General features: G+C 40.0%; 1 long non-coding RNA gene across 1 annotated transcript; it reads right to left on the bottom strand.

Annotated features, from left to right (window-relative positions):
* Window positions 1-57,856: 57,856 nt before the first annotated feature.
* On the bottom strand, window positions 57,857-65,570 carry LOC140737653 (uncharacterized). The gene is made up of 2 exons (XR_012101217.1): window positions 65,467-65,570; window positions 57,857-58,021 (listed from the first exon to the last, which is right to left on the bottom strand). It is a non-coding gene; the product is annotated as an uncharacterized lncRNA (long non-coding RNA).
* Between the last annotated feature and the right edge of the window lie 6,519 nt (window positions 65,571-72,089).

Raw genomic sequence — 72,089 nt, 5'->3', positions numbered from 1 at the left:
ATCTTCCAGGTGGTTTCAATAAGACTTGAGACTTTCTGATATCCTTCCTTACTCTCAAGCTCAAGCAGCAGTGGAAACCTTTCAAGATCTCCTTTTGGAGAATGATTTTTTTCAAAGATTCAGTTTCCTTTTAAATCCAAGAATCTTGTCACTTGAAGTTCAACTGGTTCATCTGATGAAAATCGTCTGTTAAGAATGCTAGTTTCTGCAGCCATTCTTCATCTTCAAAGCACTTAACAAAATCTGGCATACTATTTTATTGAATGTACTCCTGCAATTCACCTGTCAGCTCAAACACCCAGTTAAGAACTTTTCCTCTACTAACCAATTGGGATTGCTGTGCTCTTTGTCCAGGTTTTCACACAGCTTTTTTAGATATTCTCGAACAAACTGGTCTGAAAGTTACTAAACAGTGTGCTTCCTGGACCTTTTTATGACTGTGACTTTATTTTCAAAAGCTTTAATCTGGTTGTTTTAAGATTCCAATGGATGTTTAAAATAATCAGCACTTTCATGTGTCATATTGCTGCAGTTTCTAGTTAAATGTCTTTTTAATTTTGCTGGAGCCATTGCTACATTTGCAAATTGTCTGCCACAGACAATGCATGGTGGAACAAGAAAACTTGTAAAATGCATTGATAAGTAGCTTTCATTGTAAAAATATTTTACCGGCTGATTACTTTAGTCCTGCCCACTGTTTTTCTCTCCATGACCTAGAAGAGGCTGGTGGGCTTCTTCTGGGCAACAGGAGGTATTGCCTCTCTGCTACACTCCTGAGTCTCCTGAATGCGGAGGGCAGTCAGTCATTGGTGTGCATGCACACCCAGCAGGCGGTTCTTTGTTTCAGGACCCTGCAGAGATGCCTGTATAGCGGCCACCCCTCCTTCCAAGATGGGATGCACTGGTGACACACTTTCTCCACTGGGGACACTACTCACAGGAGGACGGGCGGCTTCCAGCAGACAGCATCAGTCGTGCTGCTTGAGGGAACTGCCTCACTTTCACCGAGAGCTGTTGAGGGTATGGGGTCTGGTCACATCCTGACAGGACGCTCCTCCGCAGGTGTGGTCGGTGCTCTAACTGCAAAGGGGACAGGTCCCAGTCCTATCACAATGGGTGTCGAGGGGACTGGAGGAAGTGCAGGGGTTCTGGCTGCACCACCACCTGATGGGCCGGAATTGCTCATCGGACCCAGGCCTCGGGATACTGTGTGGGAGAGGGTCCTGCATAGCGTGATCTGTCTCATGGGGATGCTCATCGTGCTGTTCCATGATGCTCCAAAGTGCTTCTTGTATTGACAGCTCTTGCACACCTTTCACTTCCTTGCCTTTGTCTGCTGACCAGACTCACCTTGGCGAATGGTTTGACCATCCGGCATCAGAGGAGATACCCAGTGGAAATCTCTTTATGCAGGGATCTTTCCCCTGTAAATTGGGAAGCTGGGGTAGAAGGTACTGCATCATAGGGCAGTACCGTTGCAACAGGTACTGAAACGCTGCCCACCTGGCCAATCTGTAGCCGGGAGGAGTCAGTGTACCACACTTAACATGGAGTGTGAGAGGTTGCAGCCTCTGTTTGAGTATCTGAAGGGGCAGCTGCCCAGGTTCTGGTTGCAGTTCAGTCCTGTGCTCCTTGTACATAGACACCCAGTATGGAAGGGGGAAGGTCATGAGGAGGATCTACTGGTAGGTTTGCTCCCAGGCCTGGCCAGGGTGGCCATCCATGGGTTTAGGCAGTGGAAAGTCAAGGGCTTTGCCAGGGCCGACTGCCTGCCTCTCTTCGGAGGATATGTTCATGCCCAGCTGTCCTGAGAATGAAAACTTGCCACCAATTTTCCACTACACTGGTGGAGTTTGTTCAGTCCCATAGTTCAGTCAGTGGCCCGTAAGGGGAAATAGAGGGAGGTAATTCAGGAGGGAGAGGCTGATGTCACAGTCAAGTTGGGCTAGTTCTCTCAATGCTCGGGAAACACATTTCACAATCCTCATCAGCCTACCATCCTCCCACCAATGTAATACAGCGCTTACCAATTATCAGTATACCGTCCTCCCCTCCAGGCAATACAGTGTTCACTAATTACCAGCCTACTGTCCTCCCCTCTGTACAATACAGCACTCACAAATCACCAGCCTACCATCCTCCCCTCCATGCAATACAGTGTTCACTAATTACCAGCCTACTGTCCTCCCCTCTGTACAATACAGCACTCACAAATCACCAGCCTACCATCCTCCCCTCCATGCAATACAGTGTTCACTAATTACCAGCCTACTGTCCTCCCCTCTGTACAATACAGCACTCACAAATCACCAGCCTACCATCCTCCCCTCCAGGCAATACAGTGTTCACTAATTACCAGCCTACTGTCCTCCCCTCTGTACAATACAGCACTCACAAATCACCAGCCTACCATCCTCCCCTCCATGCAATACACCACTCACAAATCACCAGCCTACCATCCTCCCCTCCATGCAATACAGCACTTACAAATCATCAGCCTACCGTCCTCCCCTCTGTACAATACAGCACTCACAAATCACCAGCCTACCATCCTCCCCTCCATGCAATACACCACTCACAAATCACCAGCCTACCATCCTCCCCTCCATGCAATACAGCACTTACAAATCATCAGCCTACCGTCCTCCCCTCTGTGCAATACACCACTCACAAATCACCAGCCTACCATCCTCCCCTCCATGCAATACAGCACTTACAAATCATCAGCCTACCGTCCTCCCCTCTGTGCAATACACCACTCACAAATCATCAGCCTACCGTCCTCCCCTCTGTGCAATACACCACTCACAAATCATCAGCCTACCATCCTCTCCTCTGTGCAATACACCACTCACAAATCATCAGCCTACTGTCCTCCCCTCTGTACAATACAGCACTCACAAATCACCAGCCTACCATCCTCCCCTCCATGCAATACAGCACTTACAAATCATCAGCCTACCGTCCTCCCCTCTGTGCAATACACCACTCACAAATCATCAGCCTACCGTCCTCCCCTCTGTGCAATACACCACTCACAAATCATCAGCCTACCATCCTCTCCTCTGTGCAATACACCACTCACAAATCATCAGCCTACTGTCCTCCCCTCTGTGCAATACAGCACTCACAAATCATCAGCCTACCGTCCTCCCCTCTGTGCAATACACCACTTACAAATCATCAGCCTTCTGTCCTTCCCTCCATGCAATACAGCACTCACAAATCATTAGCCTACCGTCCTCCCCTCTGTGCAATACACCACTTACAAATCATCAGCCTTCTGTCCTTCCCTCCATGCAATACAGCACTCACAAATCATCAGCCTACCGTCCTCCCCTCTGTGCAATACACCACTTACAAATCATCAGCCTTCTGTCCTTCCCTCCATGCAATACACCACTCACAAATCATCAGCCTACTGTCCTCCCCTCTGTGCAATACAGCACTCACAAATCATCAGCCTACCGTCCTCCCCTCTGTGCAATACACCACTTACAAATCATCAGCCTTCTGTCCTTCCCTCCATGCAATACAGCGCTCACCAATTATCAACGGCTCTCATGCAACCCTGAGCAGGTCTCACAAAACCTTAGGGTTCCATGAAACCTCAGTTGAGAAACCTTGGTCTAGAGGCAGAATTGGCTATGAATTGCACTTTATCTCAACTCCAAGGGAAATGTAGTGGGCATCATCAGTCATTTTCCATTGACCTCATAAAATGACTCTGACTATCTGGTATATAACTTGCCTCCATCTTACACCTGCTGCACAATGGCAGACAAGCTGTAATCCTCATCAATTTACTCTAAGCAGAGCCAATCCCTATCCACCAATTTGCTTCCTGGCTATCATTCTTACAGGCACTCCATTCCAGTGGCCCAATCAGCAGCACGAGCAGAGCAGAGAGGTTTCATGCAGGTCAGCGGCGCTCCTCTAAAAAGGGAGCTTCACGGGTGTTCAGTGTCATTCCGGAGGCCCAACCAGCGGTGGGAACAGCGTAGAGAGGAGTAAATAAAAGTACAGATGGGACAAATGGGACACCTATTGTTGGGAGTGGGCCAGTGGTGAGAGCAGGGGTGTCAGGCTTTGGCTCAGGAGAGGCGCTGGCTCTTGCTAAGTCATTCAGGTAGGTTTCTGATAAATTTTTCTCTTTCCTGATTGTATCATGGATATTTAGTGTAGTTTAAATGGCCAATGTGTCTTCTTCATGCCAGATGCTGGAGTCCTGGAAAACCCAGAGTCTCCTGGGGAATTAAATCTATGTAAAGTGCATCCAGCTGCAGCACCTTGAAGACCATGCTAGGGATCTGGAGCAGCAGCTGGATGCCTTTCAGCTTGTATGGGAAAGTGAGGAGATAATCGATCAGAGTTACCAGAAAGACGTTGCTGGAGGTGGGAAGCTGGGTGACTGTCAGTGGAAGGGATGGGAAGATGAATAGGTAATTAGAGCAGAGCACCCCTGTAGCTACTCCCCTCAATCGTGAGTATAGTGCGTTGGATACTGTTGTGAGGGATGTCCACCCAGGGGAATGCCACGGACACCAGGTTACTGGCACTGAACATGCATCCATGGTGCAGAAGGGAAAGAGGGAGAAGAGGGGAAGAGGTAGTGATAAGAGACTCAATAGTCAGAGGAACAGGCAAGAGATATTGTGGATGTGAACAGGACACCCAGATGGTACGCTGCCTCCCAGGTGCCAGGGTCAGGGATGTCTCAGATCATACCCACAGCATTTTGAAGGGGAGGGGGAGCAGCCAAATGTCTTGGTACATATTGGTACCAGTGATATAGGAAGGAAAAGCAAAGAGGTCCTGAAGAGAAAATTTTCAGAGCTCAGCAGAAAGCTGAGAAGCAGGACATTCAGGGTAGTAATTTCTAGATTGCTACCGGTGCCACACAACAGTGAGGGTAGATACAGGATGATATGGCAGATAAATGTGTGGCTTAGGAACTGTTGCAGGGGCAGGGCTTCAGGTTCTCGGGTCATTGGAATCTCTTCTGGGGGAGGTATGACCTGTACAAAAGGGACTGGCTGCACCTGAACCCAAGGGGAAACAATATTCTTGTGGGCAGGTTTGTTGGAGCTGTTGGGGAGCGTTTAAAATAATTTGGAAGGTAAATGGGAACAGGAGTGGAGGGAGTCAGGATAGGATGGATGGAAAAAAAAGCAAATATAGCATGCAGACTGTCAGGAAGAGCAAGCAGATGATGGGACAAAATTGCAGTCAGCAGGGTGAGTATCAGTGCATAAGGGATGCTGAATCAAAAAGGGTAGCAAATACAGTACTCAAAGTGTTTTATCTCAATGCATAAGAAATAAGGTAGATGATATGTTTGCACTATTATAGATGTTCAGATATGATGTTGTGGTCAGTCACTGAGTTGTGGTTGAAGGATGTTAGAATGTCCAAATTAAACATTGTATTGGAGGGATAGGAAGGTAGACAGAAGGGGTAGCAGTGGTTCCACTGGTAAAGAATTGCTTCAAATCATTAGAAAGATGTGAAATAGGATCGGAAGATGTTGAAACTTTGTAGGTTGAGTTAAGAAACTGCAAGGGTAAATGAACCCTGATTGCAGTTATATACAGGCCTCCAAAGAGTAGCTAGGATATGGACTACAGATTACAATGGGAAATAGAAAAGGTGTATCAAAAGGGCAATGTTATGATAGTCATGGGAAATTTTATCCTGTAGGTAGATCAGGAAAATCAGGTTGATAATAATTCTCAAGAGAGTGAATTTGGTGAACGCCGACGAGATGGCTTTTCAGAGCAGTTTGTCATTAAGCCAATGAGAGGATCAGCTATACTGAATTGGGTGTTATGTAATGAACCAGAGGCAATTAGGGAGCTTAAGAGCTAGTGATTACAATATGACTGAGTTCAACTTGAAATTGATAGGGAGAAAGTAAAGTCTGATGTAGCAGTATTTCAGTGGGGTAAAGGAAATTACAGTGGTATGAGAGAGGAGTTGGCCAAAGTAAATTGGATGGAGATGCTGCCAGAGATGACAGAAGAGTTTCTGGAAAAAAATAAGGAAGGTGCAGGATAGATGTATTCCAAAAACAAAGGAACACTCAAATGGCAAAATAGTACAACCGTAGCTGACAAGAAAAGTCAAATCTATTGTAAAAGCAAAAGAAAGGGCATACAAAAACATTAAAATTAGTGGTAAGACAGATGATAGGGAAGCTTTTAAAAAAACTACAGAAAGCAAGGAAAAGAGTCATTAGGAGCAAAAAGATGAAATAAGAAAGCAAGCTAGCAAATAATATCAAGGTGGAGAGAAACAGCTTTTCCAAGTGTATAAAATATAAAAGAAAGATGAGTGTGGCTATTGGACTGCTAGAAAATGAGGCCGGAGAAATAATAATGGGAGACAATAGATGGCAGATGAATTAAATGAGTATCTTGCATCAGTCTTCACTGTGGAAGACACTAGCAGTGTGCCAGGTGTTGAAGGGGGTGAGAGAAAAGAAGTGAGTGCAGTTACTATTACAAGGGTGAAGGTGCTCAAAAAGCTGAAAGACCTAAAGGTACATAAATCAACTGAACCAGATGAGCTGCACCTTGGGTTCTGAAAGAGGTAGAGGTAGAGATTGTGGAGGCTTTAGTAATGATCTTTCAAAAAGCATTAGACTCAGGCATGGTTCTGGAGGACTGGAAAACTGCAAATGTCACACCATTCTTTAAGAAAGGAGGGAGGCAACAGAAAGGAAAATATAGACCAGTTAGCCTGACCTCAATTGTTGGGAAGATGTTGGAGTTAATTATAATGTTGAGGTTATGGAGTACTTGGTGACACAGGACAAGATAGCATAAAGTTAGCATGGTTTCCTTACAGGAAAATCTTGCCCGACAAATCAATTGGAATTCTTTGAAGAGATTTCCAGGATGTTAGATAAAGGGGATGCAGTGGATGTTGTATATCTGAATTTTCAGAAGGCCTTTGACAAGGAGCACACATGAGGTTGATTACCAAGTTCAGAGCCATGGTATTATAGGATAGTTACAGCATGGTTAGAGCATTGTCTTATGTGTAGAGATCAGCAAGTGGGAATAAATGATCCTTTTCTCACTGGCTGCCAGTGACTAGTGGTGCTCTGCAGGGGTCAGTGTTGGGGCTATTTCTTTTTATGTTGTACATTAATAATTTAGATGATGGAATGGATGGTTTTGTTATCAAGTCTGCTGATGATACAAAGGTTGGTGGAGGGGCAGGTAGTGTTGAGGGAACAGGAAAGCTGCGGAAGTCTTAGACAGATTAGGATAATGGGCAAGAAAGTGGCAAATGATAAATAATGTTGGAAAATGCATGGTCATGCACTTTGGTAGTAGAAATAAATGTGTAGACTATTTTCTAAATGGGGAGAAAATACAAAAATCTGAGATGCAAAGGGCTTTGTGCAGAACACCCTATAGGTTAACTTGCAGGATGAGTTGGTGGTAAGGAAGACTAATGCAATGTTTACATTCATTTCAAGAGGTCTAGAATGCAAGAGATGGGATATGATGATGAGGATTTATAAGGCCCTGTTGAGGCCTCACTTTGAGTATTGTGAACAGTTTTGGGCTCCTTATCTAAGAAAAAGATGTGCTGGCATTGGAGAGGGTTCAGAGGAGGTTCACAAGGATGATTCCGGGAATGAAAGGGTTATCATATGAGGAACATTTGATGGCTCTACGCCTGTACTCGTTGGAATTTTAAAGGATAAGGTGGACTCTCATTGAAACCTTTTGAATATTTAAAAGCTTGGACAGAATAAATGTAGAAAGGATGTTTTCCATAGTGGGGGAATCTAGGACAAGAGAACACAACCTCAGGATCAAGGGGCATCCATTTAAAACAGTGATGCAGAGAAATTTCTTTAGGCAGAGGGTGGTTGATTTGTGGAAGTTTTTACCACTGGCAGCTGTTGAGGTTGGTCGTTGGGTGTATTTAAGGCAGACCTTGATAGGTTCTTGATTGGCCGTGGCATCAAAAGTTATGGGGAGAAGGCTGGGAAGTGCGGCTGAGGAGGCAAAAAAAATCAGCCACGATTGAATGGCGGGGCAGACTCATTGGGCCAAATGGCCTAAATCTGCTCTTATGTCTTAGGGTCTTCAACTCTTAGGAGCTTTCTGTTAGATTGGAGATAATTACGAGGAGTGATTGATAAGTTTGTGGCCTAAGGTAGAAGGAGTCAATTTTAGAAAACCTAGGACATTTATTTTTCAACATAGTCATTTGTTATCTGAACATAGTTATTTGTTATTCAACATAGTTATTTGAAGTTAATAACTCACCTCCTACCTTTGGCCACAAACTTATCAATTACCCCTCGTAATTTACATTGCCTCTGTTCCAGAATCAAGACCAGTTTCCCTTCAGTCTTTATTCTGTAGCACACAGGCAGCATTTGTGTCTGATCACATTTGGATTTTCAGTTCCAATCATTTTCCGGGGTATTCACTGCAGTATATGAGTAAACGAGTTCTACATTTAAAGTCCACGATATAGAGTTTATTTACTAAATGGCCTAACACTGCAATACAGCCCTTAATAATAAAGATCCCCCACTATACCCTGGAAAACATGGATAACTTATCATATCTCAGGTCAACATTGAGATAGACATCGGTGTTGGGATTCACCTTCATCTTTAGAGCCAATATCTTTTTCCACCTGTGCTTGAAGATCAGGATGTCAAATCTGGCACAGATCTTACAATCTTTGTGGTAACAGGGATCTCTGCTCTCTTGTTTGCTTCTGAGACAACAAGCCCTTACAGGAGGATGAGGAAAACCACCAATGAGGCCTCTGTAAGCCCATAAAATAAGTAACCTCCTTCAGCATCTTATCATAGGACAACAATCACCATAATAGGCGACTGAACTCCTGAAAGACGCTCTGTGCTGAGTCCTATTACAGCAAAAGATTACCAAGTGGAACAATGAAATGATTCAAAGATGTCTTCAAAACCAACTTGGAAAAAAATACACAATTCACTGACCCGTTACAGTTCCAAACAGAGAAACATAGCTTAGGAGAAAGAGAAGGGGGCCAGCACCGCTAAATCTATAAATTCATCGTCAACTACCTGTGCTACAACCTACAGCACCCACACTGTTTTCATCTGCCACATCAAAACTCACAGAATTAAGGCAAAATGAAGCCATCCTTACAAGGAACACAGAAGCATTTGCATGGAGCCATTACCTGAGAGTCATTCCCTAACCCCTGACATATCCGGCAGACTATGAAATTACTCCCTGCATAACTTTAATAAAACGAAGGAACAGAAAATCCTCATCTACTTGAAAGGCTTTGCATGAGCTTGAAATCAATATTAATTTTTTTAATATGTACTTCCTATTCTATGCTGTTTTGGAGATGTTAGTCACCAGTTATAATGTTTTTTGCTTATTAAACCAGTTTATTTTGTTTTCTCCACAAAATATGAGTGAATCTGAGATGTGACAGCATGAAAATATAAGAGACAGCATGCATCTTCTGTGTCATTAATTAGGACATCTGCATCGGTTCTGTGAATACGTTAATCACTTATATAATTGAATTATTACAGTGTTATATTTATGTGTTAAATGCTTCTTCTCCCTTCAAACTCAAAATGCATTATGCAAGAAGCAATTTTGTCTTGTTATGGATTGATACAAAGTTGTTGTCTTTGAAGTCTTTTCACTGGCAGGATTTTGCAAAAAAAATTTAAGGTCTGAAAAATAAGCCATAAGAAGAAATGCAAGGCTTTAAGTCATAACACAGAAAGTAGTATAAAACAAGAAAGGAAGAATTTGGTGTTCTAGGTTTATGTAAGTAATTAAAAACTTCTAAAAAAAGTTATCATCTGAATTTATTTCCAACAGTGAAACATATTCAGAAACTGATCATGTCATGTGTGATATTTCCCTATTGTCAGTCTCACTTATAACAGCAGTGAGTTGCCATAGTTCTAGTATACATAAAAACAATTTAACTCAGTTCCCTTCATTTCTTACAGCACTAAAAAATGTTGATTAGCACCTCAAAGATGATAAGCAATTAAAATTTTGAATGGTTCATGATTATATGGGTGATAAAACTAAAAATACAAAAACTGCTGAGATTATTGTTTGAATTTTCATAGCAAAAATTATTGGGGATCAGAATCAGAATCAGGTTTTAATATTATCAGCATATGTCGTGAAATTTGTTGACTTTGTGGCAGCAGTACAACGCAATACATAATAATAGAAAAAGAAACCATGAATTGCAGTAAATAAATAAATATATATTTATTAATTACATAGTCATAGCCACAAAACAAACAAAACCATGGAACCTGTTCAAAGACAAACATCAAACCTTCCCCCACTGCATGCAAAAAAAAGCAAAACAAATACTGCAAACAGCAAGAAAATTAGCAAAAAGTATAAAATATAAAACTCAAAATCTAAAGAGTCCAGGCATATTCAGTTTGGTTCTGTTCTAGTTCAGTTTGGTGCTGTGCTGTTCATTATCCACAGGGCGCTCCAATCAAAATTGCCCTAAATAGCAACAAAAACATATCATGACGTGAACTATAGAGTTCAAACAAATAACTGTTTTGATTTAACACCATAATGTGAGGCCAGAAACACATCATAACATGAACTATAGAGTCCAATCAACAAAGTGTTTCGATTTAACATGCCCGTTCCAGAACTCCTGTTCCCTGTATTTACAACTGATACATACTCCCCTCATTTAAATAGAATTTCAATGTACTGATTTGTATTTCCTTCAGATCTGTTACTCTTTCATTAAAATAACAATTATTTATTTGCCAGCCCTTTCTGACTTACCCCATTTTTGAATTTGTTACCTTCTACGTTGTCATAAATAAGCACAAATATTTTGAAACATATTTCCTTGTTTATTAGTTTCTCCTTATGGATGTTAGAAAGACATGTAAAGCTCTATTCACATTTTTTCATCTTTAACCTGTATTAAAATAATAGTGAGTTAGGCCATAAGACCATAAATATAGGTGCAGGATTAGGCCATTTGGCCCATCATGTTTGCTCCGCCATTTCACCCCAGTTGATTCATTTTCCCTCTCACCACTAATCTTCTGCCTTCTTCTTGTATCTCTTCATGCCCTGACCAATCAAGGATCTATCAACCTCTGCCTTAAAAATATATAAAGATTTGGCCTGCAAAGCTGCCAGTGGCAAAGAATTCCACAGATTCACCACACTCTGGCTAAGGAAATTCCTCCTCATCTGCATTCTAAAAGGGCAGCCCTCTATTCTGAGGCTGTGTCCTCTGGTCTTAGACTCTTCCACCATAGGGAACATCCCCTCCACATCAAGGCTTTTCACCATTCGATAGGTTTCAATGATGTCACCTCCCATTCTTCTGAATTCCAGTGAATACGGGCCCAGAACCATCATACGCTCTTCATATGACAAGCCATTCAATCCTGGAATCATTTTTGTGAGCCTCCTTTGAACCCTCTCCAGTTTCAGCATATCTTTTCTAAAATACGAGGCCCAAACCCAATCATAATACTCCAAATGAGGCCACACCAGTGCTTTATAAAACCTCAACATTACATCCTTGCTTTTATATTCTAGTCCCCTTGAAATGAATGCTAACATTGCATTTGCCTTCCTCACCACAAGCTCAACCTGCAAATTAACCTTTAGGGAATCCTGCACGAGGACTTCCATATCCCTTTGCAACTCAGTTACTTTATGAATTTTCTTTCCATTTAGAAAATAATTCACTCTTTCATTTCTTCTGCCAAAGTGCATGACCATACACTTCCTGACACTGTATTCCATCTGCCATTTCTTTGCCCATTCTCTTAATCTCTCTAAGTCCTTCTATAGCCCCTCTACTTCTTCAAAACTACCTGCCTTTCCACCTGTCTTCATATTGTCTGCAAACTTTGCAAAAACTCATCAATTCCAACTCCAAATCATTGACATATAATGCAAAAAGTATCAGTCCTAACACAGACCCATGGGAAACATGTCAGTCACCGACAGCCAGTCAGAAAAAGTTTCATTCATTCCCACACTTTGCCTCCTGCCAATCAGCCACTGCTTCATCCATGTTAGAATCTTTCTTGTAATACCATGGGCTCATAGCTTGTTAAGCAACCTCGTGTGTGGCATCTTGTCAAAGGCCTTCTGAAAATCGAAGTGCTCAACATCAACCAATTCTCCTTTGTCTATCTTGCTTGTTATTTCTTCAAATAATTCCAACAGATTTGTCAGGCAAGATCTTCCCTTGAGGACACCATGCTGACTATGGCCTATTTTATCATATGCCTCCATGTACACTGAGACATCATCCTTAATAATTGACTTCAATATCTTCCCAACCACTGAGGTCAGACTAACTGGCCTATAGTTTCCTTTCTTCTGCCTCTCTCCCTTCTTGAAGAGTGGAGTGACTTTTTCAATTTTCCAGCCTTCCAGAACCATTCCAGTATCTAGTGATTCTTGAAAGATCATTACTATTGCCTCCACAATCTCATCAGCCACCTCCTTCAGAACTCTGGGGTGTACACCAACTTGTTCAGGTGGCTTATCTAATTTCAAACCTTTCAGTTTCCCAAGAACTTCCTCTCTAGTTATGGTAACTTGACACACTTCATGCCCCCTGACACCTAGAACTTCCACAATACTGCTAGTGTCTTTCACAGTGAAGACTGATGCAAAATACTTCTTCTCCAGCATTGTTTTCCAGTAGTCCAATATCCACTCTCATACATACACTGTATGTATCCAAAAAAACTTTTGGCATCCTCTTTTCAAGCTGGAAGATGATAGGTGAAGCAACACACACACACACACACACACACACACACACACACACACACACACACACACACACACACACACACACACACACACACACACACACACACACACACACACACACACACACACACACACACACACACACACACACACACACACAGGAATTCAGCAGGCCAAGCAATATCTATGGAAAAGAATAAACAGTCGCCATCTCGGGCCGAGACCCTTCATTACGACTGGAAACAAAGAGGTGAAGTCAGAATGAGGTGGGGGAAGGGAGGAAGAAGTAGAAAGTGGCAAGTGAGGTGGCAAGAACTCAACATCTACATTTGACCTGACTGACGGAAGCTTCATTCATTTACTCAATAACAGAGTTAGTCATTTAGTAATATAGATAATGAGAAAGAAAATATATTGTGGGAACAACAACACACACAAAATGCTGGTGGAACACAGCAGGCCAGGCAGCATCTATAGGGAGAAGCGCTGTCAACGTTTCGGGCCGAGACCCTTCGTCAGGACTAACTGAAAGGAAAGATAGTAAGAGATTTGAAAGTAGTGGGGGGAGGGGGAAATGCGAAATGATAGGAGAAGACCGGAGGGGTTGGGATGAAGCTAAGAGCTGGAAAGTTGATTGGCGAAAGTGATACAGAGCTGGAGAAGGGAAAGGATCATGGGACGGGAGGCCTCAGGAGAAAGAAAGGAGTGGGGGGGGGGAGCACCAGCAGGATATGGAGAACAGGCAAACAACTAAATATGTCAGGGATGGGGTAAGAAGGGGAGGAGGGGCATTAACGGAAGTTAGAGAAGTCAATGTTCATGCCATCAGGTTGGAGGCTACCCAGCCGGTATATAAGGTGTTGTTCCTCCAACCTGAGTTTGGATTCATTTTGACAATAGAGGAGGCCATGGATAGACATATCAGAATGGGAATGGGATGTGGAATTAAAATGTGTGGGCACTGGGAGATCCTGCTTTTTCTGGTGGACCGATATTATGGGAATTTGTTTTGCTAACTCAGTAGTTAGGACGTGGTTGGTTTATTGTGTTCAGTTTTAGCCATCATATTATACAAGTAGAATGTCAAGGCTTTGGAGATGAGGGCAGGGGTGTGCGGTTTGATTAAATTGCAGCTACAGGGAGAAACCTTTTCCACTGACACAAGTTTAATGATTAGAGTGCACAAATTAAAGACACTTGGATTTAAAAAAAACACTGGTGAAATGCAGAGGTATTTTTCGAAGTATCCTGCTATCATCATCTACAGCAAAATTGTTTTAGATTAATTTTTCCAGAAATGGAAGATTCCATCTAAAATGTTAAGCTGGAGTGGACAAGATTGTTCTTAGAGCAAAGAATTTGAAGAAGGGATTTGACAAATGGAAACAAGATGATAGTCAGTTAGATGGAGCAGAGCAGAATCCTCCCGTTTAGCAGCTGAGTCGGGAATTACTGGGCAGAAAGGGGCAAAATTCAAAGAGAACATGGGGAATTGCCTTTTAACATGGTGTTCTTATAACCTGATCTCAAACTCTGTTGGAGCTGTATGATCTATCAGGACTTTTTGAAGGGAAATTCTACAGAAAGGTAAAATAATATGTTGCTATTGGAAAAGGAACAAAGGAACAAAGCAATTGCTCTAGTAGAAACGGGCAAAGTATCAGAGGCTGAATGATCTTCTGTGCATAATGATTTTACGCTACTATGATTCTATGAAATCCTTTGCCTTTCATTGAGCTGGAAGCAATTGGTAAAAAAAAAACATAAAGGCAAAACTATGACTTGGTTCTGTTGAGCAAGAAAGGGAGCGTGACTAATTGGTCAGCTCTTTTAAAACAGCTGGCACAGTTCTGATGGGATAAATAATACCTTGTGTTGTTATTTCGGTTAAATCTCAGCTGGAAGTTTTGCATGGTCTTCAACTAACTACAGCAAGTTGGCAGGGATGATTTTCTGCTGGGACACGGCTGCTATGCACAAGTCAGAAAATAGTGACCCTGTGATATTCAGTCTCTGCTTTCTATGTTGCAATGGAACAAATAAAATTTTTATTAAGACTCTAAAGAGGACAGAGTCAGAAAGGGATCTGGAGCTGCAGCCTGACAAAATATTAAAGGTAACATTGTGAGTTAACAAGACAACTAAGTCGCAAACTAAACCATAGGTTTCACTTCCAGGGTAACTTAATTCAAAAGGACTGAAACTATGTCAAATATATAGAAATTTATTCAAACATATTTGAAGCTCAGTATGCACGTGCAATCTTCTTGTATATAAAAGAAATAGAAGTGTCAGAAAATAGGCAGAATGACTGGTTCCCAGATATGAATTAGGAGGATCCAATTAACAGCAAATATATAAGAATCAGGAGTTGAATTTCATGGAAAAATAAAAAGAAGTTCTCATGAATTTCTTAAGAATTTGTAAAATGTATCCAAGGAAGCTTTCTTAATATATAGAGCAGGGGTTCTGAACGTGACTCCACAGACTCCTTGGTTAATAGTAAAACTCCAAGGCATTGTGAGGGTCATGTTTTTTGACTTCTCCAGTGCATTCAACACCATCCGCCCTGCTCTGCTGGGTGAGAAGCTGACAATGATGCAGGTGGATGCTTCCCTGGTGACATGGGTTATTGATTACCTGACTGGCAGACTACAGTACGTGCGCTTGCAACACTGTGAGTCAGACAGAGAGGTCAGCAGAACTGGGGCTCCACAGGGGACTGCCCTGCCTCCCTTTCTCTTCACCATCTACACCCCAGACTCTGCACAGAGTCTTGCCATCTTCAGAAGTTTTCTAATGACTCTGCCATAGTTGGATGCATCAGCAAGGGAGACGAGGCGGAGTACAGGGCTACGGTGGGAAACTTTGTCACATGGTGTGAGCAGAATTATCTGCAGCTTAATGTGAAAAAGACTATGGAGCTGGTGGTGGACCTGAGGAGGGCTAAGGCACTGGTGACCCCTGTTTCCATCCAAGGGGTCAGTGTGGACATGGTGGAGGATTACAAATACCTGGGGATATGAATGGACAATAAACTGGACTGGTCAAAGAACACTGAGGCTGTCTACAAGAAGGGTCAGAGCCATCTTTACTTCCTGAGGAGACTGAGGTCCTTTAATATCTGCCGGACGATGCTGAGGATGTTCTACGAGTCTGTGGTGGCCAGTGATATCATGTTTGCTGTTGTGTGCTGAGGCAGCAGGTTGAGGGTAGCAGACACCAACAGAATCAACAAACTCATTCGTAAGGCCAGAGATGTTGTGGGGATGGAACTGGACTCTCTGACAGTGGTGTCTGAAAAGAGGATGCTGTCCAAGTTGCATGCCATCTTGGACAAGGTCTCCCATCCACTCCATAATGTACTGGTTAGGCACAGGAGTACGTTCAGCCAGAGACTCATTCCACCGAGATGCAACACTGAGCATCATAGGAAGTCATTCCTGCCTGTGGCCATCAAACTTTACAACTCCTCCCTCAGAGTGTCAGACACCCTGAGTCAATAGGTTGGTTGGAATAATTTACTTTTTATTTAATTATTTATGGTTTTATATTGCTATATTTCTACACTATTCTTGGTTGGTGCGACTGTAATGAAACCCAATTTCCCTCAGGATCAATAAAGTATGTCTGTCTGTCTGTCTGTCATAAAAAAGGTTGGAAATTCCTGATGTAGAGGGACCTGTAGGAGAGGATGCAATGCTGGAACTGGTGGTAATATCCACCAGAGAAATGTAGTGGTAATGTCTGAGCACGTTGGGTCCAGTGACAATAACTCTATTAGATTTTAAATAGTTATAGGGAAGGATATGACTTGTTTGTGGTTTAAATTCTCGAACTGGAGCAGAGCAAATTTTGGAGCCCTTAGGTTGGATCTTGCGTGGTTGATTGGGTAAGATTGAGAAGGTGACAGGGAAGGTGGAAGACACAAAAATATGATGTCAAGTGTTCAGTGCCTGCATGCTCTTGATAGCATGAAGAACAAGACGAGCACAATTACGAAATCCTGTCTGATGAGAAATATTGAAGCTCTAGTAAAAAATAAAAGAGGGAGGCTTACATGGTACAGACAGTGGCATGCAAAAGTTTGGGCACCCCAGTCAAAATTTCTGTTACTGTGTATAGCTAAGCGAGTAAAAGATTACCTGATTTCCAAAAAGCATAAAGCTAAAGATGACACATTTCTTTAATATTTAAAGCAAGGTTACTTTTTTATTTCCAGCTTTTACAGTTTCAAAATAACAAAAAAGGAAAAGGGCCTGAAGCACAAGTGCATGGTCAGTACTTAGTAACACCTCCCTCTGGCAAGTTTCACAGCTTGTAAACTCTTCCTGTAGCCAGCTAAGAGACTTTCAGTTTTTGTTTGGGGGATTTTCGCCCATTCTTCCCTGCAAAAGGCTTCTAGTTCTGTGAGATTCTTGGGCCGTCTTGCATGCACTGCTCTTTTGAGGTCTATACACATATTTTCAATGATGTTTAGGTCGGGGGACTACTAGGACCATGACAAAACCTTCAGCTTGCACTTCTTGAGGTAGTCCATTGTGGATCTTGAGGTGTGTTTAGGATCATTATCCTGTTGTAGAAGCCATCCTCTTTTCATCTTCAGTTTTTTTACAGACGGTGTGATATTTGCTTCCAGAATTTGCTGATATTTAATTGAAGTCATTCTTCCCTCTACCAGTGAAATGTTCCCCGTGCCACTGGCTGCAACACAATCCCAAAGCGTGATTGATCCGTCTCCGTGTTTAACAGTTGGAGAGGTATTCTTTTCATGAAATCCTGCCCCCTTTTTTCTCCAAACATACCTTTGCTCATTCCAGCCTAAAAGTTCTATTTTCACTTCATCAGTCCACAGGACTTGTTTCCAAAATGCATCAGGCTTGTTTAGATGTTCCTTTGCAAACTTATGATGCTGAATTTTGTGGTGAGAATGCAGGAAAGGTTTTCTTCCTATTATTCTTCCATGAAGATCATATTTCTGCAGGTGTTGCTGCACAGTAGAACAGTGCACCACCACTCCAGAGACTGCCAAATCTTCCTGAGCTCTTTTGCAGTCAAAAATGGGGTTTTGATTTGCCTTTCTAGCAATCCTACAAGCAGTTCTCTGAGAAAGTTTTCTTGGTCTTCCAGACCTCAATTTGACCTTCACCATTCCTGTTAACTGCCATTTCTTAATTACATTATGAACTGAGGAAACAGCTACCTCAAAGCGCTTTGCTATCTTCTTATAGCCTTCTCCTGCTTTGTGGGCATCATTTATTTTTATTTTAATTTTCAGAGTGCTGGGCAGACCTTAATTAGCTTGTTAGGGCTATGGCTTGTTCACAGTCATCGTTAGGAAAGGCCAGGTGATGCAAATTTCAAAGCTTTATAAATAAAGCATCACCTGGCCTTTCCTAATGATGACTGTGAACAAGTCATAGCCCTAACAAGCTAATTAAGGTCTGAGACCTTGGTAAAGATTATCTGAGAGCTCAAATCTCTTGGGGTGCCCAGACTTTTGCATGGTGCTCCTTTCCTTTTCTTCACTCTAAAATTGTACAAAACAAAAATGATACACTAATCTTGCTTAAAATGTTGGAAAGAATGTTTCATCTTTAGCTTTATGACTTTTGGAGATCAGTACATCTTCTACTCACTTAACTTTCTCAGTAACAGAAATTTTGACCGGGGTGCCCAAACTTTTGCATGCCACTGTAAGCATCATGGCTTTTCCACCATTTATAAGGCGCAAATCAGAAGCATAATTGAGTATTGTTCTGATGAAGGGTCTAGGCCTGAAATGTCAACTGTTTATTTCTATCCACAGGTGCTGCCTGACCTGCTGAGCTCCTCCAGCACAGTTTGTGTATTGCCCCAGATTTCCAGCATCTGCAGTACTTCTTGTGGCATGGAATATTCTACACTGGCTGGATGAGTACATAGACAACAACTCACAAGAAGCTCATACCATCCAAAACATACAGTTGTCTTGTTTGGCAACCATCAACTGACTTAACCTTTAATTCACTCAGTCACCACTGCCCAGTGGCTGCAGTGTGTGCCATCTCAAAAGAGAACTGTAGTCACTTTCCCAAGCTGCTCCAAAACCACCTCTTCAACCATGAAGGACAAGTGCAGCAGGTGCATGGGAGCATCACCCCCAGCACATTCGCTTCCTGACTTGGAAATATATTTCATGTCCTTTCTTCCAGTTGGCTCTAAATCCTGGAACAAACTGTTCAACATCACTGTGGGAGTTGCTTCACTCGAATGACTGCAGCAGTTTAAGAAGACAGCATACCAGCACGTTTTCAAGGAGAATTAAGGATGACTAAAAAATAAACAGCAGATGAGTGTTGCCTCTGCAGTTTTGATAACCAATTAATAAAAATCTATGTTCCTTTAGGTTACTAAATTGACTGCAAATGAAAGGGTTCAACCCACAAAGCATTCAGAATATGCTTAAATAGAGGGACCTAGAAATTCAATCACTTAACTTATCATTTTTTTCTCTGCAGTGGAATTAAAATTCTTTTAAAAGAACTAATTGGCTAACTGAAATTGACTGTTGATGTGATGATCACGACGTTCATAAGTTGGATTTTGGGGTTCATGATGCAATGAAGAATGGGCAAATAAGGACACGTACAGTGATACTTGCTCCTTGCTGCATTGAGGCTGAGGCTATGGGCCTGCTCCAGGCTCAGTGACATTTACTCTGCTATGGGCTGAACTGAGGCCGGGCATGTGGCCTGCTGCTGCTCTAGGTTTTCTGTCACTTTCGCTCTAAATGCTGTTTGTTTACTTTCATTGTTGGAACAATATGTTTTTATTTTCTCTCTCTCTGCACATTGGGTGTTTGTCGGTCTTTTATAGTTGGGTTCTTTTAGGTTTCTTGTTTTGTGGCTGCTTGTAAGGAGACAAATCTCAAGGTTCTATAATGTATACACACTTTGATAGTAAAGTATTTTGAACTTTGCTGAAGGTAAAACTAGAAGTCAAAAAATTGCATATACTGAAAATCTGAAACAAAACTAGAATTGCTGATAACACTCAGTGGGTCTAGTAGCAGTAGCAGAGAGAAAAACAATATTTCAGACCTGGGGCCCTTCATCAATTCCACACAGTTCCTGCAAATCTGGTTACATGTTGACTTCTGGCATTACCTGTGTGGAATTTGCCATTTCTCCTTGTGACCATGTGAATTCCTTCCAATTACCCTAGTTTCCTCTTGCATTGTGATGGCATTTGATTTGCTGACAGTGAATTCCTAAAATGAAATGATTACTTTATGGTCTTTTGGATATAAATAGCCATGGGTACCCTCATTAAAGGAAGGTTATATCTATCCAATCTTCAAGCCTAGTTCACTTCCTTGTTTATCCTCCATGGCAAGTTTACCAATACCCACTATTTGAATGGTGGATTCCCTCTCCCCACCAAGAAGATACTTCCAGCTAATAAGGTAGTTTAAAAATAGTTCATTTATTTTTAGTGATACACATTTAAAAGGAAACAACATATTTAAAACTCACTAAGTATTTCTACCTTATAAAACATTTCCAAATTACAAACATTTTCTGAAACAAACAGTGTTTACAATACACAGAAAACATAGGTACAATTCCCGTAAGTTAAAAAGACATACCCATGAGCCACAGTGAACCAAAGGTCCATTGGACAAATCGAAGGCAAAGGAATGGACTCTAGTTCACCCCATGTTTCTGTCATTCTTTGTGATATTTCTTTTGGCCATTCCTAAAAGCATGAACCGCTCTCTTCATTTATACTGTTCTTCAGTCACATGGGTGACTTTACACTCATGTGATAATCTTTCAGATACCTTTTAACACAAACCTTTTGGAGTCAGAAATCCCATGTACCCACAATTAACGCTGTGAAGCAGACTTCTGAATTTATAAACCTTCCAACAGATCAGCTATTTAATATACTGAGTGATAATATCAATCTGGTCTGGAAGCTTCCTTGAACTAAGTAACTTAGCCAGCATTGGCTAGTTTTGAAAGAAGCTCAATTACTATCCCCATTGTCATACACTACACCTCTTGATCAATAAACCTAGGTGCTTGTGGGCCTGCAAGTCCACTTTATAGACACTGCTTCTTTACGAAGCAATTCTTTTTAATTTCAAACTGACTGCTGCTCAACAATTACACTAATAACTGAAGAGCTGGTTCCCATTTAACACAAGGTAAACAAAGAATATTGGTTGGAATATTAATTTATTCAAAATCAACCTTTTGGTCTTTAGAAGTGTCAGCTGCTGGTGTTTAGAAAGCTGAGCTTGGCAAAACAGGAAAAGATTCCCTGGCCCAGGGCAGTGAATATCCATCGCAACATCCCAAAGGTATGCAAGTCGAAAGGTTAATTTACCAATGTAAATTGCCCCTAGTATGCTGGTTTGTGATAGAATCAAGCAAAATAATGTGGGTGTGAGAAGAATGAAATTGGATTAGTGTAAATGAGTGCTAGATGGTCAATGTAGGCCTGATGGGTGAAGGACCAGTTTCTGTGGTCTATGACTCTCTGTCTGATGCTTGGAACACTGAAAACAGACACGCAAAAAAGTTGCAGGATGACAAACAATGAAACAAAAATGCGGCCTGTTGTTATAATCAAGGTACTAAGGACCTGGCACCAGTGAGCACTGCAGACACAATGAGGGAGTGGGCTATGATCAGAACCAGATTTGGCACGTGTTGTTGCGTTCCGATCATACAGCTTTATGAATCATAGGGGTATTCCATATCAGAAGAACAAACATGGGATCAACAATGGAAGAACAGTCCATAGGTCAAGTATTGAAATATTTGTTGCTAAAATTAAGATTAACATGATTGGACAATTATTTTGGATGCATTTTTTTTCACTATTCAAGGAAAGATGCAACATAATTGGTTCAAGTAAAATTGGTGGCACTTCAAGAATTGTAAATGTGACCAGTGTATATGTCTGAGTAATGTTCTGGGTAGAACATTACAGTGATTGTCTCAGAATCAGAATCAGGTTTATCATCAGTGACCTAGGTCATGATCTTTTGTGGCAGCAGTAGAGTGTAAGACATATAAAACGTATGTATAAAAAGCATTGTGTAATTGTGTAACATAATAAGTACGTAAGTTGCAATAATAAGCAAACAAATAAGTAAATTGTGCAAAAGCGGAATAGTGAGGTATAATTCATGGGCCATTCAAAAACCTGATGATAGGGGGGAAGAAAATATTCCTAACACATGGAGTGGGGTGTTCAGGCTCCTGTATCTCCTCCCTGATGGTAGTAATGAGAAGAGACCATGTACTGAATAGGGAGGAACTTTAATGATGGATTCCACTTTCTTGAGGCACCAACTTTTGAAGATTTCATTGATGATGAGATGGGTTGTGCTCTGTGATTGATCTGGCTGAGTCTACAACTTTCTGCAGCCTCTTTCAATCCTGTGCATAGGTTCCTCCATACCAGTTCTTTATGCAATTAGTCAGAATGCTCTCCACCGTATCTCTGTAGAAATTAATTAGTCTTTGGTATCATACCAAATCTAAAATTCCTAATGAAGTAAAGCCACTGGTATGCCTTCTTTGTGATTACATCAATATGTAGAGCCCAGGACAGATCCTAGGAACTTGAAGATGCTCACCCTGTCTACTGGTGGTAGGATGCACATAGTGTATGAATGTATATTTTTTAAACTTAATAAATGAAGCATCTTTGTTACTTTAACTAACCAGCTATCCTCCAGATGGTTGCTATACATGAATGCTCTGGATGGCTCTTGATGTGAGTTGGCAACAGCACGTGATGAACATCCAGCTCTGTGGCGACCTACCGATGCTCACTACTAAGATCGAAGCGAGAAGACTGCAACTAGCAGGGCACTGTCTATGCCACCCTGAGCTACATGCCAGCCTAGTCATCACATGGGAGCCCAAGAATGGGAGGATGAACCCTGGGCGCCCTCCCAAGACTATGGTCAACACGCTCCTAGAAGATAGCGGTGTGGCTAATATAGATGAACTGAACACACTGATGAGGGAGAGTGAGGAGCGCAGAGTCCGTCATCATGCCCGATGCCAGCCCTGTAGGCATGAGCGGACTCGGTAGTAGTAGTAACCCCCAGTATCTATTGTAAGAGAAGTATTGAGGTAACATCAAACAACCTGCTACACACACCTGGATATCCTTCCCTGAACTACAGTATGGAAGCAATATATTAGAGGCCTGCGCAAGGAACATTACAGGTGGATCTGCTTGTAAAGACTAAATCTATGCTGAGGACACAGTACGGCAGAGTGCTGTGGCTGGTAGAGACACTGTCTCTCAGTACTGCAGACCTGGATTCAGTCCTGATCTTGACTGTCACCTGCATGGATTTTGTAGTGACCCTAGTGATTGTGTAAGTTTCCTCCTAGAGCTCTGGATATGTCCCACATCCTAATGATGTATGAGCTGTTGGGTTAATTGACCACGGTAAATTGGCTTAGGTGTGTTGTCAAGTCGTAACATCTGTGGAAAGTGAAAAGGAATGTGGCGAGAATAAGAAATGGGAATATGTATGAGCATGTGAGCAGTCAGTGTGGATTAAAGAGTATTTTTTCTGTCCTGTATATCTTGATGAATCTATGACCTATGAAGTACATTTTAAACTTTTGTCTTACAGCAGATCTCTTGTGAGCCCCTACTGCCACACTTCCTCCAAATCTAATCCAGCTCATAGCTCAATGCTCTGCCTGTCCCCAGGATACCCTATTTCTAACACTTAATCCAACACTTTTTCCTACCCATAGCCTTCAATAATCTGTTCCATCCCTAAAAGTGCATCTGTCCAATTTCCCCTCTCACACCTCCAGTCTGTCACAGCCATGATGTACTTGTTTTCATATACTTGCTACACAACTCCAAATGAAGTGCTGTGAAGGACCTTTGCTGTATTAAGCTTGTAAATCTTGTTCTCTGGCACGTAGTACCCTGGGGTTTATCTGTAAAGGAAATTTGCAGTTGTAGTCCCCTGTATTTTTAACATCTTTCTCAATGTTATTGAATTTCTTGTTCAGAGTTCTTCTGTATTTTTATATAATTCAACAAGAATGTCATTCAACAGAAAAGTGAATTTGCTTAAATAATAAAATAACTCAAAAACAAAAACAAATCAGTATATTCAAATTATCAAAGTCATATCTGTAGAGTCAAAGTGTTTTGGTAAATCTTTGTAGCTGGTTGTAAGAAATTCTTCACACATAAATATTCATTATTTGTCAATGCATGGTTTAAATAAACATAGTTGTATTATAATATTGATGATAAAATTATGCTTATATGGTATTTGCAAGCTTTAGACACAGCTTGAGATTATTCTGATTCTATTAATATGCTTAGCCATAAAATCTCCTGTTCAAAGGCTAGATGGCAGAACAACATTACATTGTTTCCTGCATCAACATTGTCTAGATATCTTTCTAGTTTATAACAGAAGTAGCAGTTTGGTGCAGTGCACATATCAGTTCTTCCTGTAACGCCAGGATCATAGAAAGTAAATCTAGTGTAACAGGTATGTTCTGATTGGAAAACACTTCCATACAAAGCATCAGCTTTGGTCCTGAACATTTATTGTTAAATATTGCACATTTGTAGGCATATACCTGAGAATCAACACAGTACTTTAAAAGCCCCTCTCCAATAAATATTTGGACCTTATACTACAATAATTGAGTGGGAGCCAGGAGAGAACACATTCGCTCAACTAGTTTCCCTTTCTTTTCATCTGCTCCTCAGTACTCACCACACCACCACTAACTACCCCATAAACACACTATTCCTCTATTCATCATGCCGTCTCCCAGTCACACCCTGACACTGGCCTTGTCCCCAACTCTAGTTTGTACTACCCGAATTAGACCCAAGCCCTCTGTTTGCCCTTTGATTCTAGCCTTGACCCTTCAATTGATCCCAACTCTAACAACTCCCTGTCATTAGTCCATTGTTCCTACAGAACCTGTATTACACCCCATTCCCCCACCCTACAACCCATCCCTCCACCACTGTCCACCACAGCTGGTCTTTGCTGCAGACCTGACCTTGGCTCTGAGTCTGACACTTATCTTCACAGGTTCTCGAATGTGTTTGTCCCATTTAGTAGCACCCGACCTCTTTTGGCCTTGGGTACCTAGCACTTTGCTGCAACGTGGTCACAACCACCATAGTGACAATAATGCTACACAGTGTCACATGAGGTTATCTCACCTATAGTCTGGACTCTGAATAATAATCCCCGACAGGATGAATAGCATCATAGCCTCTAGCCAACTTCTTTGCTGTAAAAAGAGGTCCAGCACATTGTTTTTGGGCCTGTTGTGTGTTCTGCCATTCAATTGTATTCAGACAGTTCTAATACCTCAAGCCCAATTTTCTGCATCCCTTTGAGCCCAAACATATTTTTATCTGGAAATTAAACAAATATTGAACATAGACAGCACTTTGTAATAGGTTAAACCAACTAATTTGTGATGACCAGTCAAAGAACTCTGGGCTTGCAGTTCTTACGTGTGTTAACTACTAATCAGCCTATTTTTCCATCATAGTTTCAGTCCACTGAGTTGTCATTATGTTCACGGTTGCTTTCATTGTTGAACTCTGTGGAAACAAAGTTAAGCTGCAAAACTCATGTTGATATCGTTATCACTGAAAGATTCACATACTACAGTTTGAGACAATTGTCTCCCAAACTGATCACACATACAATTTAGCATTTAAATATCACCATCAACAACTTAAGGGCACTGTTCTAGTGCTTTTGCAATTTTTCAAGATTTCACCTTTGATGTATCTGAATAGATTGACTCACTCTTTTCAAATTTCCCCCTACTCTCAGTGAGGATTTCTTCAACAATCTCAGCTTTTAATTGGTCTCCAGAGGTGACTCTGCCTTTCGGGTTAGAGTCAATGTGTGCAAATTACATTGTTCTGCTTGTAATGACAATACATAGACTGTTAATTCGACTGTGAAATACATTTTTATTATCATTAATGGTGTAGCTTGGCAGTCATAATGGTATTCTTTGAAAAGAGCCGATCACAACCAACCTCTGTTCTGTTGGTAATTAATGCACACAACTGAAGATTTTCAGTAGGAATTCCCACACACACAAAAAAAGACATCCTGGCTGCTTCTGCTAACTTTTTTGGCATTTTGGCAAAGTTTATCTAATAAAATAATAGCTGAAGATCAAACTTTGAATCATCCTTATTTACGAGTCTATTATTCACCAAATATCATGTCTTAACTTAGTCTGAACATCAATGTGCATGTGTATCTTCAAGATAAAGCACAAAGAATTTTGGATTTGGCAGTGTCCTGATGGTATTCATTAAGTCAGGGAAGTTACTGCTATCAGCTACGGACAATCGTATTCATGTAAGTACACTTGCATTGCTTTGTCATCCATGCAGAACAATGCATATTACTTTCATCCATCTGTTTGAAAGTTGGACAAAGTTTGCTGCTATGGATGTAAATTAAATGAACAAGGTTTCCATTCAGCCATAACTGAGACTTGAGAACAACTAGATTTGACACTAAGATGATTTAAAGGAGCAGGCAGCTCAACAGGGCTTCCTTATGTTAAGTTTGACATCCTTATCCTTTTCCAGTGGGTCTCAGCATGTCAGGAACAGCAGGATAGTGACAGATGGGGGCATGTTGTGAAAAAGGATAGATAGGCATGCGTAGATGTAGTGAATCTGTCTTCTCGGATTTCAGCATGGTCCCCAAAGGAAGACAACATCTTGCTGCTTCTCAACTGAAGCATCTAGAGCGACTGAACAACCATGTGTCATTGGTATTTGTACTGCTTTGTCTTACTGCTTACTGTCAGTAGCTCAGCATCTCTGCCAGATTGCTAGTCAGGAATGAAGGCCAACATGATACTTACTACCTACCAGTGTGGGTAGATGAGATTTAAAAGTGATTTTTTAAAAAATATAAATACTGCATGCTATTCAATTCTCCTTGCTCATTAGTTCGATCCCTTTCGAAGCAGCTGTTTTACAAATGGAATCAACTTCCAACACAAAGATGGTTTCTCAAAGTACATTTCAAGATTGCTTACTTGGAGACAGCTTGCCTGAAGTTAGTACTTATACCAGTGAGGCAACTATGATTTAAGCAAGAAGTTAGAAATTCTGAAGTGCTTAGAAAAGGTGCATTGAAACAAATGTCTAGAGGACTCACGCATATTTTGCTTGAGGTCACATTTGTTAAGAACTTTGTGAGGTAGTGCACCATTGCTGCAATACTCAATGGGACTCTAGTCCAACAAAACAGTTTCTAAGTAATGACTGACATCTTCCCTATCTATTTATCTCCAATTAAGCTATAAAGCAAAAACAACCATGAAAGGGAAAAATATATCACAAATCCAATAGTGCTCTTACATTAAGATCTTGCATTGAAAGCGGCCCAGTAAGACCCCTAATTCTGAAGACAATATATAATTTAACAGCTTGAACCTTCTACAAAAATATGAGTTGCAAGCAGAACTGGGAAAAAATAAATTGAGTGGTTTGTTCAAGCCCAGAAGTCTCAATCGCCATCCTAATTCAGAGGTCAGCAGCAGCATTTTGTCAAGATGGTGATAGTAAAAAACGATTCCTCAGGCAACATCTTCCAGGTAGCCAATCTCTTCAATTATTTCACCATTTTCTTTGCCTTCTACTTGTCCTTTTTGTCCTTTTGTTGTTTTATGGAAACTGTTGGAGCCTGTGACATGTAGTTTGGAACTTCATCAAATGATCTAGCACTCTTCTGTGTCCAGAGAGCCGCCTCGTGGAGAAGATCAGAAATGGAGGACCTGAAGAGGACCGAGAACATGAGGTGACATGTGGAAAAGATCAGAGATGGGTGTGGGGTCCTGAACAACTCCATCTTGAACCTATGAGGAAGATTGAAGCATTGAGATGAATACGGAAGGGGTCAGTGATTGCTCCCAACAGAGGCCACCGGGGCAACGACAGTCAGCAGCTGAGTCAGACCAGACATGGCGGTCACTCTTCACAGAAGGATTGAGTTTGTGCAGCTGCTCTTCTGGTATTCTGATGGGAAGATATTTTTGATATTGTGAGAATTATGTGATTTTTGGACTGTACTTTATATTGGTCTCCTTCAGTTTTTCGGTGACTTCTTTTTTGTGGCTGATTGGTGGGTGGGTAATTTATTAATTTTTTTGTGTGTAGTTGGGTGCTTGGGGTTTTGATGTTACTGTCACTGTTCTTTTCTGTGACTGAGGGATTTGGTGATTGTTATTGTGGCTGTTTTTTTCCGCAGGGTTTGAGTTGCCAATTTGTTGCTATTGTCCCTGATTTTCTTTCCCTCTGCAGTGAGGGTCTGCGAGGTTTGTTTCTTTTTCTTTTTGTAGTGGTGGGGAGTTGACGTCTTTTCTTTCAACAATTTCCATGGTCTTTCTGTATTTCATGGCAATCTGGAGAAGACAAATATCAAAGTTGTACTGTAGATGCATACTTTGACAATAAAATGAACCTTTGAACCATTAAACCTTTGCAGTTTTATCTTCTTATAAATTTCCAGTATTTCTATGAGGAAATCTGGTCACTGTTCTAAACTGAATCAGGAACATTGATTCCTGTCATTTGAACAATTAAAAGAGCTGCAAGAAGGAATATTTGCATATTTTAATTGCATTCAGTTAATTTTAATGCAGAAACTGTAATTGAATCCTATAGTCACTAATAGAACCACTGACTCCTGCTGGAATGCTGCTGTGGATTCCATAGTAGTTGAGGCAGCAATTACTCACTAGAGATCAGATGAGAGTCATAAGCCAAGAAGAAGATACTCCTTCAGCCCAACAACTCGCCCTTCATGCATGGACAGTGACTGAAAAAATGGCAAAAATGCAGTATCATTAATAGAAGAGTCATGCATAGATGACTTTGACTATGATTTTACATTCAAAGTTAATTCATGAAGGAATTCTGAAGAGGAACATGAAAGTATTATATGAGTGCTGATGATCATTCTGTAATCATATGGAGACCTATAAGATTTGTGAACTCACAACCTGCTCAGAGTGGCTATATTTGCTGAATGCAAAAGTGAATGAAGTCAACTTACATTGACTTGAGAACTTTTTCCAATAGAAGGAACAAACTGGTAGAATTGGCAAAGGCCAGTTGCCACAGCAATGAATGATCCTAATGCTCCAACAGTGGTTGTCCACCATGTCCGATGATGACTGAAACCTGTGCAGGAGAATTTTTAAAGAGGAAAAGCCCTTGCACCAGGGCAGTTCTACTCTTTCGAACTTGGATATCCAAGTCCGATGGTACAAACAAATTAGGGTTTTCCATGGTTGCTGTGCGTGACTGTGACATCTTCTGTGCTTGGTCATGCCCTTCACTGTCCATGGAGCATTGAGTGTCACCTTTGGATCTCACTGTAGATCTCATCAGCCCAGTCTGCCAGAGCTAACATTGTGTGCTAGGGCAGACATGTCTCTATCTCACCAGGGTTTGAGGCCATCAGTTACCTTCACCTGGTTTAGCCCATCTGTCAAAGCGGCACACCGAGCAGTGGTCGCTATCACATGCAAACAGCTACGTGGAGTCACAGGTGAGAGCTGAATGTTCGGCGGGGACCAAAAGCGAGTGAGCTGCCCTGGAATGGACACGACAAGCCACCGTCACCAGAGATGCTACTCCTCACTGGACACCCTATATCATCCAATCCTAATGCTAGTGTATTGAGAATGATAATGACAATCACCTCATGGACAGAACAATCCAGGCAACTGTGCATGGCTGAATACCTATTGCACAAGGTCACAGATGTCTATCGTGACTGATGTAGAAATCTATTCCTTCTCAAGTAAGTTGAGATATAGATTCCTGAGGTCTTTGGTGTGATAAATTCAAAGGTGCACGCTAACACTTTTCCCAGCTATAACATGTTTATGTAACATTGGATGCATTCTTTTGAGAATTATCCCATAGAAAATACACAGAAACAATATGAGTATCCTGCTCAAAATTGTTGTTCAAAAGCACTGTTCAGCTTTGTATTTGTATTTATTTTATTTCTTTCATCCAAGAGAGTAAAAATCTTTATGTTGTGTCTCCATCACAATGTATAAGCAATAAGGAAGGTAAATGAAGAAACACAATCAGATCAATGTGTATTAATAAATCTGATAGTCTGGTGAACAAAGTTGTCCTGTAGCCTGTTGGTCCTGGCCATCATGCTGTGGTACCATTTGCCAGATGGTAGCAGCTGAAGCAGTTTGTGGTTGGGGTGGCTGGAGACCCTGATGATCCTCCAGGTCCTGTTTGCATACCTGCTGCTGTAAATGTCCTGAATCGAGGAAAGTTCACTTCTACAAATGTGCTGGGCTGTCTGCACCACTCTCTGACGAAGGGTCTCGGCCCGAAACGTTGGCTACTCTTTTCTCACGGATGTTGCCTGACCTGCTGAGTTCTTCCAGCATTGTGTACATGTTCTTTGCACCACTCTCTGCAGTGCCCTGTGATTAAGGGACGTACAGTTCCCGTAATAGCTTAACAACCATTTAGCAATAATTTAAGGAAAGCCACTGAGGTATTTTGTATGTTTGTGCTGCCTCCAACCCTTAACGTACAGATGCAGCTCACAAAGTATTCTGCATTGAACAACCAGAGAAGCACCTTTTGAAAGGAGGTTTTAGAAGTAGCACCCAGGATAATGATAAAATGTTACCCACAATCACCATCAAAACAGGTGCACCACAAGGCTGTGCGCTTAGTCCCCTCCTCTACTCACTTTATAATTATGATTGTGAGGCCAAGCACAGTTCTAATGTCATATTTATGTTTGCTGATGACACCACTGTTATTGTCTGAGTCAAAGGTGGTGATAAATCAGGATATAGGAGGGAGATTGAAAATCTGGCTGAGTGGTGCCACAACAACAACCTCTCACTCAAAGTCAGCAAGACCAAGGAGCTGATTATTGACTTCATGAGTAGGAAACCAAAGTCCCATTAGCCAGTATTCATCAGGAAATCAGAGGTGAAGGACAGTGATTTTATTTCCCTTGGTGTTATCATTTCAAAGGTTCTGTCTTGGGTCCAGCATGTAAGTGCCATTACAAAGAAAGCTTAGCAGTGCCTCAGAAGCTTGCAAAGATTCAACATGTCATGTAAAACTTTGACAGACATCTTTATATATATGGTGGACAGTATATTGCCTGTCTACATAATGGCCCGGCATGTAAACGCCAATGCCCTTCAACGGAAAAAGCTACAAAAGGAAGTAGATACAATGCAGTTCATCTCGAAAACACATCCAGTGAGCAGCAGCTCTGTGGGCAAAAATGATGAGAGAGGTCAGAGGAGAATGACCAGACCGGTTCAAGCTGACAGGAAGGCAGCAGTAACTCAAATAACCACGCATTACAACAGTGGTGTGCAGAAGAGCATCCCTGAATACACAAAATATCAAACCTTGAAGTGAATGAGCTACAGCAACAGAAGACCATGACCATACACTCAGTGGCCAGTAAAATAGCACAGGAGGTACCTAATCAAGTGGCCATTGAATGTACTTTCAATTATGTTTAATTTTATTGCATCAGATAAGAAAATTGCACATAAAGTAGGTCATCTGCCAATCTGGCAAATTTGTCAAGAAAAGATCCTTTACAAGATCCTTTATAAAGCTATCCCAGTAGCTTTGCCTTGAATAGTTCATTGGAGACTTAAGCACTTGTTATATTCAGGCAAAAGTGACTTGGAGAGCTTTTTATACCGTGCGCTTGCTTACAGAAATTAAAGAAATGTCATAATCCTTCCAGCCTGGACATGATGATTGTAGCCAGGTCAAAATTGTGAGTATATGTTGCCTCCCACCCATTCAAGAGAAAGTGTGAAGGAAGCTAGCAATGGAAATGTATGCTGCTTTTAAAAATCCTCAGAATATCTTTTTGTTGTTAAGTATTTTTATCAAGCTCTATAGGGTTTGCCCTGCGTCATTATGTCTGCAGAGTCATAGGTCATATTGCATGGAAACAGGCTCCTTCAGACCACTTTTTAAAAAATATTATAGTCACTGGCAGAGAAAAAAAATATTCCAACTATTACACTACCCCTGGTTTCTTCCTCCTGTTGTCGATAATCAGTTCTTTGGTTTTACTGATGTTGCTTGAGAGGTTGTTGTTGTAGCATGACTCAAAAGGATTTTCAATCTTCCTCCAATGTACTAACTTGTCACCACCTTTGATTTGGCTAAGAACAGTAGTGTTATCAGCAAATTTATATATGGTATTGGAACTATACTTGGGCACACAATCAAAATGCTGCATTCATTACATCATTTCCATTTACAGTATTTTACTCTTACTTAATATATCAAAGTAAATAATCTTTCACTTGTAGGGATAAAATTCTGTCTGCCAACTCTGCCAATTTTCCATTTAATCTATATACTGTTGGACCTTAAACAACCTTCCTTGCTGTCCACAACTCCCCTGATTTACTATGACATTTACACACTTACTAACAATTACATAAAATATGCATATATTGACCTCTGTAGTACAACTATTGGTCAAAGACTTTCTACCAGGAAAGCATCCTCTCATTACTACCCTCTGCTTTTAATCACCAAGTCAGTTTTGGACCCTACTTGACAGCTCAATTTGGATCCCATGTGATTTAACCTTCTGGACCAACCTACTATACCAGTGGTCCCCAACCACCGGGCCGCAAGGAGTGATTTGGCGATATGAAACAATGAGTCAGCTGCACATTTCCTCATTCCCTGTCATGCCCACTGTTGAACTTGAATGCATGTGAGGTCATTACACACACAAGGTCATCAGTTGGTATAAGCAAAAAACAAACATCGCTTGAGAGTTTCTTTGGAAGAAGTGGTAGGGGACATAAAAGGCCTAACGATGGTGATAACACAGAGAGAGCTGAGGCCGAGACTGCAAAAAAAGAGAAAGCTTCCTTCAACAGAAAATATGACGAGTCGTATATAAAATATGGCTTTATTGCGACCGGTGACTTGCACACTCCAAGCCCCCTGTGTGTGATATGTGGAGTCAAGCTGTCTAATGAGGCAATGACGCCCTCAAAACTGCTTCAGCACCTTGAGTCCAAGCACCCTGCACTTAAAGACAAACCCGTTGAGTTTTTTGAGCGGAAAAAACGTGAGCAAGCCGGACAGATGCAAGAGCTGAGAGCCACCACCTCCACAAATGCTGCTGCTCTGAGTGCATCATACTTAGTGGCTAGCTGTATTGCTAAGGCTAAGGAGCCTTTCACTGTTGGTGAAGAATTAATTCTGCCTGCTGTCAAGGACATGTGCCATGAACTGTTAGGAGAAGCTGCAGCTAACAAGATGGCACAGGTTTCTCTTTCAGTTATCACAGTTTCAAGGAGAATCGAGGACATAGCGGAGGATATCGAAGCGCAGCTATTGGAACGGCTTAACGAGTCACCATGGTATGCTATCCAAGTTGACGAGTCTACCGATGTTGACAACAAGGCAATACTGCTGGTTTATATGTGATATATTTTTCATGATGATGCGAACGAGGATATGTGTGCACTGCTGCTGCCAACTAATGCAACTGGGGCAGAACTATTCAAGTCTTTGAATGACTACATGTCAGGCAAACTGGACTGTGTTGGAATTTGCACAGATGGGGCTGCAGCTATGACGAGATGGCTGTCTGGTTTCACTACCCAAGTCAAAGAGGTTGCTCCTGAATGCCAGCCTACACACTGTGTCATACACAGGGAAATGCTGGCTAGCCGAAAAATGCCACCTGATCTTAACAGCGTATTGAGTGACGTTGTTGAAGTTATCAATCACATCAAAGCAAAAAACCTTAACTCACGTCTGTTTGAGCAGCTTTGCGAGGAAATGGATGCAGAGCACAAACGCCTTTTCTTTCACACTGAAGTCAGGTTGCTATCAAGGGGGAGAGCTCTGGCCAGAGTTTCGAGTTGAGAGAGCAGCTACAGAGATTTCTTTCAGTAAAAAATGTCACCACTGGCAGCACGCTTCAGTAATGAGGAGTAGATAGCAAAACTCGCTTATCTGCATGACATTTTCAACCTGCTCAGTGAACTCAATTTGTCACTTCAGGGGAGAATGACAACTGTCTTCAAGTTGGCAGATAAAATGTCTGCTTTCAAGGCCAAACTGGAACTGTGGGGACTACGAGTGAATGGGGTATATTTGACATGTTCCCAACATTAGCAGGGATTTTGGGAGAGATGGAGGCTGCACCAGCCTTCTCACAGCTGTCGACAGAAATTGAGCGTTACTTCCCAACCGCAAATGACCCAAGACATGAAAAGGAATGGGTCCATGACCCATTTGTGAATGTCCCCGGTGAATCATCCATGTCAGTGTGGGAAGAAGATCAGTTCCTCGAGCTTGCAAATGACGGTGGGCTGAAGAGTATGTTTGACATAACATCTCTGCCGGCATTCTGGATCAAAATCAAGGCTGAATATCCTGAGATAGCCACGAAAGCACTGAAAACGTTGCTTCCATTTCCAATATCGTATCTCTGTGAAGCGGGGTTTTCTGCAACGAATACAACAAAAACTAAATTGCGGAATAGACTGAACATAATCCCCTTTGAGTATCGCTGTCTCCCATCACCCCTTTATGGGACCGTCTTGTTGCAGGGAAACAAGTCCAGGGCTTGAACTGATTCACCGATATTGGTGTGTTGCAATGATTTTATATGTTCATACGAGGAAAATATGTGCTGTGTGTTTAATATCCAAACATTACTTAAAATGTTATGATGCTATTGACTTAAAAGACTTATCACTAACCACTATATCCATGCGAGGAAAATATGCCCTGTGTGTTTAATATTTATTTCCTTAGAAACCCTTTTTAGAAATGAAATTGAGTGTATTAATTAGCCAGTCATAAGTGACTTATAGTTTTGCCTATATTCTGGTCGTGAGTAACACACCCCCAGCCCTCCACCCCGGACGGCCAGTCCACAAGAAAATTGTCAATATTAAACCAGTCCACGGTGCAAAAAAGGTTGAGGACCCCTGTACTATACAGGATCTTTTCAAGAACACTACAAAGATCATTTTGACAATGTCGACTACCCTGCCTTCATCAATCTTTTTAAAAAAAAATCTCAGTCAAGTTAGTGAGGCAGCATATGTCCTGGCACAACACTGTATTCACTACTCCGATCAGCACCTGCCTTTCCAAAGATATGTAAATCCTATTGCTTAAGATCTTTTCCAATAATTTATCCACCACTGGCATCAGGCACACTGGGCTTGGAGATATCTATCTTCTCATTACTGTCATTCTTACATTAAAAAAACAAATTAGCAATCCTTCAGTCTCCACCATCTCACCCTTGGCTAATGAAGAACAGGAGTCTCTATCGAGGCCTCAGCTCCTTCCCCTTTTGCTTCCCATAGCAGCCTGGGAATCTAAGATGTTGGTAAGTTACTTTATTTTATCAAAAAAAGGCAGCAAACTTACATGGTGGGACGAAATTATATGCTCTATGATAATATGTGATATGCCAATCTAATGAGATATTTCTAATCAACCTTTGGACATCTCAATATATTATTAAATAGAGAAGAATAACTATGTTTATGACGTTATTGTGCACATAACTATGTAACACCCAAAGAACTTTCTGTATTAGTCTTTCATATGTTGTAAGGCCTTCCTCTGCAATCTCTTGCAATCTCTTGTAAGTTGTGGTAAGAGTGGTCAGTGGAAGATGGTATTCTGGAAGAAACTTAGAGTGAATAGAAGTTGTGGTAAAGGGAAGGAAGAGTTCAACACAGTGATCAATCTATCAGAAAGTTAGGAAGTATCAGTGAGAATTTTTGTTGGAAGGACGATGAAGGAGTGACATTGGACAAACTGTGCAAGAAATTGACAAGGATTAGAGATCTAGCATAGGCAGGGCTAATTTTGTTGGTCGGAGGGTGGCATTGACCATTCAGATATGAAGACTGGAAAGATATGAAAACTGGAAATGACCTGAAGAACCATTGCATAAGAGGAAAGATTTTATTGTTAAATATCCTGGTAGAGCCTTAGTTAGGGTTGTGTCCTTTATCTAAAGTGGAAACAGATCCAAACAGTCTGGTTAATTTTTATACCAGCGTAGGAGATACAGAGTAATTATTGAGTATACACACAGTGGCTATTATGGCTACCAAGTGTATGTATGTTTGTGGTCTTCTATTGCTGTACCCCATTCATTTCAAGAAATGACGTGCTGTCCACTTGGAGATGCTCTTCTGCAAATCCCTGTTATGATGTGTGTTTACTTTAATCAGTGTCACTTTCCTATCAGCTTGAACCAGGTCGGGCATTCTTCTTTGACCGTACCAATTAACAATTTTTTTTTTTTAGCCCAGAACTGCTGATTACTGGATTTTAAAAAAATGTTTGCACCATTCCCTGTAAACTCTAGAGACTGTTCTGCATGAAATTCCTAGGAGATCAGCGTTTTCTGAGATACTGTAAGCACCTTGTCTGGCACTAACAATCATTCCACAGTCAATGTCTCTTTGATTACATTTCTTCCCCATTCTGATGTTTATTTTGAATGACAATTTAATCTCTTGACCACATTGCAGGCTTTTATGCATTGAGTTGCTGCAACATAGCTGACCGATCAGATATTTGCATTAATGAGCAGATGTACAGGTGTACCTAATGAAGTGGCCACTGAATGGATACGGTGCATGCAATTTAAAATCCTATAACTAGCTGCAATCATTCAATGTAATCTTGCCCTGGTGCAAATATATACCATAGTCAGATAGAATTCCCTAAAGTTCATGGCACTCCAAAGTTGACAGAGTTGAACTGTGAAGAGCATAAACCCATTCACTTACTCAGATGACTTTCTTGGACTTCAACTTGGTGTAAAAGATTCTTAATCATTTTTATGTCAAAATACTCCCTTGTTATCAGAAACCTTGGAACACACTGGACCTCAGTTCTATTTTCAGAAGTGATCAATGCAACAGAATCAATAGTGGTGGCCTCAGTAGACTTCAATCCAAATAAATGACGGCATTTGGCTGAGAGAGTGATTTACACTCAGGATGAAAGTGATTCAAATATTTAAAAGTTAAAAGTGGCCTGAAGAGCAACAGTAATGCCTAAATTTGGCAGCAGGAGTAAAGGAAGCAGACATTATTGTCAGCTGAAGGGAGAAAATAAAAGAGAAACATGAAACAGATCATTCCAACTGTATTATCTGCAAACGCTTATCCCAAAATACTGTGGGGAAAGGTCAATATAAACAGTAAGTCCAGTGTGATCACAATTAACAATGGCTTGAGATATAAACCATATTATCTTCATTCTGAATAACTTTTTTCTCCAGCAAGCACAAAATAAATTCCCGGATGTCACTTATTGGGGAAACATATCTTAAATATTTTACGGCATGGTCAACGCAAATGGGCAACGTGAAGAGACTCTGCCAAGGATACCAAACTTTTTTTTCAGATATATACAGAGTAAAACAGAGGCGAGAGTGAATATGGGACCATTGGAATGTGATGTGTGAGAGGCAGCAATGGGAGACACCAGCAGTATGCCAGAAATTCAAGAGTATCAGGAGGCAGAAGCGAATGTAGTTGGTATTACTAAAGAGAAGGTGCTTGGGAAGCTGAAAGTTCTGAAGGTAGACATGTCACCTGTACGAGAGGAACTACACCCCAGAGTTCTGAAAGAGGTAACTGAAGAGATTGTGGAGGCATGAGTAATGATCTTTCAAGAATCACTAGATTCTGGAATGGTTCTGGAGGACTGGAAAATTGCAAATGTCACTTAACTCTTTAAGATAAGGAAATCAGAAAAAAATATAGAATAGTTAGCCTGAATTCCGTGGTTGGGAAAAAGTTGGAGTCCATTATCAAGGAAGAGGTTGCAGGGCACCCGGAGGCCCAGGATAAAATAGGCCAAAGTCAGCATTGATAATACTTTGATAATAAATGTATTTTGAACTTTGAACTAGGTACTTGATTAGTAAGGGTGTCAAAGGTTACAGGCAGAAGGCAGGAGAATGGGGTTGAGAGGGATAAATCCCTCCCTTGCCAATGAGAGGAAGTTTAATCTTTAATATTCTGAAGTAATATCAGCCTAGTATTCCTTGTCCTTAGTGTGCAATATAGAAAAGACTCATAACTCACAGAGTGCTTATTAAAGAAAGCACAAAATCCATACCAAATTATTATCCAGGAACTAAGCAAACAAAAAAGTTACAACCCAGAACTATTAACCTGTGCATTGTTACAAGTTCATGCAGATGAAGTATTGAGGTCAATTTTGTAAATTTATGGACAACTATTTGAAATCAGAGAAGGGAAAATATAGCATGGGGTAGGACTGGGGGGAGCTGAGAGATGGGATCTGAGAAATGTGAATGATGTGAAAGATCCAAAGGGATAGCTTTGGAGCTTACAGTTATCAATGTCTGAAAGAAAGGAGAAGTAATCCATTGTAGCAACAAATACAGCAAAAATTAAGGTAGCATACACAAAGTGTGGCCAACTTCGGCAGGTCAGGCAGGATTGATTAAGTGTGTCAGCCCAAAATGTCAACTATTTATTCCTCTTCATTGATGCTGCCTGAACTGTTGAGTTCCTCCAGCAGTTTGTGTGTGTTGGTCAAGATTTCCAGCATCTGCAGAATCTTGTATATTAGAGAATAAAGTAGAACTACAGACTTGAACAGCTTTGAGGTAGGGTGAGATTGTGGTGTTGTAGAGCAGGGCTTCCCAGCTTTTTAATGCCATGGACCAATACCATTAAGCAAGGGGCTTGTGGAGGCAAGGTTAAGATCCACTGTGGGAGAGAAGTCATGAGGATATAGAATATATGCCACAGTATTTGGTTAAAAAATTTCTGGCCCACAGTAAATCACAGGAGGCAGCTAGGCTTTAGCAAATTGTTTATCCATAATAACCCTCTGTAAATTCTTTTTTAATTATAATCCACTCCTTTCAGTGAGCATTTATATAATGCTCAGCATATATTATCCCTCAGCAGCTACTCAACCCAGCCCTGCCAGCAGTCCTGACAGACATCATTGGACAGACTAGCCCAGGCAATATGCCAACAAAAATAAAAGGCTTGCAGAGTAAGGCAGCATCCCTGCTATAGCTTAGACCATAAGACCTTCAGTTCCTTAAATTCCAGCAAAAGTAGGCCATTCGGCCCATCAAGTCTGCTCTGCCATTCCATCATGGCTGATCCTGGATCCCAATGAATCCCATGCACCTGCATTCTTGCCATATTCTTTGATGTCCTGACCAGTCAGGACACTATCAACCTCTGCCTTGAATATACCTACAGACTTGGCCTCCACCTACATGCTGAATCCCTGCTGCAGGCGGTGAAGACTGTTGGCCAGAAAGAACTATGGTCTTCAAATCAGTGGATTCAGATGAATCAAGGACAGTGGAAGCAGACAAACCAGTTGCATTTGTTCTTGCCATGTGCATGAAGGAGATGGAGACAACCATTTTGTGAGACAGTCCTTTGTGAGCTCTGAACTGATTCTTGCTCTGGGATAATCTAGTTGGAATAATCTCTGGGATAAACAGTCGAATGTGGACACAAGAAGTTTCAGCTGAACATGAGACCATTCTCAGACAAGTGGTTATTTATTAGGTAAAGTGGCAGCTTTGCTGGAAAAGCAATCTGTAATACCATCAGACTCAGCATCTGGGTTACCTAGTTTGACTGGTCCGAACCAGTCAGAGTTGAAAGAAACAAAGGTACGAGGCTGGGGACAGAAACCACAGAACAATGCTGGTTGTAGCCCTGGACAAGAGGGAGTAAGAAGTTGACCAAGATAGGGCAGGTGACCTTGAGCCACTGGGATGGAGATCCATCAATTGAACAGATGAGAAATGCAATAAGAATCAGGAGATTCAAATATGTAGTGGCAATTACTCTTTAGCAACCAGAAAACAGTTTTTTCATACCTTTGAGAACAAAGATGACAGCAGGTGCCTCCAGCATCCAGGTGATTCATTACGATTTCTAATGTGACATCATTTACTTCAATATTTTGAGTACAGCAAATGGTTGAATTGGAAGCACGCTGAAACTGACAACATGTCTCTAGATGTTCATACACATTTGTTCGGACAAAGTTATTCATATGGATTTTCTAAAATCCTCTGGGAACAGACGACCAATATTATTGTTGTGAGGACTGACTTCCTGGGACACAAGTATCTTGATTACTGATAAAGAACAAACGTACCTGTGACCATGTTTGATCTTCTCAGTAACATAATAAGTCTGACCTGAAGGCCTCCTTTATCTCAATCACACTGGTGTAAAATACAGTAACTTACCCAGTGTTTCCTGGTGTGATGTACGCCAATTAACAAGCTCCATTGTCTTACATTTGACTGATGCTTGTAAGAACATCTTATGTCACTTCACTTTGCTGACCATGTCTCTTGAGCAGCCAACCCCCTCCCGTGGGCCAGTAACTACATTCTGTAGACAGTACTGTTTGTTTATAAAGCTGTCCTTTCATTTTCAAGCTGATTACTGCTTGCAATTTATATTAAGAATAGAAGAGTGTTCTGGTTTGAAATAATGCCTGCTCTCTGTCACATAATTACATCTGTTGAACCCTTAACACATCTAAGCCATGATCTTAACTAACAGAACCACAACAGAGTCAACATCAGTAAAGACTAATGTCCACTAAGGTTCTTCTGCTATAGCATTTTCCCACCGCATTGCTGTACTTCACCTCCAAAATCTTCCCTGCTCAAAGAGAGCTATCCACGGGACAAATGGCAAGCTATTCAACTTATTAACCGTGGTTCCAAACCAATAACACCTCAGTATTTGGAGTCAAGTTGCAAAGTGTGGGCAATGCCTGTGCACTTAGCGGTTGAACTCCAAGTCACGGAATTGTTCATGAAAGGATATGAGAAGATAATCCTCACGTTCAGCCTCAGCAATGCAAACATCCTCCAGAAAACCCTCATATCACCTTGCAATAACAGAGATTTGTGCTGAAATCCTGGAAAATATTGAACACTTCCTAACTCTTGGGAGACACTGTCAGCAAAAGGAAATGTTGATGATGAGGTTTTGCCATTAGCTTCAGTGTGACTGCATAGCCATTGACCAGCCAAGAAAAAGATTGTCTGAAGAACAATACCACAAATTCAGTAGGAAGTTATTGACCCTATCAGGCAGTAATGATTTATTTCTTCTGACATGCTTCCTAAAGCTGGCTAACATGGAGTAGGCACCTCAAAGCACTGAAGAGATATCACCAACGCTGTCTCTGCAAAGTTCGCCAATCTACCAAATTGATGTGCTATTGGTATTGAGATTTGTTTATTGTCACATGTACCAGTATACAATAAAAAGTTTGGCTTACATTCTCTTTATACAGATCAAATCATTACACAGTACATTGAGTGAGAATAAAGTAAAATGTTAACAATGCAGACAGAATACAGTGTAAAAGCTATTAATCAAGTGCAAGATCATAATAAAATAGATTGAGTGACCAATCACAAGCAACTAAAAATCTGCAGATGCTGGAAATCAAAGCAACACATACAAAATGCTGGAGGAACTCAACAGGCCAGGCAGCATCCATGGAAAAGAGTATAGTCGATGTTTCAGGCCAAGACCCTTCATCAGGAATCAGATTGTGTGGCCAGACTCAATCTTATCATATAAGAGATCCCTTCAAGAGTCAGGTAATAGTGGGATAGAAGCTTGAACCAATGTTCATCCTCTCCAAGGCCAACATACCCAACATTGACTCTGGTTTGGAATGTAAGGCCACATTATTTGCATGACTGGCACCAGACTACAAAATAAACATTCTGCTCCAAGTCCTACTATGGGACAAGATAGTCTGAGTGCATCAATAACGGTCTCACAGGCAACAAAAAGAAATACAACTGAACTGAGAATTCCTGGCTCCCAATCACTGAAAACGGAGAAGGAGTCAGAGTGGAATTAAGTCATCATGAGGACCACCTAAGAAGGAGATTTAAGTTGAGATGTTATAATTGTTGCTGAGTGTACACAATCGTACTGGAAATGTTAATGATCCAAACAGCATTTCACTTAACAGAGGTGATGGTGTTATATATAAAGTTGAATAGCACAGACGTTGCTAAATATTTTGGTATTTTGAAAAAAAACATATGCAGAGTAAGGACTGATCTGCTCTCAAACTGAAAATTTTAAAAAGCTATGTGTCATCTTGGAAAATTTGCAATAATAAAGAAGTGAATGGCTGAAAACTATAAACTAAGAGGGGTCATGCCTCCATTGCAGAGTCCAAAAGGCTTTCATTCTACATTAATCTATACTGATATATAGAGGCAGATATAGACTCTGTATTATATGGAGGCTATAATATAGCAGTAGTCTCTATAAAATGCCCTTTGGGACCCTAATACTTTATTAGAGCTCTTATTGCATTTGCAGTTAGCACTTGGGCTATATTTCTTGAGCCTACAAGAAAATGAATCTCTGGGTAGCATATGATGACACATGCTGTGTGCACTTTGATTCTAAACTTACTTTGAATTCGGAGGTTGTAAGAGTGAGATGCCAGAGTGGGGATAGACATCGTAGAAAAAGTGTTAAGGAGAATGAGTAGTAACAATAAGTAGCAAGAAGGCAAGAAATGGCATGGACTGATAGGGCAAGGGGGAAGGAAAGGAATTGGAAGAAGTTGGCGAAAGGAGGGAGTATGGGGGGGGGGGTGCGTAGAAATGGATTCAATATCGTTGTATTTGACTAGGCAAGGTACACATTTGCTTTTAGGGGTTTCTGGAACTGCCAGCTCATTGAACATCTGCAAAAGAGTAAATACAGTGGGATAATCTCTTCAAAACCAAATACATTCTCAAGCAAATTAAAATCAGAATGTGATCCTATTCAAACCTATTGTGTTCCACAACGAATATTTGTCAGACATTTGTAAAATTTGCAATAATTGATGAATAACGGATGCTGCTGCAATTAATTTTAATGTTGACAGATGGCTCTGAAATTATAATGTCCTTTTCATAAGCAGTCTTTCTCCTTGCCAATATTTAATAGGATTTTTTTGACAAAGCTGATCATCCAATGATGGTGAAAGGTTTTAAATGAGTAACCCAATAGCTCAATTAATATATATAAAACGGCCTGTACAAAGACAAATAACCCTCCTTCAAATGTGGAATTAATTGGAAAAATAGTTAGGTTGTATAAGGAAGGTCTGAAGAATCTTAATGTATTTCAAATCACCTGTCTTGACACTTCACTTTGGCTAGCTCTGCATGGTTGGCATGGAAAATATTTTAGCTCATTTAAAGCTACTTTGGAAAATTGTGCTACTCATTGACATTTTGACCAAGTTTTAGCAGTAAATCATTAAATTAATACAGATTCATGCAAACAACTTCCCTTTTAAATCCACAACATGGTTATAATCAGACTATCTTTAGGAACTGGAGCCACAACTTCCCAAGGTGTTGGGAAGCTTCTTCTCCCAAACAGAGAATTCCAGAGCAACACACAAAATTCTGGAGGAACTCAGCAGGTCAAGTAATACCTACAGAAATGAATTCCACAGATTCCTTTGATACTCTTCTTTCACACTTTATCTCAGAATAATTTGACATTTCCTTGCAATCTTTCCATGCTTCTCTAGCATTTTTCTCAAAATTTTTAAATGATTTTAGAACAATTCATTGTGCTGAACTGTGACAAGTTAAGAGACACACTTAATTATCAGCATTTTCATCATTACACAAACACATCATTGTTTAACATCCCTGCTGCTGTACCAGCCTGCCTTAAGATTATAATTTCATTCAGCATCACCATTATTCAAATTAAGTTGATTCAGTGTTCCTTTACATCTGTTTACAGTTCTTTGTCACTATTAAACCAAAAAATATCCAGTTCCTACTCATTCAAATATGATCTAATCTGTACTGCACTAAGAATTCTGCCAGCCAGTCTTTGAAGAAATTGAAACAAGTTTTTAAGTGCTTTATAATCTCCAGTCATTTGTTTTTGCCCTTCTTTGAACTTCTATTCAATTTATCTAACATTTCTGGACCAATTTCATTTCACTTGAATTCATTGAAATGTAGTTTCCACAGCAGTACCAATCTTAGTAAGACAATGTTCCATGATGTGCATCAATAGCAAACTTTCTGTACTCACAAGAAATCTACAAGATCAACAAGGAAAATGGCACTTACTTTGCACACAATCTTGGCAGCATCTCTCTGCAGTGATCCTCTGCACACAGCAGGGATTTCTGTCCAATTTATAAGATCCAGAGCAAGCTCTGTCAAAGAAACAGCTCAAGAAACAGACAGCTAATCGAGTCCCATTGCCTTAGCTAACACTCAAAGCTTTCAATAATATCAATGTTTCTGAAAATAATAATGTTCAAACCTTTTGAAACACTAAAAATTTCAAAATATATAAAGAAACTTTTTATTTCTAAAAATGCATGTGCTTTGTTAGATTCATCAATGTTCCCCTTGAATGAACTCTGTACAGCAGGTACAACATGGTATAGATTGATCAAGCAGCATTCACAGCCTGGGTGCTGGGGAATTGCTTCAATCCACAAGCAAGGTCCTGGAGGACTGGCAAATAGATAATGTTGATCCATTATTCGAGAAGGGAACCAAGAAAGATATTGTAAACTATAGAGCAGTGTGTCTCATGTCAGTGGTATGGAATTGACTGGAGAGAAGCATTAGGGATAGTACTTATGAGCATTTGGAGTACCATAGCATATTTAGGGAGTGCCAGCATGGCTTTGTGTACGGCAAGTCGAGTCCTGCTAACTTGATTATGTTTTGTTAAGTGATGACCGTAATTGATGAAGGTAGAGCTATGGATCTTGCATTTGACAAGGACTCACAGGGGAGGCTCATCTGGGATCCATGGTGAATTGGCCCTTTGGATTCAAAACTACCCATAGATAACAGGGTAGTTAGTAGTCGAAGGGACTTATTCTGTCCAGAGGTGTGTGAGTAGTGGTGTACTGCAGGGACCATTGCTCTTTGTGAAGTATATAAATGACCGGATGGAAATGTAGATGGGTGGGTTAATAAGTTTGCAGATGACACAAAGATTGGCAGTGTTGTGGATAGTGTAGAAGACTGGTAAAGAGAACAATGGGATATAGTTCTTTTGCAGATGTGGGTGAAAGAACAGTGCATGGAGTTTAATCCGGCCAAATGTGGAGTGTTGCGTCATGGCAGGTCAAATTCAAACAGACAGTACACTTTTAAGGGCAAGAACCTTCACGGTGATAATGAGCAGAGGGATTTTAGGATCAAAGTTCATAGCACTCTGAATGTGGCTGCAGAGGTTTATAGGGTGGTGAAGAAGGCATATGGCATACTTGTCTTTGGCATTTAGTTCAAAAGTTGGGAAGTTATTTTGCAGCTTTATAAAACTCTTGGCAGACTGCATCTGGATTATTGCATACAGTTTTGGTCACTCCATTATACGAAGGATGTCGAGGCTTTGGAGAGGATGCAAAAGAGGTTTACCAGGATGTTGCCTGGAATAGAGGGCATGTGCTGTAATGAGAAGTTGGAAAAACGTGGGTTGCTTTCTCCGGAGCCACAGAAGCTGAGGGGAGATCTAATAGAAGTTTATAAAATTAAAAGAGGCATAGCTAAAGTAGACAGACAATATCTTTTTCCAAGAGTTGAAATATCTAATACCATTTCTTCCTTTCTTTTTTCTTTCTTTGTTTCATGGCTATCTGGAGAAGGATCAGATTTCAGAGTTGTATATGGATTCATGATTTGATAATAATAAATAAACCTTTGAATCATTGGGCATGCATTTAAGGTGAGAGGCAATAATTTCAAAGGAGCTGTGAGAGGTAATTTTAATACACAGGAAGTTATGGGAGTCTGGAATGTGCTGCCTGAGGTTGTGGTAGAGACAGAAATATTAGAGACTTTTAAGAGATGTTTAGATAGTTACATGAATGTGAGAAAAATAGAAGGATATGGACATTTTATAGGCAGAGAGGATTAGTTTAGTTATCTATTTGATCATTACTTTACTTAATTCAGAACACCATTGTGAGCTGAAGTGCCTGTTCCTGTGCTGTACTGTTCAATATTCTATGTTCTAATTTCTCATTCTATTACTGGACCTCATGGCAGGCCTAAAGTTAGAAGACAGTCCAAAAAATGCTGATGAGCTGCATCAGAGGGTCCCCCTTGAATCAATTGTTGGCATTAGATCTAACATAGTGGAGTCTGATAATCCCCAGACTAGACGTTAGTTAACTCACTAGTAGAGAAGGTAATAGAGTCAAAACACAGTCACTGCTTTTAAGAGACATTTGGACAGACATTTATTGGCAAGGAATGAAGGATACAGACAGACTGAAGGCATTATAGATCAATACTTATGGGTAAAAAGGATAGACAGTGTACTGAAGAGACCAATTATTTCCTATATTACTCTGTGAATTTGTAAATGTTCTGAGGTTGGACAGACTTTATAGAATTATACAAAAAGACTTGCCTTGCAAAAGCAATTCTGGGAATATTGATTAAGGCCAGCATGTACTATATTTCCATCACCACTTGCCTTTGAGACTTACTTTCTGAACTTCTGCAATCCACATGTTCAAGGTACTCACACAACATTGTAAAATATTAACCTGGCTACAATCAAAAATTTGTAATTCACATCCAGACTTTAAGGGAGATGACTGTGAGAAAGCAGTCACTCTAAAGTCATAGCTTCGCCTTAATGTTAAAAAAAAACAGAAGTAAAAAGGGTAAGTAATCAACTCACTAATGAACTACTGAAGGCACAAAAGCTGGAATTGTTTTATGAACAATTTTGTACAATAAATCTGATAAAGCAATAGTTGGCCTCTTCTAAGGACATTTTATTTGTCTGGATAAAAGTTTCAATAAATATTAAAATAATTCAAAAGTAATTGTAATAATTTAGATCTTTAGACAGAGCACTGAGAGCCTTCCATTCGCCTATCTGTCTCAGAATTATCTCATAGATAAAATTTAGGGCAACATATTATATTGCATTTACTTATTTTTCAGCTAATGTATTAATTCTACAGAGTTGCTATTCATGCAATGTAAAGGATGAGACCCTTCATATTTAATACTTGATGCATGCAGCAAATGTTTACCAGCAAATTCATCCTTCCTTGTAGGTTTTAAGCATTTTATAATGTGGCATTAATTGGTATTAATCTGCTTCTGAACCTCATTAATTTCATTCTGTTTTTCAACATTTGATGACAGACCATATGAATTTTGGATAAGTGAAATAATTCCTATTCAAGAGACATGAGAGACTGCCGATGCTGGAATCTGGAGCAAAAACAAACTGCTGGACGAATTTAGCAGGTCAAGTAGCATTTATGAGGCAAAGGGGTTGACAACAGTTCAGGTTGAGAAGACAATCAGTACATAAAAGTGAGAAGGAGAGAAAAGACAGGGGATAGTATGTGACAGGTGGAACAAGATTAAGGGTGGAAGGGGAATGATTGGTAGATGGAGACAGATGGGAGAAAGAATTGTTGATGCACATAGGTGGTAGTTGGAAATAGATAAGGAAATCCAAAACAGCATGTCGAAACAGGTGTGGGGAGGGGGGCAAAGGTAATTGATAGGTGGAATCAGATGAGGGAGTGCTGACAGAAAAATAGAACTTGCTGGGGAAAGGATTGGACAGCTTGGTTAATGCAGAAGAAACCCAGGTTGATACAGCAGTAGATTGAACTGAACTAAGCTAAACCGAATATGCCTGGACCCTCTTGATGACTCTGGTGGTTGGTGTTTTATATACTGTGTTTCTCGCTCTTTTTTTAAGTTAGTGCGATTTCCTTTTACTTTGGGGATTTGATGATTTTCCCTGAACAGGTTTCATGGTTTTTCTTTGTTTCATGGCTGCCTGTGGAAGAAAAATCTCATGGTTGTATACTGCATGCATAAATAATGATAATAAATGTATTTTCAACCTTTGATGTGTGGGTGGGTGGGTGATGAAAATATACATAGAAGTATGTGGGAGAGAGTGATGAATCCAGGTAATGGTCAAGGGTGGTGGTGGGCACGGGGAATGGAAGAGGTGTACAAAGGGAGAATGAGGAGTTGTTCATCTATTTTCCATTGGGCCTCACAGTGGCAATACAGAAGGCTGTGGACAAATAGGTCAGAGTGGGAATAGGGAGTTGAAATGATATGTAACCTGAAGCACAAGTACCATTATGGATAGAGCACAGGTTGAAACAAATGCCTAATACATTTTCATATGCAACAGAAAATTAACTTTTTTTATGGAATAAAGAAAGTTCATTTCTAGCTTACACTATTCTGGAAATTTAATTCGACATCTCAAGATTTGAGAGATCCTTGTGCTCATCCTTGATCACTCCTGTGTCACCTAGGCTTGGTGCTGGACCAGAATGGCTGCCTTATGAATGAATTACTTAATATTATCCTTTTGTCACCAATACCTGCCTCTATACCCCAATCTTAAAGTTGACCGCTCAGTTGTCCAAGTACCAACACATGACTTCCTGATCTTCTGTGCGCTGACTCTAGGGTTGCCATGGTAGTATGTGCTGTTCCATCACTCCAAATTCCTACAATGGGCAAGTTGATCTTTACCTCTACTGCCCACAAAAACCATCTTTACTCAACCGTACTCCCCACCTTGGAAAAACTTAATCCATATTTCTTATCACCATCACTATTTTAACTTCTTGACTTTAATATTCCCTGCTTCATTACTCCTGATTCCTCTTCAGTAAACCAATCCCTTTGTACAGCTTGATTTTTCTAAAGGTTTTGCAATGCTATCAGAGACTCGAAATTAGGTGGAGCCAGATTTCAACCAAATGTCAACAACCAAGAAATAGAAATGAACTCAAATATCTAAACAGTATCAATTTCTCCTTGTTGCTTCCCCAGCATTAAACGCTCATTTGTGGATTATAAAGTAAAGATTTCTCTTTTGGTGTGTCTCTATATGATGAGATTGGAGATTCAAATTGAGAATGAACCCTGGTTCAAACATTTTGGGTTTGTAGGGACCCTATGTCAATGTGTCAAGCTCAAGAACAAAGGAGAGGAGAGGTTTTATTTTAAAGTGAATCATTATACCATAAGTTGTCTTTATTATAATCTCATGATAAATGTATAGAATTTTCAAGGAAGGGATGGAAGGCTGATAGAAGGCATGGTATCACATTATTCTCAAGGGTGCCTGTTGAGAAATCCAATGAAGGGATTTCCCTGGCAGATATAGTGAGCTACAAATGGCTCCTCACCACCTTATTATATTAACAAAACTGGACAGCACCTACTTCAGACAAAGATTCAGTTGAACTCCGCAAGGAATTAGAATTGCCAGTCCTCCATTTCCAGGATGAAGTCTTCTAGAATGAAATAGCATTTCCTTGGCTGTTTCTACCTGCACCTGAGTAGCACAGTGTGTGTTTTCCTCTGTTCATTTAAATGTTAGAAATATTATTCATAAAAATGTATTCACTTTGCTGATAAAGACTGTTCCATAAGAGCATGAACAGTTATAGAAGGGAACAAGTGTGTTGAAACAAATCAGGAATAAGTTCAACCAAGTTGCTATAATTTTATACTTTAGGAACTCAAAATGGAGCATAGTTAGAGTAAACGTATTGCCCCAGACTCTGTCCTCGTCTAGTGTTTTCACATGCCTGCAAATTCCAATTCCTCTGCAGCAGATCAAAAGAAAAATGCACTATTCGGGATTCCAAGATGCAAGAATCAAAGTACATTTATTATCAATGTATGCAGTATACAGCCCTGAGATAATTGTTTTCCCCACAAACAGCCATGAAGCAAAGAAACCCATGGAACCCGTTCAAAGAAAATCACCACACCACCCCCCACCCACCAACACACAGAAAAAGAAATTGTGCCAACAGCAACAAAAAAAGAGTGAAAACACAACATTGTAAAAGCCTGGTCAGAGCTCATTATCTGCAGGCTGCCCTGATTCATAGTCACACAAAATAACAACAAAAAAGGAGTGACCAGAAATACTTTACTAATGTGAACTAGAGTCCAATCCACAAATTGTGTTGATTAAATTTGTCAGGCCCAGACTTCTGGCACCATCCTCCAACAACATCAAGGGAGGGAGAGAGACCATTCGATTGCAGGGACCCTCCATTGTGAGCAACTAGTGAGAGGGAGAGAGAGGGAGCATTATAAGCAGATGCCTTCCTCCAGCAGCAGGAAGCGAGAGGGTGAGACAGTGCTGAACCCCTGCTTGCCTTCTGCACTCGTCTCACTTATTTCAATCTCTCTCGATACTTTAGTTGGTGAGATATGGGTTCAGTCATAGGCTTGTGCCTCGTCTCCAGACTCTAGGCCTCGAGGTCACAAGCCTCACGGAACATCCTTGGAGACAGTAATGCAGTAGATCGCTGAATCAGCCTGAAAACTCACCATCAAAATGTAGACCATAGGCTCCAACAGTAGCAGGACCATATTTGAAAGAAAAAGAAGTTAAAGAAGTGAAAGAAGTAGTTTTGTGAGCCATCTGGGGGACGTTACCCTTGGTCGTGTTGTTCACCGGCTCTATTTTCTGGAAGCCTTGGTGCTGGTATTAACAAATACTGAATTCTTCAGTGTTAATTCTTCAGAGGCCTCTAAACTTTCAGGAATGGAGCATGAAGACCTGAATTAAGGAGTTGGATACAGATAGATTTATAGCAGCCATGTCCAGTCCATCTGGTATACGTAGATGTATTAAATTCAGTGCTGTTGCTGACATAAAGGACACAACTAGTTTGCTTTTATTGTGTTATATTTACTGTTAATACTTTTAATTAACCTACATCAGTTAAATGTATTTTACAATAAATCTATATTTCAAGTTAAATGTATTAATTTTGTATAGTTAATTCTGATTATCATGCTTGGGCTCAACATGGAGACACAAGGTTAGTGGGGTCACAGGGATTGGTTAGGGAAATAATGCAAGGTTGATGAAGCACAAACTCTTTATTCATCCTCTGCATGAGAGTATGTCTACTTCAAAGCTAGCTCACAATATTGAACTGAAATTTTCCAGTGGAAATTTAACATCTCCCACTTTAGCATGTGATTACAAGGAATAGTCCCCATGTTGATGATGTAGAATACATCATATTTAGTGAAATAGTGTCATGATAATGACTAGTTAGATTTAGAATTATTTCCAGGCTATTTTTTTCTTAGTTTGTCTGAGAAATGTGCATTTACTTACTCTATATAATACAGTTTGTGAATGTCAAAATAAAGCTGTTGTTCAATATTTGTTCTTAACTGGTTGGAACAGATTAATGAATTGAGTTTGCTTTCATCTCAAACAAACCACACACTCTGCAGAGATTCTCTTTCAGTGCCAAGACATCAGAGGGAAAGGCTCCTCCTGGAGGCAATTTTTATAAAACAACAGATGCTGGAGTTTCAGTGTGGACTCTCATGGTGGACATTTTGGAAACATATTAAAAGGAGAACAAGAAAAATACATCCAAATGAGATATCTATTTGAAGTAGATCATGAAGAAAAAACAAGCTTCTGTTTGAAATGCCAGTTTTCACAGTTTTCAGATGCTTTGTTTATGTTAGAATATCATACACAATTTGTGTATGTCATAGACTGAAATCATCTTATGCATCTTATGCAGCACAGTAAGAGGCAATGTATTGAATCTTCACCAACTCTTTGTAGTCTTTCAGTTCCGTTCCCACACCCCCAAAGTACTGGAAATTATTCACTCTGAGGGACCCATCCAATACTTGTTGTAGGAATTGTTTCTGTTTCCAACACACTTTCAAGCACACAATTTCAGCTCCTAAACATTCTTTAAGTTCAATAAGTATTTCTTCACAATCCGCAGTATGTTTTGCTCAGAGTTTTAAATCTGCGTGTCTTGATCTTTGATCATCTTCTGTTTGGAACAATCTTCTATTTTCCTGTCTAAATGGATTATGATCTTACACACCTCTATCAAATCCCCTCTTGGCCTTCTTTGCACCAAGGATGAGAATCCATGTTATCCATTCTAACTTTAAAACTGAAATTTTACATCCCTGCAGCCACTCTAGACCTCTGCATGATCTTCAGAATCCTTACATCCTTCCTCAAGATTGCCAATCAGAGTAGAGGTTACAAATGGGACCAAATTGGTGCTTCATAATTTTCCTGCTTTGAACTTTACGTCTCAATTTCTAAATTCCAGCTTGACACTCAATATGGCCTTTTACTTTCATAGGTTTATGCACATCTGTACACAAATCTCTCCGTTCTTGTACACCCTTTAGGATTTATGCCACTTTTCTCTGTTGTCTTTCCTTATTCTTTCTTCTCATTACAGCACACTTCCCTGTTCTATATTATATTTGCTATTTTTCGGCCCATTTTGTCAGCCAGCTACATTTCCTTGAAGTCACTGTTTATTAACTTTCCAAACTCTAAGCATCTACACATTTGGAAATGCCACATCATAAATTTAAAAAAAAAACTTAGTCTCCACCTTTAATCTTCACATAACACCCCAGTCTGCATCTTCCATTCTGAAAAAGAGCTATTTACTATGTTCTATACTTTTTTCCCTTTAAGCCAATCCATCGAATTGCTACTAATAACATTATTTCCAATGGCTTCATTCTAACAAGCCATTACTTTAGATATAAAAATGTCTACTGAACATGTGCACTGCATTCGCTTTACTAACCGCAGGGATGTAGAGGGTAGAAATAGGCCCTGACACCCACTGTGTGCGCTGACAGTCAAGCTTCCAATTACACAATCTGATTCTATTGTATCCTCTCTGTATTTCACCTCTCTCCTATCAAATTCTATCACTCACATACACATTGAGGACAAATTACACTGGCCAATTATATCCCAGCACATACATTATTGGGATGGGAGAGAAATACAGAGCACCATGGGAGAATGTTTAAACTCTATATGTATACCAGCAGAGGTTAGTATTGAACCCAGGTTGATCTATAAGGCAGCCACTGTACTAACTGTGCCTCTGTGCCCAGCCCCTTCTCTGTTACTTCATGAGAAAAAAAAAACTCAGATTAGCAAAACTACAATTTACTTTTAACAAATCTGATTTGGTTTTAGTTATCACCTCAAACATCTACAAGCCACTCTTAATGTTCTCTGAAACATCCTCACAAATGGGGTTAAACTAATTGCCAGGCAACACTGCCGTATCTAGAAAGAACTGTTAGATTATGGCAAGCCCTTGTGCAACTTCCACACCCAGTTCCCTAAGCAATTTAAAATGCATCTCTTCCAGGTAATTTTAATTTCAATGCATAATTTGAAATTAGCTGTACACTGTTGTGGTAGAATGTGTGGAGATAGCAATGCACTGTTTAGGAAACCATAGTAAAACAAATTTTCACTTGTAGGAATGTGAACTTGGCCACAGAAGTTTACCTTAATGAATGCAATACTATATAAATAATTTCCTTGTTCTCTGGTGCCCTGAGGCTACGTCCACACTACGCTGGATAAATCCGTAACCAAAGCATTTTCTCTTCGTTTTTACCCTCCATCTACACTAAAACGGTGTTTTCGTCCCCCGAAACAGGAGAATTTCAGAAACGCTATCCAGGGTGTGTAATTTTTAAAACACTTCTTGGCCGGAGCAGTGTGGATGGGGTAACAGGAGAAATCTAAAAATGCTGTCATTATGTGCCGGAACGGATGGTGGCAGCAGCGCGGAATTTCATTGTTTTCTTGAACGCAACCTAACAATTTCAGAACAGACGGCAATGAGACTGAAGCCAGAAGAGTTAGAAATGTACTCACCAAATATTTTGACCCATAGCTTACTGAATAAATAAGTATACTCACTTTGCCCTGTTTTCTGTCCTTGCTCGTATGAAGGTGGTTTACCTATTTATGCAAGTACTTCTCTGACAATAGTTGTGCAACAGCCAAATGTAACATTGTATGGAAATACAAAATAACACTGATGCAGACATGTTTTATACATTTAACAAGCAACAGAGTTCTTCAGTTTTTCAATGTTCGTCAACAGCCAGGTCAATCTGTCTGTGAACTCCCTGTCGGATGCCTCCATACGCTCCAGTATTTGTTTTTTTTTACTTTTAAGTCCTCCTGCGCGAGAGTCAGTTGTTTAAGTTTTTCTAGTCCATCACTAGACAAACATGCAGCAAATCTTTCACAGCGAGAGTCGACACCAAACATGTCACTTGTTTTTGGTAGATGTGTCCTGCGCATTCGCAGTAGGAGGAGTTTTGACAAAATCTCCATTTTAGTGTGGACAGAGACATTTTTAAAAATGCATAGTGTGGACGCCTGTCATTTTTAAGTGAAACTGGCGTTTTCAAAATTATCCAGTCTAGTGTGGACGTAGCCTGAGACATACCTGATTACCTTGCCACACCTGTAACTTTAACACCTCTAATCCAATCTCACAGTGAAATAAACTGTTAACCCCATCTCCTACACATCCCTAAAGCTCATGCAACCCTTAACATTACATCATTTAATGTACATTAATAGACAGTATAAAATCCCATATGTCATATGTCATAATGATAGACTTTTCCATGTCATTTTTGCCTCCGGTTGTGTGATTAGTTCAGTTAACAAAGGTTCAAAAAAATTAAGTTCTAAGGATTTTGTATAAGTAAATGTTGTATTCCCTTAAGTTTTGAAAACTGGGGGTTACATGGGTAGAGAGTAATTTAATAGAAAATTAGAAAGCATTTATTCTGGAGGGGCATCCAACATAAGAGGAAATCAAGAATCTTTACAGTATCTTTAAGGTCAGACCATACCTATGGAAAATCAAGAAATCATTCCACAAGAAGGCTCAAGAGATCATATCAATTAAACATATTGAAAACGTATTCTATGAAATGACCGTAACTGAAATGAATTTGGCATAGATCTGTCATGACCAAACTGAATGCCCCTATAAGAAATAATTTGCTGACTCCTTTTACTCTGTGATTCTCTTTTTTAAAATAGTTTTAGAAGCACCTTAACAGTTCATGTTAATGACCAGCCATGTCAAGACAATTCCAAGGCGTCTGGTGGTTAGCAATAAATGCCAACAAAGCCAAGAGCAGAAGAATGAGAATTGAAATAGACAGATAAGACATTAACTATTTAATAGCTCTTTGAAAACCTTCAATATTGATGGACTTTTCCATGTCATTTTTGCCTCCAGTTATGTCATTTTTTGAGAGAGTCGGCAACTGGCATTCATAAAATATTTGACAGCATCTCTTCGTTCCGATAAAGTTAATTCCCAATAGGGAACGATGACAGAATGATTTATTATGCATACATAGATAGAGCAGTAAAAATGGTGGAATAAAAACCTTTAAGTCAGTGTTGGAAAATTATGACTTTGGTTCCTGCTCTGCTGACTTAGCTTCAAAGAATGTGGGAGATATCTGATGCATTTTATAACCCTCTGGATTTAGGCCTTTCATCATGTTCTACAAGCTGATGTTAACAGCATAATCCATTAAAGCCTTTAAGCATGGGGTAGCAAGAAGCTTACAATGAAAATCCATAGACTTTTGCAAAGCCAGAATTTTGAATGGGTATTCCATAATAAATAAGAGATTTTCATCTCAGGCTATCTGACTAAACAGCAGAAAAAATGACTAATGTAAAAATCACAATTTGTTCAACTGAGAAGCTCCTTTCAAAAAGAATTAAGATGTGGGTGGAATTAGAACTGTTCTTATCCTGGAACTAAGTCCCAGAATTACACACTTCAAAAAGAACATTGAAGCCAAAGGAATTGTTTTACTGCATTGTCCTTGTTTAGAAAGAAGCAAATTTAATAGCTAATTATACCATTTGATACCATGTATCAATTCTTTTTAAAGTGGTTAGTATCAGTCAAAATACTAAGGAAAATCCACATTTTTGTTTGAATTTATAACAATTCCCTGAACAAGAGCAGGGAACAAAATATGGAAACAAAAATATCTGGGTGATATTAATTCAAATAAAAAATTAAATGATGCACACACTTCCATTAAAAACAGTTGCCAAAAAGTCCAATGTACCAATGTAGATATGCCAATCTATATTTGCATCTCCATTAATATTCTGTCATGTGCACAATGTAGGTTACATCATACAATGCGTAATGCTTATCTGCTCTCAGTGGAGCTAAATGCATTCCATCTGACCTGTTCTCCTAAGGCTACGTTCACACTAGACCGGATAATTTTGAAAACGCCAGTTTCACGTAAAAACGATAGGTGTCCACACTATGCATTTTTAAAAATATCTCTATTCACATTGAAACGGAGATTTCGGCAGATCTCCTCCTGCGCATGTGCAGGATGCATCTACTGAAAACAAGCGACATGTTTGGTGTTGAATCTTGCCATAAAAATGCGCGTTTGTGTAGTTACAGACTAGGAAAACTTAAAACGACGGACAGCTGTTGGCTTTCGTGCAAGAGAACTGAAAAGTGAAAAAAAAAACAAATACTGGAGCGTACGGAAGCAACCGACAGGGAGTTCACAGACAGGTTGATCCGGCTGATGACGAACATTGAAAAACTGACTAACTCTGTTGCTTTAATAAAGCACCTTGTTAAATGTATAAAACATGTCTGCATCAGTGTTATCTTGTATTTCCATACAATATTGCACATTGTTACACATCTATTGTCAGAGAAGTACTTGCATAAATAAGTAAACCACCTTCATACGAGCAAGGACAGAAAACAGGGCAAAGTGAGTATACTTATTTATTCAGTAAGTTATGGGTCAAAGTATTTGGTGAGTACATTTCTAACTCTTCTGGCGTCAGTTTCGTTGCTGTTTGTTCTGAAATTGTTAGGTTACATTCAAGAAAACAATGAAATAGCACACTGCCGTCTGACAGCGTTTTCAGATTTCTCCGGTTACCGCGTCCACACCGATCCGGCCAATCTGTCGTTTTCAAAAATAAACACTTTGGGGAGCGTTTCTGAAAAGCTCCCATTTCGGGGGACGTAAACACCGTTTTAGTGTGGACGAAGGGTAAAAACGAAGAGAAAAAGCTTCGGTTACGGATTTATCTGGTGTAGTGTCGACGTAGCCTAAATCATAGAGCTGTACCTATATTCATTGTCCTGAACTGCAGATCTCCACTCTATTTAAAGTAAATCAACAACCTGCTGCTTTAAGTTTCCCAGCTGCTACAGCTTTATGTGTTTTGGGATTTTCTAGACTTGCTCTAACATTAAGCCATGTGCAATTGCTTATGGTTTCAGATCCCTTCAGGGAATGGTGTGGTCTCTGCTGATGTAATTGTGTCCTGATACATAAGTTAAAGGGAGGCAAAGAACAAGTGAGGAGGAAAGGTTGTCAAAGGAAGAATGGATCCACAGAATATTTAGAGAGTTATACTTTTTTCCAGAACTTTAGCATCAGCCATTCCTTCAGATTACTGGCTGTAATAGGCTGGGTTGATCAGATCCAAAAGACCCAAACTAATTTGAGTGTGCAGGAATTGTGGTAATAAGCATACAAGCACAACAAAGTAACTTAAGCCTAACTTATATCATCAAACAGAAATCACAAACAACACACTGAATACTACTTAGTAAATTAGAAAAATTTCCATAAAGATGTCAGGGCTCACGATTTTCAGCCGCCACTTGATGGTCATCATTGTCAGGGGAACTACGAATGCGGACTCGAGAAATCATGATCCTTGGTCCTGGTAATGTCCCAAGAACTGAGTGAAAGGTGCCTCAATAAATAGAGGTTTAATCCACAAACACTGAGAGACATGCAGAGACAGATAAATTCATTTGTCTTTTGTCTATGCCACTTGTGCCTGAGGTTAAGAAAGAATCCAGATGCTATTAGCAAACATTTAACAAACTTATAGTGTTTAACTTGAACATGCTGCAAGCTCATAACGAGCTAAAGTGTCACTTGGACTTGCTCAGACTTTCACTTTTTACAAAATTTAATACACTGCAATACACTGTACTGCACAGAAAGAAGGTTTGCAATAAAATCTATTATTTGGTGTGACCAGAATTCACCTCTGATGAGGACAACAACTCCATGGCCATGAGCTCGACCTTCTGTGGATCCAACTCCATGCAGACTGCTGTAATATAAATAACAACAATTCAGTTTACCATGCATTGCAACATAAAGCAGATTGCCGAGGACCTACAATATGTGGGCAGAGCCAGTTTTATCTTATAATCTCTGGCTGAAAATAGGCTGATTGATCAAGTTTAACAGCTTGCAATGAGTTTGAGCATTCCTAAAGTAAATGGCAGTCTTGATTATATGTAATGTTGTATACCTCAAGCTAACCATTCATTTAGAGACATAGAGTCGCAGAGTACAAAACACTACAGCACAAAATCAGGCCTGTCAGCTCATCTAGTCCTTGCTGAACTATTATTCTGCCTAGTCCCATCACCTACACCCAGACCATAGCTTCAATACCCCTCCCAACCATGTACTTATTTGCATTTCCCTTAAATGCTAAAATTGAACTCATATCCACCACTTCAACTGGCAGCTCTGAGGAACAGGCCACTCAATCCAATTGGTCTGACCAATTCTGACTTATGTCAGGATGCTGTTTCTGGATTTCACTTTGGCGTTCAACACATTTTTTTCCACAGACCTTGGTGAACAAACTCCTATTCCTTGATTTAAATGCATCAGTGTACAACTGGATGTTGGACTTCCTAACCAACAGACCTCAGACAATCAGGATGCACAACATCTCCTCCCTCCCCATCATCCCCAACATGGGCACTCCCCAGGGCTGTGTGCTGAGTCCATTGCTGTACACTCGGCTCATACATGACTGCACGTCCAGACACCTGAGTAATCACATTGTCAAGTTCACCGATGATACGACTGTGGTGAGGTTCATCACCAACAATGATGAAACATTTACAGAGAGGAAGTGCAAGACCTCAAGGCCTGATAACAGGCAAATAACCTCTTCTTCAATGTCAACAAGATGAAGGAGATGGGTATCCTATTCGTAGAAATCACACCACTCACACACCTCTGTATATTGGTGGCAAAGCAGTGGAAACTGCAAGCAGTTTAAAACTCCTTTGAGTGTATATCTCACATAACCTCTCAGGATGCCAGTACACAGGATACACAACCAAGAAAGCCCTGATGAGACAGAAGAGAGTTGGCCTATGTATTTCTATACTTACGTCATTCTACAGAATCAGAATCAGAATCATGTTTAGCATCACTGGCATATGTTAAGAAAGGTAGTGTTCATGAGTTCAATGCTAATTTAGAAATTGGATGGCAGAGGTGAAGAAACTGTTCCTGAATCACTGAGTGTGTCTCTTCAGGCTTCTGTGTCTTCTTCCTGATAGTAACAATGAGAAGAGAGCAGGTCCTTAATGATGGATGTTGCCTTCCTGAGGCACCGTTCCTTGATGACATTTTGAATGCTACAGAGGCTAGTACCTATGATGGAGCTGACTAATTTTATATAACCTTCTGCAACTTACTTGCCTCTACCCTAACCCCTCCATACCAGACAGTGATGCAGCCTGTCAGAATGCTCTCCACTGCAGATCTGTATAAGTTTGAGTGTTTTAGATGACAAACCAAATTTCCTCAAACTCCTAATGAAATATAGCCGCTATCTTGCTGCCTCTATAGCTGTATCAATATGTTGTGATCAGGTTAGGTCCTCAGAGATTTTGACACCCAGGAACTTGAAACTGCTTACTCTCTCCACTTCTGATCCCTCTGTGAGGATTGGTTTGTCTTCCCTCATCTTACCCTTCCTGAAGTCCACAATCAGCTTTTTGTCTTTCTGACGTTGAGTACAAGGTTGTACTACTCAACTAGCTGATATATCTTACTCCTGTTGCTTTATCATCACCATGTGAGATTCTGCTCACAATGGTTGTATCATCAACATATTTATAGATGTCATTTGAACTATGTCTAGCCATACAGTCATGGGTGTAGAGAGAGTAGAGCAGTGGACTAAGCACACATTTCTGTGGAACATCAGCATTAATTGTCAGCGAGGTGGAGATGTCCAGTCCGCACAGATTATGGTCTTCCAGTTAGGAAGTTGAGGATCCAGTTACAGAGCGAGGTACAGAGGCCCAGGTTCTGTAGCTTTTCAATCAGAACTGTAGGGATGATGGTGTTAAACACTGATCTATACTCAATAAACAGATGCACAGTAGAAAACATCCTAACAAACTGCATCATTACATGGTATAGAAACTGCATTGTGGCAAGACAGGAAGACTCTAAAACAGGTAGTCAAAACTGGCCAATGCATCAACAGCACCAGCCTTCCTGCCTTCAAGAACAAATATACAGAAAGGTGCCAGAAAAGTGCTAGTAACATCATGAAGGATCCCAACCATCCTGCTCATGGACTATCTGTCCAACTCCCATTAGGGAGGAGGCTACATAGCATCCATGCCAGGACCACCAGACTCAAAAACAATTACTTTGCCCAGGCAGTAAGGCTGATCAACACCTCCACCCACTAGCCCACCTGTCCACACCTTAGGTACACTGTCACTACATAAGATACTACTATGTCACTACATAATGACTAGATTATGTGTAGACATTCCTATGCCAGGCATCATTTTATGACATACCATCAATCAATGTATTTATGAAATCTTACATACTATTGTTTATTATTATTATTATTATTATTATTATTATTATTATTATTATTATTATTATTATTATTATTATTATTATTATTATCATCATCATCATCATCATCATCATCATCATCATCATCATCATCATCATCATCTTATTGTGGTTTCTTTGTGTTGCTTCAGATCCAGAGTAACAAGTATTTCATTCTCCTTAAACTAGTATGCTGGAAATGATATTAAAGAATCTTGAATCTATTCACATTTTTAAGCTCCAAGATATCCTTTGTTTATTCTCTTTGTCTGATTATGCCTCTTGCTCCTTTCTGTGCTTACCCAAATTCCTTTTAAATGTGTTATTAAATCTTAAATGAAAAATGTTATTCAGATGAATTCTACACATGATTCAACTTTCAGTTACAACCAACAAAAAAATAAATTTGGATAAGCTATATTATATACAGTATATCTGATGTAATTTAGTTTACTTCAATAGCAAAATGTACAGTAGTTTTACCACAAAAAGTCATAAAAATAATAAAATTCAGAATACCAAAGTAGCCCAAAGGGCATAGTTTTGAAACTTTAGTATCTCGATGTACGTATTTGTACATCAATTCAATAAACTCCTCCTATTTTGTAAACCTCTCTGGTTTAATAATTCAACACGTTTTATTCAACATACTCTGGAGTGAGGACTACAATTTTGAAAGTTCCAATGGATCACCCATATTCAACAATATTAATTTAAAAGCAGATGCTTTTAATTGAAGAACTAGATGGGCAAAAAGGCTAGTTTCTGTGCTGTACTTCTCTTTAACTTTTTAAATTTATTGCCTGCAGAATTCAGAATTAAATTTCTCATGTCCTCAGTGTTGTTTTTTCTGATAGTGGCTTCTCACAGGATGATTTTGAATTTAATTATGATCAATAATCTGGAATGCCTATGTTCTGTTACACATGATTAAATTTAAGGTTACTTCCTTGTTACTTATTCCAGAATTTTATACTTAGGATAGTTAGTTTGTATTTGTATATCTACCTGGGTCTCACACATAGTAAATAGTTTCTTTCAATATAAAACTTTTTAAATAAACTTCAGTGTAATATTGGCCTGGATTTTGTCATGAATTATTGACATATACTCCCAGAACTGTGAATAATATCTAGATTCCCAATTTAGCATAGAAATGATATTTAAATACAATTCTTCTAACTGTTATGAAATTATTTTAAATATTTAAAAATACCTTGCTTCTTCAGTATTATTGAATATCAAAAATATAATTTCTGAGAACTTTGAAAGATAGCCATGCCTGTTGATATGGTGTATGTTTCCATCCATTTTATGTTGAGGGCTTGTTCTATCTCTTCCCTAAAATGATCCCATTATTTGCACAAGCTCTTATTCTTTGAGCTTGATAAGGATTTAGGACTTACTATAAGGGGTTTGAAGAAGTCTCAAACCTATGAGCTCTTGCTGGGAAATTAAATTATATTAAGTATACTCTTTGTTCAGTGATCAGCAAACGTAGAGACAAGTCACTGTTGTCCACAAAGTCGGTGGCTTCGTGTCCATCCTTGTTTCAGGTCCTTGTCCAAAACCTATGATACATATTTTAAAATGCATTGCATGAATTGTTCAGGTTAATTTCAATTTTATAGTCAACGCATGCCAGTAAATGCTAATATGATCTTCAGTTTTCTCCAAGGTAATATAGAATGTGCTATAGCTTACACAACAGAAATGTCAATGCTGTTCAGTCATATTGTGAACTTCCAGCATGTAACTTTATAATTGCTGGATTTTACATAAAATGTAAATTTTATTTTAAACATACAAGTAATTGATTCCTTCAAATCAATGACAATATTAATCTTTACAAACCCCTACATTCAATCTCAAAGTTAAAAAGAAATGTAGAATTCTTAAATCTATCTCTTCCCATGAACTCAGACACCTAAGCATTAGCGTTATTACTAAGCATTATTATTTTATTCATAATGCATATTGATGCAAACGATAAGGACCAATGACCCTAGAAAAAGTGGTTATATTCCTCTCCATTCTCTTTCCCAAGAAATTCATCAGGATCGAGGATGACTTGCATCTACTATACTTCCTGGGTACTGAGATAGCTGTTGTGGATGATATGAACCCACAGATTATACTGGTGGTGGGAGTCATCCATAGATCAGAGTGCTGTGTACTTTGGAAGTTAGTGTAAGCCTTCCATCATGTAACCTGGGCTTTTGTGTGTTTCTGTAAATGGACTTGAGGTTCTCAATACCATCCTAAATAGGTTTTCTCCAGTTTCATATACTGTCCTTATTTCATTAGAAATAACCATTCAGCCCATTTAGACAATACTAATTCTCAAGGTATTTCCATTAACTTAATTCATCTAATTTTCCTGCAACATGTTCTTTTTTTTTTGACACTCACTCATTTGTTTATGATTATCCTAAGCTAGCTACACCACGGCTAATTTACAGTAACCATTTGATATGCTGGCAAGCTCACCTTTGGGAAAGGGGAGAAAAATGGAATATCTGTAGGGAGCACACACAATAATGGGGGAAACCATTCAAAGTGACTGCAGCATAGCTCAGAATAAAACTTAACTTCCTGGAGCTGTGAGACAGTAACACAATTGTCTGCAAGGATACGCCTCCTTTGGTCTTGGGGAGAGTTACTTTCTATGGTCATGAGGGATATTACACTTTTTCAAGCAGGTTTCAAGGATAGTATTGGACCGTTCCTCTGGTAATTATTTTCCAATGATAGGTGTGCCAGATTTGAGGTCTTGATTTTCACATGCCTTTTCATCAGGCAGTGGCTATTCTGGAATACTGTAGATGATGGTGATTTTTCTCATTAGTGTCTGACATTATAGAGAGGAAGTTCCTGAGTTCCATATAGAGTCATAGAATCATATAAATGGGCAACACAGAATCAGGCCATTGAGTCTGTCTGATCCATACCAAACATGTAAACGGCCTACCTGCTCAAGGACCATACTCCTACCATCCATGTACCCATACAAACTTCTCTTAAATGGTGAAATCAAACTTGAATGAGCTGGCAGCTCATTCCACCTCACACAACCCTCCGAGTGGAGAAGTCTCCACTCGTGTTTCCTTTAAACTTTTCACCTTTCACCCTTAACCCATAACCTGTTTGTAATCCCACCAAATCTCAGTGGGAAAAGCCTGTTTGCAGTTATCCTATCTATACCCCTCATAATTTTGTATACCTGTATATATTGTGTAACTATTCTTAGTTACTGGTGTCTCATTGTGACCTTTATAGTGGAATCAACATTAATCAGCATGCAACTACTATAAATTTAACTTAATTTGAACACATCATACAATGCACTTAAAACTGTACATCACTGTCTTTGGACAAGAGCTAATAAAACAGATTACCTGCCCTGTATTCCATTTTATGTATTCAGAGAGGATAATGATATTTAACACCCTGACTGGAAGATAGGTTCATGAACTCTTTGAGGAATATTGTGGAAAATCAAATTAATCTCCTCCCTAAAACCACCAAGGAAGATAGATGATTCTCCCACACAGAAGTTAAAGCAACCTGAACCAAAAAAAAAAATTCTCCTCCCTGGGGGTCTTTTCATTTGACAGATAGATTGATGGCATCAGCAAGGAATTAAGCTAAGGTGAAACCTATGAAAAAGTAAGCACATTTCTAATTATGAGACAGGTAAACTTGAACTGTACTTTGCAGCAGGACGCACAATTACAGTGATCTGATGTTCTCCCTGTCAAAACAAGGTACTTTTACAAAATTGTCTCTCAACTTAAAAAATACCATTTGAAATACAGCCAGAATAACTTTAGGCTTCAGGCTGCAGTGTTTCTCAAGATATGCAGAATGATATTAGCTCATTGTGCTATGCTCCTGGTCACAAAGATATTGCAAGGAATCATTGGCCCCGCTACCAACTCTCACTTGACACTGAACTCAACTGTCCATCAAAAACACAATTTTACAGTATCAGTCACCAAGGTGGCTTAGGTCTATGGAGCTGACTTGATTTATTGATTTATGTCAAATATTTTAAAATTCTTGTGAGAAGATTGATCCAGTTTGCATCAAACAGCATACAAAAACTGACCTTAACTCTGCAGAATAATCTGTCTAAAACTATCTAATGGAAAATCTAACAAAGATAAAGATAGCATTTCCATCATTTTTGTTGTCAGTTTGATAAACATTAGAGTTAGATCAGGATTCCACTTTTATTTCTACATTAGAAGACTGTGGTTAGAAGATCTAACTTACTTTAGAGACCTGACTACATCATCTAATTGGCATTTATTCTAGCACAGAAGGAACATCGCGTCGAGTCAATTCAAATCAAGTTTATTGTTATTTAACTATATACATGTATACTGTCAGATGAGACAATGTTTCTCTGAACCGAGATATAAAGCACAGTTGTACTCATAACACAGGGATAACAAATTTAGGAAAGTAAGAATAAAATCTACAAATGAATTATGCAAACTAAACAAAGTCGTGCACAAATTAAATATTGCAATGTACAGAGCAGATTAACCAGTGACAGTTCGAGTGTGATGCTGCAGGAAGTTCAGTATCTTAATGGCCTGAGGGAAGAAACTGTTCTTGTTTCATGACCGTTCTTGTTTTTATGCATTTGGGTCTCCTGCCTGATCACTCTGCAAACATCATTTTCAGCAGATAAGATATTAAATATTGGCTGACATATAAGGACACAAGCAATACTACCTAAACAGACAAGTACCGTTAATTGCTAGAAAATTGCAGTTTGTTGGAGAAATTTCATTTTAATAATTTTTGAAAGAGGTCAGCTCTCAGTAATTTGTCAGTCCTGGGACCATTTGCAACAGCCGATTGACTTACCAATAGCACAGCCCTGCCATTTGGAAAGAAACCAGAATAGCCAGCAAAAACACTCACACATTGCTGCAGTCAGTATGTGCAGACTACACAGCACCCAACTTCAGGATCAAGCAGATGATAGTGCTGATGGCTGCATGACTATGCCATCCAACAAGGTATCATAAAACTGCTAATTTTTCTTTATATCTTTGAGGAGCATTCTCAGAATGCCAAATAGAACAAATGACTATTTAAGTATTTCTTCCAAGCGTATTTCACAAACTATATTCCAAACCAGAACATGATTCTCTTTTCCACAACTAATGCACCTGCTGGTCCAACAACAATTCTCCTTTCTACAACAGCTGTATCTATTAGAGCTCCAGCTGCCAACAATTTTCCACTGCTTAGTGAGTATCATAATTACTGTTCCATTACACAGCTGACTTACAGTATATTCATGAGCAGAATATTTTCCTGTCTTTCACAGCCCTAACATTCATTTAACAGTGGAAGAAGAAAGGCTCCTGAACCACCTAGAATCAGAGAATCGCAGGTTTATGACACAGAAGGAAGCTAAAAAATGCCCCCCAACTTGATCCCATTTTGCAGGACTCAGTCAATAATGCTGTTTTACAATTGGTTAAATTATTGTTTAACCAAGATGACAAATTCTATCTCTACTACTTTAGAAACAAATATCAACAATGTGAAGGTAACGTGGTTTTATGAAACCAACATCATAGTTAGCCAATTTTTTATATAGATGCACTTTCTTGATCACTGCCTGAGTCTGAAGGGACCAGGTGAGATTGCTGGTGATAGTGATGCCACGGAATGAAACTGTTGCTCATTTCTTCAGCAGCATTTAGATGAGCACAGAGTTGTGTTCACCACCATGCCTCACTCCCCTTAGTTTAACAACTAACTCTTTGGTCCTCCTGAAATTAAGGGCAAGGTTGTTATCTAATATCTCCAACCATATCTCCTGTCGGTCTGAGGCCTCTGTTGATCAGAGTTGACCATGGATATTGCATCCCAGATGTCTAGATATGCGAGCCTGGGCAGTACAATTCAGAGCGCAAGATATTGTCCATGTAACAAGCTCCCCCTCTCCATGCAAGTGATGAACCCAAAGAAACAACAGAGACTGATACATTTTGGTACCGCAGCATCACAGGAGTCGCCCGTCAGCATTGAACTCAATGTGAGACAGCTCTGGATTTTCCCTTGGGGTTTACTCCCAAAGCTTTCCCCATGAGTGGGTATAGCCCCAAGGCAGTGGAGGTTTGAGATCAGAGTTTTCCTTCTCCTAGGGGAGCTGCCAACCATGCCACATCTGACAAGCCTCTGACATGCTGCATCTACCCGAAGCAACTGGTTATAAGCCACCAGTAAGCCACCATTGCCCTTTCTTCTGTCAGTAGAACTGGTTTCACTGGGCTTAGCAGCTAAGCCACACATGAAGGCCAGAAGCAGAACTTGGTTGTCAGAGACTATTAGAGGTGCACACCATTGGGAGCATTTACTAGGTAGTGGGAGCTTATCCCCATTACCACCCCTGGTGGCAACAATCTTACATACTCATTAAATTAAACATAGAAACACAAAGGGTACGATTTGACAGCACCAAGACTTTATTTGACCAGTGTGCGGTAGGGGAAGGATTATGCAGATAAGCAAATAAAAGTTATAGTTGCCATTGAGACACTCGGATTTAAAAAAAAAGATGAACTATGACTGTGTGCTGATTATGCTGTAAAACACATAAAACTACAAGGGAAAACTCCTACTTAAATAAGGCAAAAAAATGTTTTGTTTGGTTTGGTTTGGCAGCAGTATGATAGAGCAAGAAGGTGCCAGTTAACCATGACAACGCTCTGTTGACTACTGAAAATACTTCTAAATATATCTGTTTTGAATTACTCTCACTGTAATCTGCAGCATGTGATTTCCCTTTAAGCAATGTACTTTTAAATCAACTTAATCATTGACAGACTTCACGATCTTATGAATGGCTCGATGGACTTCACTCTCAACCAAGCATGTATGACACCTTTAAGCAGATGAATGTTTATTGCCATGGCTGGGAGTAAGGCCATGGCAATAAACCTTGGACTCCAAGCCAGGTTGACATATAGAGGGAGGAAGCCTCCTCTACCCATTATCTTGTTAGCAAATGTACTTTACTTTACTTTACTTTACTTTAGATACTTTATTCATCCCCATGGGGAAATTCAACATTTTTTCCAATGTCCCATACACTTGTTGTAGCAAAAACTCATTACATACAATACTTAACTCAGTAATAATATGATATGCATCTAAATCACTAACTCAAAAAGCATTAATAATAGCTTTAAAAAAAAGTTCTTAAGTCCTGGCAGTTGAATTGTAAAGCCTAATGGCATTGGGGAGTATTGACCTCTTCATCCTGTCTGAGGAGCATTGCATCGACAGTAACCTGTCGCTGAAACTGCTTCTCTGTCTCTGGATGGTGCTATGTAGAGGATGTTCAGGGTTTTCCATAATTGACCGTAGCCTACTCAGCGCCCTTCGCTCAGCTACCGATGTTAAACTCTCCAGTACTTTGCTGGAGAACAAAATTGAGGGCAAGATTTCTGTATTGGAAGGAAATGAGAGACTGTTGTGTTCTATGTTTGAGCGAGACTTACTCCAAGCATGCCGGATATGCTGGTCAGACCAGAAACCATCTCGATTCACAGAATGGATCGAATTGCTGATTCAGAAAAGGCATAAGGTGGATGCATGTGTTTCATGATAAACTATTGGTGCTGCTTTGATATGGTGTTTTATTTCAAGAAATCTGATCACTTGGCTGTCCTTCTCTTATCTGCATACAGGCAGAGGCTAAAGAGAAAATCTCCGGAGATAAGAACAGCAATGAGGTGGTGTGGGAAGCAGAGGAGTGGCTACAGTACTGCTTTGAGTCAATGGACTGGGCCGTGTTCAAGGACGCATCTGTGAATCTGAATGACTACCCCATGGCTGTCATGGACTTCATTAAAGCAGTTGTAGAGGAGTGTGTCTACACAAAATCATTCAGAGTCTTCTCCAACCAGAAGCCCTGGATGAACCATGACATTCATAATCTGCTGAGGGCCAGATCAAGGCATTCAACTCTAGCAATCAAGAAAGTTAGAAGATGTCCAGTTACGATCTCCAGAAAGTTATTTCACAGTAAATTGGCAATTCCAGACTAAGTTTGAATCAAGGAAGAATGGTCAACAATTGCGGCAGGGTTGAATAGTATCACCTCTTATAAAGTTAAATCAAGTGAAATAGGTGAAAACAGGGCTTTGCTTGTGGATGAACTCAATATCTTCTATCTTCATTTTAACTATCAAGAATTATGCCATGGCCCCGATGATCTGGTGATTTCATCCTCTGAGGCCACCATGCAAGCAGCCTTCAGCAGAGTGAACCCATGAACAGCATTTGCCCTATATGGGGTATCTGGCCAACTACTAAAGGCCTGTGCTAATCAACTGGCTGCAGTGTTCACAGAGATTTTTAACCTCTTGCTCCGATGGTCTGAGGTACCATCTGCTTTGTGCAAGCTTCAATTATAGTGATACCTAAGAAGAATGTGGTAACCTGCCTGAATGACTATCATTGACTAGCACTTATATGCACTGTGAAGAAGTGTTCTGAGAGGTTGGTGGTAGCAAAGATGCATACATCAGGATGTTCTTTATTGACAAGAGCTCGGCATTTAATACCATCATATGCTCAACATTAATCAATAAGCATCCAGACCTTGACCTCCATACCTCCTTGTCAATTGGGTCCTCAATTGCAGATTCCAATCAGTTCAAATTGACACCATCTCTTCCACAATCTCCATCAGCACAGGTGCACCATAAGATGGTGTGCTTAGCTCCCTGCTCTGCTTGCTTTATACTTAGGACTGTGTGGCGAAGAACACCTCCAATGCCATATTCAAGTTTGCTGATGACACCACCTTTGTAGGCTGAATCAAGGGTGGTGACGAATCAACATATAGGAGGGTGATTGAAAACCTTGCTGGGTAGTGCCAAAAAAGTTGAATTTCCCCATGGGGATGAATAAAGTATCTATCTATCTATCTATCTATCTATCTATCTATCTATCTATCTATCTATCTATCTAACAACATCCTCTCACTCAATACCAGCAGGACCCAGGAGCTGATTATTGACTTCAGGAGGAAATCAGAAGTCTGTGAGGCAGTCCTCATTCGGTGAAGTGGAAAAGGTCAGCAACTTTGAATTCCTTGGTGTTATTATTTTGGCAAACCTGTCCTGGGCCCAACATGCAAGCCCAATTACAAAGAAAACACAGCAGTTCCCCCACTTCCTCAGGAGTTTGCAGAGATTCAGCAAGGCATCTAAAACTTTGACAGACTTCTATAGGTATGTAGTGGTGAGTATACTGACTGGCTGTAACACAGCCTGGTATGGAAACACCAATGCTCTTGAACAGAAATGCTCTTGATAATAAATTAATTTTGAACTTTGATATGAGTTAAGCTATTAATAAATCTTAGCATTTTTGTCTTAATTTAGATGACTGAAAAATCACAGGGTTTAAAATATATTTAATTATGTGAATGGCTTTCTGACATTATTTGTACTTTAATGCCTGTGCTTTTTGCCTTTTGCATTTCTGAAGAAGACAGTTAAGTACTGGGCTACAAACAGAGTTTTTTCTAAATTAAACATGAAGGAGAAGTATTGGAGAGTCATAACCTGTCAGTAAATGAAAAATCCAACAAAAATATTGAAAGTGGCTCTTATACCATGGTTACCATAAGCAGATTTTGAAACAAATTGATGTAATTTTATTACTATGGGGTGATGATTGGTCTGGTTCAAAATAAAATAAAGAAATGAAGGCCATTGATGTGGACTCCATAACTTATTCAAGTAGTTTGGAGGGCAGATAGATGCTGCAGATGGGTTGTTCTTTGCAAGAGGTGATAAGTGCAAAATGACGACTGTACTGAAAGCAACTTTGAAATGAAACATCAAAAAGTACAGTATTCATCTATATTTAACAAGAAAATAGTGGTTGATCTTAGTTATAGCCTCAAAACCATGCCTACACTGTAATTGAATGTCAAAGGCCACAGAAGGTAACTTGTAAATGCATGTAATTTCTATTTTCTGTTGCAGGAATCAATGTCAGGGAAAAAAATCATGCAAGTGGTGGAAAGAAATTTAGATTTTTAAGTGAATCTGAAACTGAATTAACAATGACTAAGACAATGGTTTGAGAAAAATACATTATTCATTGCTACCTTAGACACACACAATTAGGCACCCAAATTATGTGAATTTTTACCATTTGGTCATATGTAATGGCAATAAATCTCTTATTCATTGACTGCTTTGTCATAGCATTGCTGAATTCATCTTGATGAAAGCGATGCCCTACTTTGAAAGCTGTTTTCAATCATGAGTCAAATTGTAAACATGAGGAAGGCTGTAGATGCTGAAAATCCAAAGCAACACACACAAAATGCTGGAGGAACTCAGCATGTCAGGCAGCATCTATGGAAATGAATAAATAGTTGACATTTTAAGCTGAGGGGTGAGAAGGAAGAGGGAAGATGACAAATTAAAAAGGTGGGGGTTAGGGCAAGGAAACTAGTTGGAAGGTGATAAATGAAGCCGAGTAGGTGGAGAAGAAAGACTCTGATAGGAGAGGGGAGTGGACCATAGGAGAAAGGGAAGGAGGAGGGGACTCTGGGTGAAGTAATAGGCAGATGAGAAGAGATAAAAGGTTAGAGTGGGGAACAAAGGAAAGATGGGGGATGGAATGTGTGGGCTTTTTTCTAAATGGGGAGATAAAGGCAGAGCTTATGAGGGTTAATGGTGCCTAATGGCAACTCCTTTGTTTGCCTCTTTGGAAACAACTCTATTTCCATTCTTAATATCTCTCCTTTTCCCTTTCAGGGTTCTTTTGAAGACCCTGACCTGGAGTTACATATTGGCTATGGTTCTTTGCAGGAATGGGACCTGCTCTCAGGGTTCCATAACTCAGGGTTTCAGCACGCCAAAGGCTCGGCCTAAGAGTCCAGCTCGGATTCGGAAGCCTAGGATCTCAGGGCCCTGGAGTCTGGCAGATCGAGGGCCAGTGTCACAACAGGAAAGCCATGTATCATCAGGGGAATCAGAATATCTGCTGTGTGCCTGGAGACCCAGGATTTTTGTGATCTTCAAGCTCAGAGCTCGAAAAAAGCGATGTAACGGACTTCTAACATCGTAAACTAGCGAGTTGTTTGTTAAGTCTCCATGCTCACTGGGAAAATGGAAACACCTCTTTCTCCCTTATTAGGGAGGGAGAGAGAGAGCCTGCGGTATGTTGAACACCGAGTGAAAAGTGTAGTCTTTGGGGTAACTGCAAGTCTGTGTCTTTGCTATTGCTTCGCTCATGCTTGAGTGCTCGGTGGTGGTGCCGATGGTTTCTTTGTCAGTGGGGAGAGGGGGGATTGTTGCTCACTGCCACTTACAGGTGGGAGGTGGCAGCGGGGGGAATTTTGGAGTTTTAACATTTAACTGTCGGTTATTCTTTGGGGCACTCCTTTGTTTTTGTGGATGGTTGTGAAGAAAAAGCATTTCAGGATGTACATTGTATAC

Source organism: Hemitrygon akajei, chromosome 2 (genome assembly GCF_048418815.1).
Source record: "Hemitrygon akajei chromosome 2, sHemAka1.3, whole genome shotgun sequence".
Taxonomy (NCBI): Eukaryota; Metazoa; Chordata; class Chondrichthyes; order Myliobatiformes; family Dasyatidae; genus Hemitrygon; species Hemitrygon akajei.
This window is presented reverse-complemented; position numbering and strand designations above follow the sequence as displayed.